We start from the raw sequence: 72089 nt of genomic DNA on the forward strand, positions 1-72089 counted from the left end.
TACTATTGGAGCAAATTGAGCGCGTCCAAAAGCGATTAAATAAATGTGCGATTCGAATTTCTCATGTTTATATTATCAAATACCGAAATTTTAAAACCCCACGTAAGAATCAGTAGCACTAGCAAAAAATCGGGGGGGGGGGACTATGAAATCGTCACATTCAAAGTAAATAATCAAATGGCAGATATGAATTTCTCAAAAAAGCATCAATGAAATGTTAAAAAGAGTCCATTATAATCTTTTCTTAAAAAATTCCACGCTAGCATAAAAACACCCAGAAAAATATAAATCAATCTTAATTTTTTTAAAACTGAACATCTAAGTTTTCCAAACGTCATAAGTTTAAGAAAAAATGCTGAAAATCGACTAATTGTTGCGACACAGTAAAAAAATCGATCAAAACATAAGTTTTTTAAAAAAGAAAAAGCTAGGTAGAAACTAAAACAAAAATCACTCTTAATTTTTAAGCGAAAAATTTGACCCTAAAAATTTTAATTTAACCTTTTCAAAATGCGGTATTTTTAGGGGAAAAAAAATGTAGACAAAAGAATAACGTTCGTTAGAAAATATTTAGTCATAATAAAAATGCTGATTAGAAAAGTTTATAAAAAAACAAAAAGCGAAAGAGAGGGAAAGAAAACAATTGTTCTGAAAATATATATAACTTTGAAAATTACCGTTATATCTTACCAAACAGGTAAAAAGTGATAATAAAGAAATAAAGTCTATTAGATACATTCGGTTAAAATGTTATTCTATAATAAAAACGAAACTAAGAAATATTTTCAGTTCCTCAAACAAACACTTAATTGTTGAAAATAACGATGAAATTAACTTTGTCTAAATGTAATAATAATATTAAAAAAAATTATAGCATTACAAAACTCGTGGTTCAGTATAAAGTAATCTAGTTTCAATTCTTCAAATTTCGCTTTTCCCTTTGTCTTTCAAAACATAAATTTGCAAATTTTAGAGCTCATTAAATATGTGTAAAAACTGTTTCTAATAATACATAGTAAAAAATAATTTTTAAAAAAATATGTTGCCGAATATTCGTTACATCCCTATTAATCATGCCTCAAAGTATTCCTATCATTACATTTAAAGCAAATTCTGTGTTTATTTATAATTTTAAACTAATCACGCAATTTATTATATCCTTCACATTTTACAAAGAATCATTATGAATAAAATTTAAATATTATAAGGCATAAAAATGTCTGAAATTGTAATTCTCATAACCATTTCTTTAATTTATACCTTTGGTAATAATCAAGTAATATTTTTTCATCAGGCAATATATCTTATGTTTAGATTTAGTTTATAAGTATGCGTGTGGAATATGCTTTAAAAACTCGCTCATCTTCTAGTGTAATTAGGATTTCTCTTAAAACTCCAGGATTTTGTGAACCCTAACTATTTGATACCTTGACACCTTAAAACTTTGAATTAGTACAATATTTAGTCTCTTTTGCCATTAATTTCTCTAAGCAAAGAACCTCCTTTTAAATGATTTCTGATGCAGTTCCATAACACCATCATCTAAACTCATGTTTGTGAAAATTGCAACTCCATGAAGGACTTATGCGAGTGAGCTGAAATTTTCAGGAAATGCAAAGTAGAGCATAATATGCAAATGATTAGAATTTCAGACACGTAGCCCATGCGTATGCAGAGTAGCACCCTCTGAACGGCAGATGGATCCGATCGGATCACAAAGTCCATGTTTCTATAACAAATAACACCTCTAATTCAGTATATATCAGGGGATACTGAATTGATAATTCTCTGGTTCAAGTCAAAATAACGGTCTGTAGATGTAGGAATGGGTCTATTCTTTAAAATGGAGTATGACGTGTGTGTGGCTGAAGTCAGATTCTTGGCCATAGATGGCGATACTAAAATACAAGAAACGCACTCTTTGCCTAAAATTTGCTTGGTTTCCCCAAGCAGATTGCTTATTTAAAGTGGCATTAGAAACAAGAAATGTATTGGCGATCGAAATGGGCTGCAGGTGGCGTAGAGCAGAACTCTTTTCCTACGGCAACACTTCACATGCTTTCCCCATTAGCGTGTGGAAAGTCATAGAGGAAGGAAGTACGTTAGTTTCTCTCTTGATTTTCATATAGATTAAAATCTTTTAACTTGAAAAACTATATGGAACTGAAAACTACATTAAACATAGTTCTAAAGAAAAGTATCGTGGAAATTTTAAAAAATATTTTTATTAAATAAAGAGGAAAAATATTAAGAAAAGGGAAAATATCGCAGTACATTCCTATACAACTGAAAAGAGGAGGAAAGGGAAGGTAGAAGGGCTAAAGGCATGAAACCGGTCTCTCCCCAGATGGCGTATTCGAGTGTTGCGATCGCGAATGAGCAAACATAATACAGTAAGTCATTATTCCAATGTCAAATGAATTATTGAATGTCTCCATCTTGCTAGACACAAATAGATATATATATATATTTTAAACTGTGCAGAAGTTTCACAGTTATTTACTTCTCAGGAGGTTTGTTTTCTTTGGCAAACATGGGTCTCACAATCACAAGGTATCTTCAGTGATCTTTTTTTTCTCTGCGAAACTTAAAGCCTAGATTAAATTAGCCAAATTTCATCAATAGAAGGCTAAAATTGACCGGTAATAAAATTTGCAGTGAATTTGTATAAGTATGAAAAAAAGTTTCCGTAAAACAATGTTAATCGATGCACACTTTTCTTTACTGATTTCCTATAACTGAGGTTAACGTTGTTTGTTGCGAGAAGTTGCCAAATTTTATAGTTCTAGATTATTGGTGCAAAAGCGTTTGCTCCGAAATGGATGATAAGTCGGCCTCTCTAATTCAGAGACTCTGGTAATGGTTACTGTGACGTCACGGAATTCCGATCAATATTTTTCAAAGGAGTTTTCTTTAAGCTAACTGTAACTGTTTGTGTTGTTCGAAATTGTATGTGTTTTGTTTATTTTTTTTTCCAAATTTTTTTTTTTGTAAAAACAATTTATTCTCAAAGCAGAGGAAGTGTTTGTATAATTAAATAAATCATTGCGAAGTTTGCAGATGGTTATTTTAAGAATTTTGCCAGATTCTTCGCTTTAGCGGTAGCAGACTTTAAAAAATGGGAACTAGGAGGTGAGATAAATCATTACTTTAAGATTATAAGGTTCTGTCGAACTATGTACCAATTAATATTTATTTCATCAATTAACTTGAAAATATTAAAAAGCATTATATTCTATCGCTGAATCAGCCAATGATCATACTGTTTTCTTTTTTTTTTTTGTATTTTAATTCTGAAATCGCCAACTAGACTTTCAATCTATACCAATACATCGTTTAAATGGGATCAGATCAGTTATTGCACTTTATCACATTTATATTAGAATTAAATTCTAATTCCTTTATCATTTTGTGAATTAACTATCTGCAAATTTTTCTTAAAGTTTAAATTTGGAACGTTACTTTGCGAGTTTTATGACCATCAGTTTTATTTTTTTTGCTTGAAATTAATGTTCCAAATTTTTGTTGGCTTGGCGAGATTGTAAATTTTTATGGCACTAATAGAAATGTACATTCAAGAAAAATATATTCCCTGCTGTAATTTTTAGACCAAGCAATATTTCAATATATAGCAAGTTTTTACAGTAATTGCTGATAGAATAGCTCTATTGATAATAGAACAAAATATGTTAACTGTAAGATAAAATGATATATTTTAGATATGTATTTTACGTATAACTGAAGATAATTGCCATTATGTCTTTCTTGCTATTTTGCCTGCTTCCATATTTTATTTTGAGGAATTATCGTATTACTTTGCTTATAGCTTATGACACATTAATACATACCGTGGTTCTCATTAGTGAGTTAACAACTATATCGTTTTTTTTAAGGTAGCAAATGTAGAATATATTAAATGCTGTTAATTTATAGGAATTAATAAATGAGTATCAAATGTCATATTCAAATCAAAAAATAAAAGATAATCTTCTTGAATTGAACATAAGATTTTATGCAAAACTTTTTCTCTAAGTCTCATTTTTTTAAAATAAGCAAATATTCAAGAATCCTTTAAACTGCATTCTTAAAAAAGTATCTTATACAAGAGCTTCTTTAAAATAATTTCCAATGTTTTGGTAAATGTTTGAAATAAATCTGATTTATGAGGTAAGGTGCTGTAAAACTTGTCACTTTTTAACTGTTTTCAACTTCTGAATTATTTAGAAAAAAACCTTATATTTTTTTAAATTGTTTCGTTACGTTATATTATTTCTTAACATTTCTATGTGATTTTGGTAAACATTCCCTTATTTATACGTAGGCTAAATTCTGCAAACATTCCCTTATTTATACGTAGGCTAAATTCTGCAAAAGAATTTGACCCATTTTACCCCATGGGTAAAATAAGTCCTATGGGGTAAAATGGGTCACAACGAAAAATGAAAAAAAATTTTTTGAAAATATGCTGAATAAATGAAGTAAATTAGTTAAAAATTGTTCTTAATTTATTTACAATGGTAAATTTTGAAAATAATACTGTTTAAAGTTGTTGCAGAACAGATTTTCAAAACTCAAACTATCTCAGACTTTTCAACTATATCAATGTCTTTTTTATCTGGATAGGTAAAAAAGTCACTCTAGATTTGGTGACATTTTATATGTCTGTCAAGTTCATCAATATATATAATTTGACCAAAAAATTTCATTATTGCTTTGCTTTTTTGCCTTAGTAACCTACAAAAATCCATTTTCCAGGCAAATTGTAGGAATCTCCTTAAACTTGCTAGTTTGCTGTGCTGTAGACTATTTTTTTTCTTCGGTTTTTTTCTTTTTTGGCAAGGTGCTGGTTTCTTTGGTAGGAAAATTGTTTTTCTCATTATTTCTCAGTCAATGCAGTTTCTCTTCTTGAAGGCGTTCCACCACATCAACGTCCATCATAACTTCCTTTGCTTTGTGTTGCTTTCTTCTTTTCTTTTTGGAATTAGCTACAGCTGCTTAGTTGCACTTGATTGTACAGGTGATAGTGTTGATAGAATAGCCCATTTCAGATCTTTAAATGGCGATGATAATAAATGAACTATGTGAATTTTTTTTTTACATTCTACAGCTTCAAAACAAATTTTCATGTGTTTCACTTTCATGGAAATTGTGTAAACATGAAAAATTGTGTAAACATGTTAAAAAATATTACAAAAACAACTGGTTTCTGAAAATCAACTTTTATTTCTTATATTATGTTTTTGGTTTAAATGGCTCATTTTACCCCTCCTTACATAGCAATCAGGCAATATTAATTAATAAATTTTCTTTAAAACAAATAATTATATTTTGGATTAAGTTTGAAATGAACCTGGTTTATAACAATCGGATTAATTTAATTGAGAATTTAACTGGAAATTTGTTTTTTAAGTACAACCAGTTTATTTTAATTTTGTATGAATGTAAAGTCAACTGCACTTATTGCTATACCATAATTTTTTTGTTGTGAAATTAGTATTCCAAATTTTTAGTGGTGTAATGGCCTTGTAAATTTGCATGGAAATATTTGATATATTTGTTTAAGATAAGAGTATCCTCAGCTGTAGTTTTTTGGCAAAGCTAAATTTCCCTAAGTATTACATCTATTGCTATTAGTTTTTTTTTTTAAAAATTGATGAGGTATTTTATTCCTACATCTTATTAACATTACTGTTCTAGTTTATAGCAATAAGCTAAGTACTTCTAAAATTGTAATTATACAGGATTCCATTCTGAACTTATTGTACTTTTCCATGAAAAATGCTGGAAGTGTTGCTCGTTTTGCTTTGCCTGATGGGCTCTTTGTGACCAAAGTCATGGAGGCAAGCAACATTACCCACACTGCCACAGACACTCGTTCATAGGATGGGCCACATTCACATAATAAAGGATAACACACAGAGAAACATCCATGCTCTGAGCAGGATTCGAACCCGCAGCCATTGACTACGCAGGCAGGTGCAGTTGGCGAAGTGGTTGTAAGAAATTTCAGACATAAATAATTAATTTTTCTTATTTCAAATACATCAGTTTCATGCATCTCACTTAATATAAAATGGTGGAATTTTCCCTTATCAACTCTCTGATCAACAAAAAAAAGAGAGAAAAAAGCTGTCTATAATATTTTAAAAGATTTTGTGTTGCTCATATCTAATTGTTTTCTTACAGTTTTGTGGGCTTTTGATTTTGCTAAGTAGTTAATTTCTTGATATTTTTCCATACTAATTTGCTTACGAATATATTTGTTATTTTTTAGTCATAGTCGATGGTTTCACCCTAACATTACTGGAGTGGAAGCTGAAAAAATGCTTACTGATCGTGGCTTGGATGGTAGTTTCCTAGCTCGTCCTAGTAAATCTAATCCTGGAGATTTTACTCTTTCAGTCAGGTTGGGTGTTTCTTTTATTTAATTGTTTCTTTTTATTTAATTGATTTTTTTATTTTTAGTTTATTTGCAGCTTTATATCTATTGTTTTTTTTACTATAAAAAATTTATTGATACAATATTACATCAATTGTGGAAAGTACATTACCATTATAACATGATAGCCCCTCCCGCCAGTCAAATTTTTAAGAATACAAAATTATTTATATTTGCCATTTCATTTGTATAATTAAAAAGTAAACTCTTGTTAAGGTGTAAAATACAGAACTGATTTGTCATCTCTTTTCACTGATAATTTTATTATAACTAATTATTTTTGGTACATTTTTACTAAAGCCATTCATTATATGCTGAAAATAGAATCAAGTATCACATCCCTATTAAATTTAAAATTCACTTGCATTTCATTAGGGTCATTTTTTAACAACAATAACTTTAAAAAAAACAAATTCAACAATTACTTTAAAAAAAATAATAATGCTCATCTGTATCAAATGTTACCTCCAAGCACAATTTTGTTACCACTTAGTTTCATATAAAACAATTTACACTTCAAACTATTATTTTACAACACTAAATATATTTTGTTACCTCAGTGCTGCAAGTTTCATAAATATATGGCAAATATATATACACACAAAAAAAAACTGTTATGTAATGATCCTAACATTGCATATCGTTAAAAAGGACACAATAATAATTACAGAATATAAACCTTTTATTGAAGATAATTACTTATAAAATATATTTTATTTATTTCTTTAGAAATAGTATAAAAATATGTAAATCTATAATATTTTAGCAGGTGCATAGTAAGTATTAATAAATGCTTTTAAAGTTAATTCTACTGCAATATTCGATCTTTTAACATAAAACAAATAGTCTTCTTTCATAGAGAATTCTGCGATATCAACATTCATAGCCACTATTTCGAAACAAATTCCACTTTGATAGTCTTACATGGGTGTATTAAGATTCGGCGCAACACTTTAAAATTAATTTGAATAATAATTTTTCCGGGCAATGTAAATTATTGATGAAACATCCGGGCAATTCTTTAACCTTAAAAAAAATAATAAAAAAAACAGGCAATTCTGGGAAATTTTATATCAGGTTATTGCACTAAGACTTGAAAGAAAAGGTATTCTGTCCTTACTTTCCTGATCTACTTCTCATAAATTCCTGAAAAACTGGTGCAGATAGATAACAAATCAGTTATAAAAAATCACTTGAATAAGTAAAATATAATGCAAATAATTTTTCGAGTCATCTCTTTACTTTTACTTCTAATTTCCTCAGAATTGTGAAATTTATAATTAGCAGGAAAATAGAAACCTTATTTAAAATAAAAAAAGAAAAACAAATTTTAGTTGGTATTTAAATATTTAGGAATCATAAGTCATTAAAGCAATCTTCATAATCTTACTGCCTGGAATGACTCTTGCATCAATAATTCTTAAATAAATAATTGCCAAATTGGTTTGTTATGCATATGTTATGCTTAAAAAGGATATATCTATACATTCATCTTCTATATGAAGGATCTGTTCAATGTAGTTCTTTTTTGATCTTTTTCATTCTACTAATAGAAATTGTCCAACTGTTAATAAATCTCTTCACATATTCTCGATGTATTCACCTATTCTTGCTGTATTTAACTCTTCTATACACTCACTGTCATTCACAATAATTGCAAATTCTTCTGCAGTTGTGATCCATTTTCAAGCCAAGATAATTTCCCACACAACATGTTTTATAATTCCATTAATGCTATCAACAGCCCCTTTTCCATGGCTTACGGCAAAAAGTTACAAAGTTACATAAAATTGTAGTAAGTTAGATGAAATTTTACATAGTTGTTATTGGACCATATTGTTCTAACATGAATGTTAAATTAGTGAATCAATATTTTTGTTTGAATAGGCTTGCAACCCCGTCACTAAAAAATGAAATGTTTTCTAATTGAGGAAATGAACTCAATAAATCATGAATTAAAACATCAAGGAAGAAAAAAACAGCTACTTTTCCAAGATTCATTTCATCACGAATAAAAGTATATCCAGTTTCTCTCTCTCTCTTTTCTTTTTTTTCCTTGTCCACATCAAACAGAACATGTAAAAATCGTCACTTGTTGATGATGTTAATGAGCAGCTTGGACCTCATTTTGCAATTTAACTGCAAAATTTTCTGCAAAATCTACTTGTACAACAACAGACTTTTCATTTGCCTTTTCTTTCCTGAGTTCAAAGATTTTAAATTGTCTTTTGATGAAAGTATGTCTTAAAAATTTGCAATTTTTTTCTTTAAGAAGATGAAGACATTCCTTAATTGAGCCTTTATATTCTTTTTAACAGCTTTCTGATTTTCTGTGATCCACTGTTCCCATTTTAAGCAAGTTAAATTTTGTTCATGAACATCTAGGCATTTTGTATCAAAATAATTTTTGCAATTTCTGAACATATAGTTTTCATTATTCTGATCACATACTATGGAAGATATAAATTCAGGAAAGTTAATAAGAAAATCTTCGATTGCAGTTGTGAGACACAGAATTAGTAATTGTACATTTTCATGATATTTGCAAGCACAAATATTATGTGGAATGTCTTTTCATAATTTTACGAACTGAAGCCTGAGCTAACAGAATTTTGATAGTGATATTAGTGATGGTCCTACCATTTTCTTGCTGAAATTATGGGCCTTTCTTAAAGTCATTATTATAAATCACGTTTGAACTTTCTCTTCTATCCTATTTTTGCAAATTATGACATAATCTTTCTTTCCTGGAGTTTGCCCAAAAATATTATCTCTGAGATAAAACTCAATTAGTTACTCTGTTCGAGATGCTTCTTATAATAGCAAGAATAGATCCAAGTAATAATAATAACAAAAAATGAATGAATAAAATGACATTTATAGTAAGTAGTAGTTGGATGCAAATTAACACATACAAAGTTTTTGTTCGTTCAAAAATGTTGTCTTTTTATTAAAATACAATTATTCATTAACTACTACAAAACTCTTAGTAATAAAAAGTTTTTTAAAAAAATTGGTTCTTAAACTTTTAAAAATAAATATTATTTTTTTGTTTAAAAAATTTTTAAATTTGTAGTTAATTAGGAATATGTTCCTGAAGAAAATTTTTTTTTGATCTACCCTAAAAAGTTTTATGACTTATACTGATTGTAAATAATTAAAATTGTTGGTAAATTAAAAAAAAAAAATCAATGAAAATGATAGTAAATGACTTAAAAATGCTGTAATCTAAAACTTAGTTAAAAATAATAGAACAAATGAAAAGTTCTGATTTTATAAAGATATGAAATAAAAATAAAGTGCATAAATACATAAGTGATCCATCACGTTCTTGAAAAGAATTGGAGAATTGTTTTCTTTAATTCTACTTGCTGTCGTAATAATTATCGATATTTATTAAGTAGTGTGATTAACATGATGCACATTTAAATATTTTAAAATCTCTATAGTTAAAAGATTATANTTCCTAATTTTTTTATATATATATCTTGTTGTCTGGCGTAACTTAGTTTTTTTCTTCCTACAGACGAAATGGTGAAGTAACCCATATTAAAATTCAGAATACTGGTGACTACTATGATCTGTACGGTGGGGAGAAATTTGCTACTCTAGCTGAGTTGGTGCAATACTATATGGAAAATCAAGGTCAACTGAAAGAAAAGAATGGTGAAGTGATTGAATTAAAATATCCTCTAGTATGTGCCGATCCTACTACAGAGAGGTAAATTTTTATACATTTTCAATTACTTTAACTTTCTAAATAAAAAGGAAGAAAGAAATACCATTATACAAAAATATATTATGTATCAAGGTTTGCAAGTTTTGTTACTAGTGTTCAGCGAAATGACACATAACTAAGCAATTACATCATAAAATAAGATTAAATCCTCAGTTAGCTGATATGCTCCAGATTCAACAAAAAATTTTAAAAAATGGTAGAGAGCTACAAATTAAAATTTGCTGATAATTGGTTTATTTAACCAAATTTCTTAAAAGGTTCAACATGGCTTAGTTGTGATAAAGTGGCTTATTACATAAGCCTTTTAATTATTTCGAAATAGTGGAGAATAAAAGTCCTATAAATCAAATTTACTAAACCAGGAAACATTTATTTAAAGACTACCACTCGAAATATTTATCCGCTGTTCAGAGCAAATTGGCATCTCTGTTAGTTAGCAGTATCAGAGATATGTGACCCTTTCTGAACAGTAGGCCTCAAGAAATTGAAAATATTTTACTTCGGTCATAATATAAAGAAAGCCTTGATATTAATCAAATAAATAAACATTTAAAAATTATTAAAACTCAGTTCAGTAGACAATATTTTATTATTTATTAATGCTGGTCTATAGAGTTCACTGCGTAGGCCACCAAGGCCAGAAAAATGCACCTGTACACTAACAATATATTAATTACAGCATTATGCTTTGGCATATCAAGCCTTTTTCAGTAGCTATGATGATATATTACAGAAAATCAACTTATGGCAAAGTTTTTCTTTTAAAGATAAGCAATGTGTTAAGGTATTTACCAAGCATCCCAAAACACAGGTAAATGACATCTTCTTGCGGCCTCTCGTAATCGTAGCCACCATTGCTTCTGTTTCACAGTCTTGTTGGCAAAGCAGTAAAATAGAAAAGGGACTTCATCCATATGCGATGATTGCTATTCAGGTCAAGTTCTACGATTTTCTTTGTAATGAAGAAAAAAATGAAACTTTTTTTCCATCAAATCATTTGGCAGTTTTTGGCCTTGTGTCATTTTTTGATTCCTTCATTTTCGTTGTCACAAATTCTTAAGTCTCATGAATTGAAGTACTAATTGAAACCACTTTGAAATACTTAATGCCCATCTAACGAGCAATCTATTTCGCTAGTATGCGAATGTATACTATCGAGAGGGATAAACCGTTAGCCTTCTGTTCTTGAATCCAAAGCTTCAAGTTGTCTTCCAACACACTTCCGTGTGCTGAGAGTGTTTTGTTTTTCATAGCTGGGATGAAATATCCTTGGCGATCTTCGATCTGCAGATACATCTTTTGTACACATCACTGTCCCTTGCTGCAACTTCATTACTTACTTTTGCTCTTTTGATTGCAGACAGCTTATATGCAGCTGTGTTACTTTCCCTCTTAATGGATGGTTTTTTAAGCACATAACAAGCAACATAAATAATATATAAACTTAAACATAAAATGGTGGAGAACGAGTATGCATTTAATGTCAGTGTATCAACTTTCGCTGTTATTCTTGATGCTTTTTTTCCCACCACGTAGGCCTGTTAAAAAATCATTTTTGCTCATTTTTTCTTCCTTCACGATTCCTTTTAGTTGTTAGGTGGACACCTCATTTCCTTTGTTCTTTGTATATAGGATTTCTAAGTACACTGCCAGGTACAAGATTTTTACCTAAAGTGGGCTGTGCCACTGACTGTTATGAATATTGATAACTAAAGAATTAGGAGAGTAGTGAAGACTGGAAAATCTGCAGTTGACAATTCAATTAAGTTTTTAATCAGGAAATTACAGTATTAAAAGTGCAATTAATGCGCAGGTGTAGAAACACAGGTCTAGTACAGTTTTTTCTATACAATGCTTAATGTTAACAAATGTATATAAAATGCTTAAATATATATTTAAACCAATTAAAACCTGATTAAACTCGCTAATCAAACTGTTGTTTCTAAATCAAGTACTCATTTTGGCTTTTCAAACATATTTAACATAATGCAACATTTGCATCTTCATTTAATTTTTCTTTCAAAAATAACATTTAGATGGTTTCATGGTCCCTTGTCTGGTAAAGAGGCTGAGAGAATATTAATGGATAAAGGAAAAAATGGAAGCTTCTTAGTTCGTGAAAGTCAAAGCAAACCAGGAGACTTCGTCCTATCAGTGAGGACTGATGATAAAGTCACTCATGTCATGATAAGATATCAGGTGTGCAATCTTCTGTATTGATTTATGTGATGACTTTTAATTAGCAATAATTATTCAAACTGTGTATTTGAATGAACAATATTAATTAATTGTGATGCTCTATTAAAGCTAATTTTTAATATGAAATTGGTTAATATAGGATGGCAAATATGATGTTGGAGGAGGAGAAAAATTTGATAGTTTGTCAGATTTAGTAGAGCATTACAAGAAAAATCCTATGGTTGAAACAACTGGAACAGTGGTTCACCTCAAAATGCCTTTTAATGCAACACGTATTACAGCTTCAACTATTGAGTGCAGAGTTCAGCAGTTGGCAAAGGAGAATAGTCAAAGTAGTGGAAAAGCAGGGTTTTGGGAAGAGTTTGAAGTTAGTAATTTTTTCTACTTATTAATATTAAATTTTAAACAAATGTTGCAGAAATATTTTAATCATTTTCTTCTACAGTACTTACAGCAGCAGGAATGCAAGCATTTATATAGCCGTAAGGAAGGTCAAAAGCCAGAAAACCGATCGAAAAACCGTTACAAGAATATACTTCCATGTAAGCATCTTTTTTCCTGATTTGATAAAAGTTGAAGATAGATTTCTTAGTGCTCACATATTTAAATAGTTGTATTATTTTAGACAAACATTATTATGTTACAATGTTACTTTTGCTTTGAAAATCATCTCTGAAAACTCAATTATCAATAAAATGATTGCAAACACAAGGATTGGTTGGTTATACACAATCATAAATACTTTTACTAAATGAACCAGCCTCTGCATGTTCCTGCTATAGAAAGTCATTAAGTGCATCAAACCCATTGTTCTAATTCAAAACTTATAATATGTTATTTTAATTCTGATTCTCCTAATTTATTTAGTTTCCTAATTTTTTCAAATTTTTTAACGACACTAAATACGTTTCAAATTTTTTAAAGACACTAAATACGTTTCAAATATTTAAGTTGTACTTTTGTATTGACCAAGTGCTTAATGTGGTATAACTTTTTTAGCTCTTCTACCAGAAATGAAAAAAGCTAATATCTCTCAAAAGTTTCTTATATTAATCAATGTTTTTAAGAAACAACTGCAGCTTTGATCTATTAATCTTGGTATTTAATTATATCAAAATTCCATGCCTCTCATATAATGCATATTTTTGTCTCATTGTAATAAATTTATTATGATCAAGTATTGGTATAAGTTAAAAAATCTTTTGTGCTAGGAATATTTTAGAGAGTCCAATTCGTGGCAAAATAAATTAGCCTGTCATAGTAATGATGCATTTCACTAAAAAATAATCAGTGTATGTGTGTTATTTCTCAATAAATTAGATGAACATTAAATTAAATTATCAAATTCAGCAAAAATTTAAGAAAGTAAAGCTTCTAAATTGTAACACAATAGGTAAATAATTATTGTTAGTTTCTATACTAACAGTAAGCAAAAATATGTATACATAAACAGTGCCTTGGGATATTTTAAAGTTAAAATACCATCTATAAATTGGTTTTTCAAGAATTAAGTCTTTTAAATAAAGTTCATTTATATTTATGAGCATTAAACTATTCATGCTATCCTTTCTGAAATTTAAACAGTTTATTTTTTTATTCATTAAACTGAAATCTTTCATAAGCAAATATTGATATAGGTTATGTCAGTACAATGACCAGGAGATTTGTTTAGCGAAGAAACCTATTTTTCATCGAAAAACACTTTTCATAAAGAGATAATTGTATTCAAGTTTCTCAGAATCTTTATCTCTCACCATTCTTCTAAAATACTTGAAACATCATCTTTTTAAATGGGATGACAATTGGAAAAAATGAAATCTGTAACATTTAGACACCCAAAATAGCCTTTTACTTTTTGTTAGTTTTCCCTATATAATAAAATGCATTAAATGTAGGTAAGTGTGCTAGTGATTTTTATCAATAGCTTTAAAACACTTTGCTATTGGCTAATTATAACAATTTTCTTTGTCTTGTTTTACCTTTGCGCTTTACTTTAATATACTGTTGTGATTTTCCATGTTTTTCGAATATTTCTAATTTAAAATTAATAAAAAAAAAGAAAACTGCGCAACTTTAGAGTTAATATCATTGATACTAGGAAATAAATTACTTAAACTGCTACATTATTGTCTGAGCTTTAAAATGTCATGTTTTTTAACACTTATCAAAATGCATTAAAAATTAATCTAACTAAACTTTTTTTTTCAGTTGACCATACTCGTGTTACATTGAAGGATGTAGATCCAAATGTTGCTGGATCTGATTATATCAATGCCAATAAAATAACAGTATGTATTTTATGATAACAATTACTAAATTTATTATTATTAGAAATTCTATTAAATTATTTTTTGTATTTCCTCGCCTCTGTGATTTCTATTAAAATAATGCACTCTTGTTTATCTTATTACTCCTCAGTTCACAAAAGAGTTAAGGCATTTAAAAAAAATGCAATTTTTAGCAATTATTATTATTAAATGTGTAAATATTAGTGTCATCAGAAGATATACTATAATTTAGCTGATATATGTCGTCTTGGTGCACCACATGCTGCCGCTATAAAAATGTTATTTTTAAAATAGCATTTTATAGTAAAAAGTGGGTATTGGTTGTGGATTTAACATTGAGTTATGAATACCTATATGTAAATAACTCTCACCAAAGCCCTCTTATTGGCTAAATCCATTACTAAAGTATTTGGTAGACAAGTACTGCCTATTTTTTCAAGAAGAGACCATCTCAAACTGACATCCATGGCAGAAAGAGGCATATTAAGGTTCTTGAAAAAGATATACAAAACCCTCCTGCATTCATAAATTGTGTCCTTTTGTTGTTGAAAAGTTCATTGTGTTGTTGAAAAGTTCTTTTCCTTCTCTGGTTGTTTCATAAATTGTAATTTTTTATCAACTAATTTTTTTCCTGTGATTGCTATTCGTTAAATCAAAGCTAAAAATTCGTTGAATGCGAGCATTTTAGCACCCTTTTTGTCAGGACTGAAAAAATATTCGATAAATCGGAGAATTCGGTAAATCAAAGTATTTTAGATCGAGGTTCGAATGTAGCGGTTTTCGCTACTTGCTTTCATGTTACTCAGAAAAAATATTTCAAATTTTTTTTTGGATTGGCGACGATATGCATTTTTAGAACTTCTTTACAATTGATCAACTAATTTAATTTGTGTCATTATAGCCTGATGATGATGCAGCTGGTGATGAACCTAAGAAATACTATATTGCCACTCAAGGATGTTTGCATAATACTGTTGCTGACTTCTGGTGGATGGTTTGGCAAGAAAATACGAGAGTGATTGTTATGACAACCAAGGAAATGGAAAGGGGAAAAGTAATTTAATTTAAACCATCTTGTCTTTAAAGTCATATACATTTTTGTACAAATTTTGACTGCATTATTAGTTTTGTCTTCTCAGATTAAAAGTTAAATTTCTTAAACTTTCTTGACTTTTTTTCTTGCCTTTTATTTTGCTAATTGTTAGGAAAACTTTAACCAAAATTTTGTCTATTGCATATGCAATTTGATTCCTATCATAAAACAGAAACATCACTTGACATTTCGGTTGCATTTCTTGATTTCTATACTTGGCTAGGAGCAATGTACCCTGCTTAAAATAGAGCTTTGACTGTGGGGACAGAAACTTAGAGCTCTAATATCTATTCGCTAAAATGTTTTCCAACTCCAGGCAGTGTGCAACTCCAGATTCACAAGATATTTTGATTTCAGCATATTAATGTCTTCTATCTACAGCAATGAACACATTTTGTTTGTTTGTACCAAACTCAGTAAAGCAGCAGAATTTTAAACCACTTCTGCTATTTTACTTATAACTGTAATGCAGTGCAAGAATTACTGTATAGTTATTGTTTAGTCTTCAAGCAGCCCTTTTTGTAGTTGTATGTTTTCCAGAGGTTTTTGAAGAAATAATTTTTTATCAGCACCATGTCTGGGAAAACAGAAAAAAATTTATCAAAGTTTTTTTTCAGTTTTAAAAATTGAGGGTAACTTTCTTTTTGCGTAACCTCTCTCTATATATAATAAACATAGCCTAATTAAATTGCTCTTAACATAGTTGGCGTGGTATGACCAAAGATATGGCTCTTTCTCTTCAAATTTACTTACTCAAACTGTTTTGTCAGTTGTGGTCAGTTTGGATTTACTTTTAATTAACCTCAAACAAGGCATTTGATTATATTATGTGTTTATTTTATAACTTAAAACTGAATAACTATTATTAATGAGTGACTATTTTTTTATATAAATTGCATTATTATATCTCTTTCATTTTTTTAGAATAAATGTGCCCGCTATTGGCCAGATGAAAATCAAACTAAAGAAGTTGGAAAGTTTGTGCTAAAAAATTTATCCGAGTCATCAACTACAGATTATATTTTGAGGGAATTTACGTTGACGAGAGAAGGATGTGTAAGTGCTATTTTTAATAAAGTTAATTAATAAATTGCATATAATGGTATTAGAATAACTTGGAATCCTTCTACTGTAGGAAACTTAATTAATTTTTCTTTCATAGGTTGAGTACTTAAACAGGACAAAAGATAACTTCCCTATATATGTTTATAAAAATTCTCTTAAATCTGCTTTTTTATTTTGAGGGGAACACAGTTGTATATAAATGTTAACTGAAGTGATTGTTCTGTAAAAAGTGTTGTTATTGTTCAGAACTGTTTTATTTAATAATGAAGACCTTCAAAGAGAAAAAAAATAAATAAATAAAGTAAAAAATTACTGTAAAGTTTTTCTAACTAAGTTTTTGAAACAAAAATGAAAAAGAGTCACATTACTCACTCAAGAGTTAGAAAGTTCTACCTTCAACTTTCAAGGTTTTTTGGCCATGGAAAATAAAATAGCCATAGTTACAGTAACTTACCAAGTAAAGCTTTGATTTTATACTATCTTTCTATAAAAAGCTGTGGTGGCTTAGGGGATAGAGCATTCTCCTCTAAATGAGGTGAATTGGGTTCGAGTCCCAGCAATGGCTCGTAGATTTGAATTCCACACCCAGCTTGCCCTGACTACAGTGCTGATGTAAAATATCCTCTGTGACAAATGGATAATGGGATAGAGTCCCGTTGCTGTCAGGCTAACTGTGGAAGATTTTCTTCTCCGTGTAACACACACTTGTTCCATCAAAAAGTCCTCCGCGAAGGCAAATTTCTCCCAATTCTTGAACCAGGAGTTCTCTTGTCTTCTGGATTGGGTTCATAACTACAAAGCTATGTAGTTGAGCATTAATAATCATAAACTCAAAATTGGGGCCGAAGTTCAGCTACAGTTGTAGTATATTACTATAAAGAATTGTCTAGGTTTGGAAATTGACCAAGATTTCATAAATTGAAAATAAAAAAAAATTGTTTATTTTTTTAAGAAATCATAAATTTTGTGACTTACATGTTGAAAGCGAGAATCTGGTATGAGTCGCTCTCTCTTTTTATTATTTTTGACTGAAATAAAAAATATAAATATAACATTTAGAAAATAAATATTAGTTATAAAAAAACTGCATTCTTATTAAGTGTCCATTAACTTCTTTGTCATTACATTGTGTTTTTCTGCAGGTTTTTAAGTTATCTAATTCTTAATATTGTGTCTGTGTATCACAAAATGCCAATTTACTCTTTTGTCTTGTTTGGTAAAGCATTTTGCCAATGCCTCAGAGATTATACTGTCAGATTTCTTTCCTAATGGCCTATTTACTGTTCAAGATAAACTGTTTCATTACCTATGGGCCTTTTATTATTTCTATGCTCTATTTCCAGGGTTGCCACAGGCGACTATGGCAACTTTTTTTGCCTGAAAAGGCTAAAAAAGCAACTATTTTCAAGAAAAGGAGACTATTGGGAGACTTTTCTGTACTCCTAGAGATGTTTTTTTTTCAAGCATAAATTGGTGAAAAATCTGCGACCCGCTAGATAGTTCCTGACCACACTGAACTTTTTTTTTTTCTTAAAAAATAAAAAATTTTACAAATTTTGAATTGCAAATTTGAGTCTTCACTTTTTGATTCGTTCAATCTGCACAAATTCCATTGTAAGTCTATTTCATTTCTCGATCACCTTTTCAATGATTATTGCTAAAAAAGTATGCATAATTTTTTTTATTTAAAAATTTTTTTTTTTAATGGTATTACAATGCATGAATTTCGAATTTTAGTAATCACTTTTCATATATATATATATATATATATAAAATATAGAAACATTTATATGAAAATTATCATATTTGCAACCCACTTGACTGAATGGATGATGGTATATGACATTTAAGTCATTAACAAAATTTTAGTCATATTTTTGATGAATTTTTGTTCTTATTAGGCAACTATTTTCCTAGTTTTTGGCTACTATTTTCATGCTAACTACTAAAAGCAACCAAAGGCTACTAAAAGCAACTATTTTGTTCATTTTTTTCTGTGGCAACCCTGTATTTCTGTTTCTCAAGCTGATATGTTTGTTTTCTTGATGATGTTATAGGTTTTCCTTAATTAAAAAAAATACGTCACTAAGAAATGACACAAACAATGCAGTGAAGGAGGATCCAATTTGTGATTTTTAAATTTTTTTTTCTTTCCATTTTTTGGATGATGTTCCAGTTTTCAGAGGTCAAGAACTGTGTTGAAATAGAAAGAGTGCATATTCTTGAGGGGTATTAGCAAAAATTTATTACTAATAATCAAATAATAATGCAGTTATTATTTTAATGAAGATTTTTATTTATTCTTTGAATTAAAGGTAAGAATTTTCAGTTCTTTAAAATGATCAGTTAAATTATAAAAAATCTTGCTTGGAGTTTTTTAGAACTGAAGACTTATAATTCGCAAGTGTACCTATTAGGTTATATGTGAATATACCATGATATTATAATAAAGTCACCAGAATTTTTTTTGTATTGAATTATAATTTGTCATGGTTTTTTTATTTTATTGGTGCATATTTTCAGCTCAACATTACCATGTAATCTTAACTAATATTCTGTGTTGATGCTTGTACTTTTTATAAAAATTTATTTCTCAGAAAAGATGGGGATTTTTTGTTTTACTGAACCCTGTTGTATGAACCCTGATAATATACTTTACAATTATGATTATATAGTCTATATTTTTCTTCCCTCTAGACTGAATCGCGCACAATCTATCACTATCATTTTACTGCTTGGCCTGATCATGGAGTACCTTCTGACCCAGGATGTGTCCTGAATTTTTTGCATGATGTGAACCATAGACAAGAAGCAATTCTAGAGGCTGGTCCAATTGTTGTTCATTGCAGGTAATAATGCATATATGTGGTCATTCTTTTCTTTTAATGATTTCAAGACCTTTAATTAGTGTTTTTTTTTAACCAAGTTTTCTAATGGTATCTACTGTATCAATTTAACTTTTTCTTGCTTAAGAGGAGAACCATCTTCTTCAGCTAAAACGTAGACCTCATGGTTTTAATGCACCGTAGTTATCCATCAATTAAATTTTCAGGGAATTGTTTTTTTTTTTAATTTTAAAGTATTTCTCATTTTAATTAAATATCAAATTGTTTTGTTTGGTAAATTATTTTCCATTTGGACTTGTTATTAAACTGAACATTTAGTTCAGTTTTTATTTCAAATAAAAAATTTTATCATATTACCTCTTGTGTGGTATTTATGATTGAATATTAAAATGATAAGCTGTGTACTAAAACAATATGTTTCTTTTCTTTTTATCTTTTAGTGCTGGCATTGGTAGAACTGGAACTTTTATAGTAATAGACATGATTGTGGATTTAATCAAAAAACAAGGTAAAATTGTTAAAAGATTATATTTCTTAAGTATTTTTCTTTGTGTAAAGACAAAAGAAACATTGTTTAAAAAAATTATTGTATATGTAATTAAGTTAATTTTATGATTAATATTTTAATGTGACATTACAAATATAATATTAGGTTTCAACTTTAAATAAACAATCTTTTTAATTAAATAAGCAAACTTTTTACTTATATTCTTCTCCTTTAGCAAATCAATCATATTTTAGTTTGTAGTTTTGGACCACAAATCCGCAAGGCTTAATATTGCTGATTATTCTAGATTTTGGAGTTTTCTGGATTTCGGACTTAAACATAAAATAATATAATATGTAATAAAGTGTAATTTAATAATAAATTAAAACAATGATGTATTTTTCAACAGTATTTTTAAACAAATCACCAAGTTTAACTTTTTAAAAATATTTCTCTGCGTTTAAGCTTTTTCGTTCAAGTTCAGAAGACTATTTTCATTAGAAACTTCACTTGTTAAGTGTCTCTAAACTTCAACAAGCTTTTTCAGAACCCAAACTATTTTGCAGTTTGGACCAAACAAGTCCACATATAGAAAACCTGCATTTAATAACTGCTAAGCTTGCTGGAGAGCCAGCTAACTGAACCATGATGTGGGCAAATTCTTTTATATTCTCCACCACACTTTCATTAAATAATGACTGTGGGTACACACTTGATCTTCTATTCTGAAACAAAAAACTAGAATTAGTTATTCGGCATATTAGCTAAAAATTTAAAAGAAGTGAGGGCTTGATTACACCTTTTTTGAATAATTTTTTCATATGGACTTAGATTCTCATTGTCTGGTTGGTTTAAGTTCTGGTTCTGTGTTACTTTTTGAATTAAAAGTTTTGTATGACTGATAAGTATTAATTAAAGGTCATCTAATTTTTGTTTGCTGGTAATGGTCAAAACTAAATTGTAAAAGAATGAAAAAAAAGAAACGCTCCTGGGTTGGAAAGAATATTGGGTGTTTTTTTTATAGGACTGTCTATTAGTTATCACCTGACTATCTTTTAAAATATCTATAGAACAGAGTTTAAATAAGATTAAATTAATTAATTGAAATTGGAAAACATTTTTGGCTATATCTCATCTAATAAAAAATGAAATGAAGTGGTATAATGATTTAATTTGTTTTTTAAGCTTTTTAGAATAAAATTTTTGTTTAAGTTATCTTCCAATATTAGCACTATATGCTATTATAGATTTAGTAATAAAATTATGTACTATGTTATAAAATTGTATACTAATAATACTGTTATATACAACAAAATTTTAACCTCAATTATACTCAATAAAACCTACCTGGGTTGGGCTTTTTTTTTTCTTTAAAAAAAAGCTGTTTTTTTCAGCTCTGAGCAGGATTTAATTGAAAAGAGGCTTTTGCTTGTTTATATATTGTTATCGGCACTTCAAGGTTACTACTTATTAAGAAGAAAAATAAGTTAATGTGTCGCTATCTTTTGACTTAAAATTTTTGTTCATTAGTGAAGAACAAAAATTATAAATATTTCTTTTTCACAAATTTACTTCATGAGTAACACTAGTTTTTAAATGCCATCACATTTTTTTTATCTCTTCATTTTTATCAAAAATTTTTGATTCATTTAATTTAAAAATGAAGAAAGTTTATTTTTTTGTGATTTAGCTTGCTTTAATAGATTTTTTCGTCCGCTGGTTTTCTAATGATTTGAATTGATTGTAATTTTGATGATGAAACATCAGTTTCTTGTTGAGATTAACTATGTCTTTTTAATTAGTTTTTGAGACACTTAAATTGAAACCTTGGTGCAAATTTAAGTGTCCATAAGCATTTTGATCTACCTCTAACATTAAAAATCTATTGACCTTTGGCTACAATCTCAGAATGAATGAAGATCTAATAAGCTAAAGCAGTTCTTACATTAAAAATGAGCATTTTAAATTTATTAAAGTTGCTGTTTTCCTTCTAAAAATGTCACTAATTTTGCCATTTTTTTAAATTTTTATTTTTATAATTGATAATTATGTTTCAGGTCTTGATTGTGAAATTGATATTCAAAGAAGCATTCAAATGGTGAGATCTCAAAGATCTGGCATGGTACAAACAGAAGCTCAGTATAAATTTGTTTATTTAGCTGTCCAACATTACATTGATACCCTCCAACAAAGGATACAGGCTGAACAAGTAAGTAACCCTTTTTTTTAAATAATTCCCATACTTATATAAAGTTGTAATTTATTTTAATAAGGATAATAATAGTTAAAAGTTTTGTGAAATGTATTTTCCCCAAATTGCTGAATGTTTGAATGCTTACTATTTATGAAATTAAAGATGTGCAATAAAAATCTCATTTATTTATTCTCTTTTTGTGAGTCTTATCTGCATGTCTTTACAACTTAAACTGAAATTAAAGGTGCTTCATGGAATGATTTATTTCTTTATTACAAACTTCCAACAAGGTACATAGCCATATTAGTTTACATGTAAGCTTCATATCCATTATAAATTAAACTCATTTTTTTGAAAAGGAAGTAAAAAAAAGGTTATTCATGTTAAAGTTGTAAATATAATAAAAATTGATGTGGAACACACCACCAAAGTTTTAAGAAAATGCAATAAATTCATTTTATGTGAAAAATAGGATCAGGTGGGGTAAAATGGGTAACTTTTTAGCTGTTTACAACTACAACTTAAGTTATTTAGAAAAAAAAAGCCATGCATTTCTTTCAAGTTTTTAAAATTGTTTTCTTACATTATTTCTTAACATTTTCATGTGATTTTTTGTAAACATACTTCATAGCTACCAACTCTATTGGATTTACAAGCAGACTACTGGATTTTGCCAGTCTCCCCGTTGTCTACCGGTATAATAAAAATTCTCCCGATATTTGTACATTTTGAAAAATTCCCTGAAATTGATTCTTCCTAAAAAATTCCTATTGAAATAGAATTTTTACGCAATTTATTGCTTGTTTGAATGTTTAAATAAGTATAACTAATAAGTAATGTAACATCTCATTTATAGTAATCAGTTTAAAACTTTCTGTTTTAAAGTTTTCAGTTTATTTTTTTTAAAATTAATAAAAAATCCTTCGACTGTCAACAATGGATTACATGTCAATCCTAAAGGGAAAATATTGTAGACTATCTTTAGCTCATAGTGTAATAAAGTTTTTATATTTTGAGGACAATAAAAATCTCTCAAACCCTATATGTAAACTATTTAGTATAGTATCCAACAGTTATCATGAAGTTTGTATTTTGTAAAATCTACTGGATTTTTTCCTATCCATGTTGGCAATTCAATCTAAAAAATGATAAATTTTTTAAAAGGATAAAATTTGTTCGAAAATATACTAAATAAAAGAAGTAAATCAGTTAAATCTAGGGGGGGAGGGTATTTCACCCACTTTCTTAATGTTTCATAAGGAACGCAATGTTTCTTCGATGTAATGCGAATAAGTGTGCTCTTCTCTCTATGTGTCAACGCTGACTTGTCATGTGTCACAGGTTTCTTTTTGACATATTTTCTAGATGTGCTGTCTAAAAGAAAAAATATATAAATAAGAGAAGCTGGTTTCTGGAAATTTTTAATGAATTAATAGAAAATTAAATTGTGAAAAAGTCAAACATTTTTGACCAAACTAAATGATCTGCTATAATATTGAATTTTTCTAAGTGTTATGAGTCATTGCAGTTTGTTCTAGCAATTTAAAACTAAATTTTTATAAAATATTCAATCAATGTTTAATTTTAATAATTTGAAATTGTTAAAATGGAAAAACAAATGATAAATAGGTTTTTAATTTATCAAAACTTAGTTTAGTGCTTTTAAGAACAGGCAAAATTTACTTAGCCTAACTCTGATCCATTTTACCCCATCTTGAAAAATTGTGAATAATAAAAAAGAAAATTAAAATTTTCTTCACCTGATTGATATTAAGCATTGCCTAGACTGTCCTTCTATTGTATTAATATTTCAAAGAGCAGAATATAATTATTATCTGTACGATAATCTGCAATCATCTGAAATTTTGTTTCCATTCTACAACTTCAAAATAAATTGTAATGTGACTTTCATGAAAAAAATTTTGTTCATTGAAAAATGTTGTAAACATGTAAAAACTACAAAAAAAAGACTTTCGAAAAATCACATTTTGTTTTACTATATTAGGTTTTTTGTTAAAGTGACTCATTTTACACCACCCTACCTACACAATGTTTTGTTTTAGTTACTGGCGTAGTGAAAAAGTTGTGGAAGTAATGTACAATGTAAATGTAATATAACAAAGTAAATCTTTAAGTAAATGCTAGTTCTATCTTCTCTTACTTTTCATTTTTATTCATTTATTTTCTTTTTAATTTTTTTTTCCATCTGTGTTTGATCATTTTACCCTGCATGTGTTTTCATTTGCCACAGTTGGATTTATTTTTCTCTCCTGTTTTTCTTTTGTCAGTTTTACTTTATGATTCTGTTTGATCTGCTTACTTTATGTTCATTGTGTTGTTTTTATTTAACACAGTATCGCTATATTATTTTATAAGAAGATTCTAAATCATTTTATTTAACCCAAACTGAAAATTCTTTACCTACCCTGTAGTTGACAGGAGAATTTTATTTTATAATTTGATCGTGTGTTTGTGCAAGTGTTTTCTAGCTAGAGCTGTTTGTTAATTAGTGCTTTATCTTTTAATTACAGAAAAGCATACAGTTAGGTAGAGAATATACAAACATAAAATATACAGCAGAAGTTGCTGGTGCCACAGAACCTCTTAAAGTTCTATCAAATGCAACACCTTGTCCAGTGACTCTAAGCCCACCAACGCCTACAATGCCTCCTATTTTGACAAGAGGTTCATGTGAAAATTTAAAACCTCCTGTGCCTCCAAGAATAAGCCCAGATGGATTAGTGCCAAGGTAATTATTGGTTATTTGTTGTAATGTTATAATGAATATGTTTATATATAGGTCAGAAAATATTGTACTCAAATTAAGAAACATTATGATTAAGCAATTGTAAAAATTTAGGTGATTTTTTAAAATTTTTTTATCTCTGATCAGAAAATTCTGGAAAAAAGATTGGAATTTAGAAGTCTTTCGCCAAAATTAGAAGATAGGTCATTATTTAAGGATAAAATGCCATATTTGAAAAATATAATTTGAAGAAAATGCCGTAAATTGAAAAATATGTATCTTTATACATTTTCTAGATCATACAATTTATTTAAAATTAACAGTTTTGACAATTTCACATTGTATCAGTGTTAAAAGATTAAAACTGTCAGTGGCTTTTGTTTGAAAACTCCCAATTAACTCGTAAAACCACTGTTTTTTTGAACTGGTCTAGAATATTTTCTTACCAAATTAATATCTTATGAATTCCAGATATTATTTGAATAAAGATAGTAATTGAGTTTCAATTATACTAGAAAATATGGTTTTTTAAGCATGATTTATCATTTAGCAATATGATTTAAGTTGTAATGGGCCATATTGTAGTGTGCCAATTACTTTTATGTCTACTGTAAATTTTTTTCTAAAAATAAATGAAATCCAAAATTTTTATTAACATTGAGTTAGTATTCTATGTCCTCATGCTTTGCTTTTTCTGTTAGCTTGCCTCAGGTTTGAATTTCATGCTCACATCTGGAGTTACCCGGATGCCAGGTGTGCTTTTCTATTTCATTCTCTTTATCTTTCTTGGTTAAAAACTTTCTATGGATTTAATTCAAAATCTTCTGAATGGATGCTTGTATTTGGTTATTTCAGTTTCTCCTTATTTTTTCATTTTTATTTATTTATGATTATATTTTCCTCGGTTATTCTTCTAGGCAGCTCTGATTTAGATGTTTTTTCTGTTATTTATTTATTTTTTATCCTAACTTCAATTAGAATGCATGCATTGACTCCCGTGGTGCAATAAAAAAAAATTTAAAAAATAATATAAAATTTTTTTTCTTCCATTTTTGCTGCTTTGATAAATCAGAATATTGTCCAATCCTATCTTTCTGCCTTCTTTATTTTATATTTTGTTTTTATGCAATACAAATATATATATTTAAGAATAATGTATATAATAACTTGAATAATATGTTCATTTCAAAAATTACCCTGCAATTAACTTACACAGGTAGATGTAAATGCGGTATAATAAAAACTGGCTTTTGTGCCAATAATGCAAAATAACCACAGTATCAACAAATGTAAGAACAAAATTTTTTCTAATTGCTGCCTCACTGGAAATTCTTTTTGAAATTTACATTATACATGTTGGTAGATAATGATCAAAACTTCAAAAATAAATGCTGTATTTATTTCCATAAATCATTTATTAAAAATTATTGGTCTCATGTTTTAGAAAGAAAATAAAAATGATTGTAAACTTCTAAAACGGAATTGCACCGCAGAAAATCTATTTACTGACAGACAACTTTATTCTACAGCTTTACTTTAACAGGGATTTCAAGTAGTACTGATTTTCTGTTCCAGCTGTGGGTACAGAAAGCTTTTAAAACCTTTGGAAAAATACAATTTTCAGAATTACTTTTCCATCCAATTATGTATACTTTTTTAAAAAATTCATTTTCTTTACATTAGTGAACAAATTTTTAATTTCAAGTTTAATTGCAAAATTTGCAGTCATTAAGTTTCATTTGTTATTTCTTTAGGATTTCATTCAAAATGTTATTTTTAGGAATTGGCAAAAATAATTTCAAAAGAATTTGTAAATGCTTGCCATTTTGGCTAATCACTTTTCCAACGATGCTACTTTTTACTACAAATGAGGAAAAAAGCTTTTTCACACTACTAGAAAATTTTAATTTTTCTCTAGGCCGCCGGATGAATCATTGCAATTATATGAAAATATACCACTTAAAGAAAAATCTTTGAATTCCGCTTTTAATATTGGACCACCACCACCTACAATTGCACCACCCCCACCACCACGGAAGACGTGACATTACATTATTAAAGGTATTATTTATGATTATTTTAAGTTTTTTCTTCATTTTATTTTGTTGAATATTTGCCATGAGTGAAATTATTTAATTTTTTCTCTTTCTTTTTTTGCGTTTTATTTATTTATTTATTTTTATTAATTTTTATGTTTACTCAATTGCTACTATGTTGATGAATAATTGCACTAATATAATATTTATAACTAACTATATATAATATAAAATGATATAACCAACTGCATATAATTCAAGCATTTAAGGAACAAACTCTTTGGCAGCTCGGTGACCCTATACATCACAATCTTATTACGTTTCTCAAAAAAATAGGACTATACTCTCTGCTTTAAAAATAAAGTTTTTTTTTTTAACCTAGTCGCGGGCGCAGTATAGTCATGTCTGGCTCTTGTGCCAATAAACTTTAATCAACCAACTACAACCCATGATAGGGTTATTGCTAAAACGAGTTTGTCGTTAGTAGCATGTAAAAATATTTAACGTTAAAATAAAAGAGACAAAATAGACATATTTCACTTCTTCCATCATTTGGATGAACTATTTTGGTTATAAATACATATCTATAGTGCTACTTTTGCTTAAACTTTGACAATTTGCCAAATCGTTATACTGAATATTGATTTAAAAAACAAGCTGATAGGAAGAAAATGAGGGATAAGGTATAAAATGTGTATTCTTTTGAAGTGTGCAGCAGTTTTTTCCAAAAAAAAAAAAAAACTGAATAATTTTTTTTTTACAAGAAAAAAGATTACTTGGTGCTCACGTTTAGTTTATGACCTTGACTAATTAAAATTGTTAGAAGTAGTTACAATACAAAATAATGAAAGAATTCATTATTTTGTATTGACCCCATTTTTATTTTGCCCTTTATCATATGATATTCAAAACCACGTGTGTATTTTCGTAAAAAAAATTTCATAATAATGGAAACTAGTGATTTTAAAATCTTTACAAATACTTAATTTTTGTTTCTTGAATAATATTTATAGAATTTTCATTGTGATTTGCGAGGACCTGGAGTATAATTATTTTTGAAGCTTCAGTTTCTCTAAGGCTGAGGCATTTACTATATATTTATAAAAATTTAATTTTGTTATTTTTTCATTCTAAAATAAGGGAATCGAATCTAATAAATCCTTCGTATTGGATCTTGAATCATTATAAATGTATTTTAGTGCCAAGAATATTATTTCTACAGCAATTTGGCTTACTCCCAATGCTATTGCATTGCAGCAGATCTCTTAAATGAAATTTATCTTAGTAAGAGACTTTTACCATAAGTTACAAAGCCTGTTCATATCAAAACCCAGATTTTATCAAGGTAGCCTTTAGCACGTTGTCGTTTTACTCACATAGACTTACTGAACGCTTGAATTTACACCTACGTCAAATTGACATTGACTAATAAAGATATTTTAACTAACTGTGAATGATTGAGACGTTTGTGGAACAGATTTTTTGAGAGCTTTTTCTGAATCTTAAACCCTTGTTCGGTGACCCTATCATACCTGCCAACTTTCATGCATTATGCATAAAATTTACGCAATTCCAGTCATCTCTACGCTTGTACGCCGTTTTTTTATGCAATATATCGAATGTGTCTTTTTTAAATGATGCTTTTAGTTTAGTGTCATAAATGCATTTCTTCTGTATGGAATTGGTTGCCTGATTGTGCAACTGCCTCTACGGAAGGGAACAGATGCTCTAAAATATGGCAGTGAGAGCGACCTTCAGCGGATAAACGTCATACAGCTATTGTTTATGCATGTGGGGCTTAATCATTTCTTGTATAGGACTTCGTGTCATGCGTGCAACTCAACTTCATTTTATAGTTGGTTTTATTTTGATGGCGAGCAATTTAGAATTTAATTTTAATTATTTATTTTGATTATTTTTTTTATTTATGATAAAAGTTATGGCTCAGAACAAAAAGACTATAGCCAAACTTTTAATGCAAAGTAAAGGAATTTTCATTTTTAAAACCATATAGACTTTATGAGAAGTGTTCTGTGAGATTTGCCATTGTGATTTTGGCATTTCTCATCATGTTAAATCTGTTAAACACATGAAATCTGTAGAATCAATCAACACTAGCTTAAAATGAGATGGATATCTAAAGAATGATGATATGGATGTAATTAACACTTAAATGTAATTTACACCATTTCTCATAGAAAATCATTAATGTTGAAGTGGCTGACTTGGCCAGAACGGAATCTGCAAGATTTTCTAGTCTTCTGTTTTTTAAATTTATTTCCATCACTAATTAAATCGGAAGATACATCAGTTGATGAGCTTCAAAATAGATTTTGTTCATTTGAAGTGGAGAATATTTTTGAAATTATTAATTCTGACTAGCATGTGCATGCATAATGGGTTGTTGAAAGAGCAAATGGGCACTTTAAATGTAAACAACTTTCCAAGATTATGTTATCAATTTTAGTTATTCCATATAGTAATGCTTAATATGAGTAAGTATTTCGCCTTGTGGGGGAAAAACACAATTTCGTTCTATTGTGACAAAAAGAATTCTACAATTCACACAATTCTAAGCAGTATTATGCAAGAAAATTGTCTCAAGATGCATTTAAAAAAAAAAGACAACTGTTGCTTTCCTTTCAAAATCTTTAATGTATTTAAGACACTAGAAATGCTTTGAATTGTGTGTTTTATGATTATAATATTAATAGCTTTTAATTATTTAAAATTTATATGTTTTTATTGGTCAATAAAATCAAATATTTCTTTTGCTCTTCTATAATAGTTACTTCTTTGTTTAAAATACACTTTATAAAATTACAATTTTATGTTAAATTTAAAGTTCATTATTTAAGTAAATACTTAAGCTAAATATTGGTTGTTCATTATTTTATACATTGAGATTTTTTTAAGTTGGCAGCTATGCCCTATATATCACAATCTTATTAAGTTTATCGAAACGATAGAACTATATTCATTACTTTAAAAAAATAAGTAATTTTTTCTACCTAGTAGCTAGCGTAGTAGAGCCATTTCTGGCTCTTGTACCAATAAACTCTAACCGGCCAACAAAACCTGCATAAGTCCTAATATGATCTATTAATTACATCAAGTTTTTAATGTTGCATATGTTTTTCTTATTTAAAGGTCTTGAAAAACTAAAGTTGCCATTCTGCTTTCTCTCTGCAATTAAGCCATTGCAATAAGAAGCAAAAATTTGCCAATACATGTTGTGGAGAAGTACATCTTTAAATGATGTAAACGTGCAGTATAAAGACTATAGGTTATTTTTTTAATGATAATGCTTTATGTGCTATGTAAATATGTATCATTCCAATTTAGGCTATGAAATTTCGCGCTTCATTTTTATGGCTCAATAGTGTGCCTTTTTTTTTTGTCGTTTATGCTTACTCTTTGTTTATTTCTCTATGAACAAAGTATGTGCTTATTGCCTTTCATTTAAAGTTGTGATGTATTTTGAATATGTTAAATGATTTGGTAATTTTTTTTGTATAAATTGTTCAGAAATTCACAATTTATTTACATATTATCTGCAGACTTTTATTGTGATTAATAGTTTTTAGATTATTACTATTAAATAATAGACAATAATAAATTTTATAGCGTTTTTCAGTTTGTGTAGCATGTTATGTATGAAACGACTTGAAAATGTTTTTATTTATTGTTAAAATTTATTTATTATATTTTATTGTTATATATCGATATTCATATAAAAAGTACTGCAATTATAAAAAATTGTCTGGAAGATGTTTTTAGCACCTTGTGATAACCTGCTCGCTTAGGAACAAGAATAAAATCTATGTTATAATGAATTTTATTGTAAAGTAATGTACTGATTTAATTTAAAACAACTTTGTTTAAAAAAGCAAAAAACAGAAAAGAAAAAAAAAACAGCAACAAAAACAATTTCTGTCTTTTTTCTTCCCCTCATTGAAAATCATATTTGGTGTCTAAATGCACACAGGGCTATCAATGGTTCTCAACTGCTTTTGTTACAATTTCTATTGCTTTGCATTATGATTAACTGAATGTTCTTTTTTTAAAAAAATTTTGTTTCATTGCACCCTTCATTTCTGTCGATCCTCATTGATACCTCTAAGAACTTGATACATAACTTTTGTGCTATATATATATATATTCACAGTAGATTCCCGCTTATCCAAGTTAATGTGGGTCACGACTAACTCGAATAACCGAAAAACTTGGTTAAAGCGAAGAGTATAAAAAAGGAAAGAATAGCTTTGCTGGCAATAATGTAATATATTTAACAAATATAACATTAATACGAGCACACTACATACAATTCATATTAAAATTAAAAGGCTTACATAAAAGCACTTAAAGAGCACATTTTATGAGAATTAGTTTTTACTTAAAAAATTTCGTAATCGCTTTTTTGTTTTACATTACTTTGGTGCTTTTCTACAGCAATGTTTGGCCATTTTGTTTAGGGATAACAGAAAGGCTGGTGGTTCCTCTCGTTGTTCTAAATATTCAATAGCACTTTCGGTAGCTTTTAGTCCATTTGTAGATTGTTATACGTTAGAGATTGTTATCCGTTAATTTTCTTCATCATCTTTGCTAGATTCATTTTTCTTATTGCGATATTAACGATCATTTCATCAGTTATCTTGTGTTGTTGGTCAGCGTTCATCCATTTGCGTAAATCTTCGTTGTTGATTGACTCAAACAATGGCAATTTCATCACTAAATCCAAAAGATCATCACTATCTTCATTGGAATTTCTGGGCTCTTCTGTGTTTTCTGTATCAATGATTTTCCTCCAGGACTTCATTAAGGTTGCTGGTTTAACTTCATCCCATGTCTCGACTACCCAATATACAGCATCCTTTAGATTAAAGCTTTTAAGTGTCTCGAGAACATTTTTTTTTCTCAATTCCTTCAATAAGAGTTTTTAGTAATTTTTTTCGATAATGTTTCTTTGTGTTCTCCAAAACACCTTGATCTTAAGGCTGAATTAATGATGTAACATCGGGAGTAAAAATAAGGGCTTTAGTATTGCTACTCAGTAATTCATCATCATCCGGCTGACAAAAAGCACTGTCAAGCAATAATATTGCTTTCCTTGGAAGCTTTTTGATTGTTAAGAATGTTTCTACATCAGGAACAAATTCATCAAAAAACCATTTTTTAAACAAACCTGCATTCATCCAAGCACTTTTCTGATTCTTATAATAGCTTAACTTCTTATAATAGCACTAACTTAGGATGTGAACATTTTTAAATGCTCTTGGTTTTTTGGACTTGCCAATCAACATTGCATTCTAATGTTCACTCCTGTCTCATCAGAATTGAAAATTTGCTTCATTTTAAAATGTTCTTTTACACTGAGTTTTTTAAATCTTTCTTTTAATTTAATAACTTCCTCACAATCGACTGATAGTTTGTCACCGTATATGCACAATTGTCGAATTCCGTATCTTTTTTTCCCCAACTATCTAACCATCCACTACTAGCAGTGAAGTTTTCTCCACCATGGAACATTTTATGAAAGTCCAATGCTTTTGCTTGTAACATAGGACCGGTCACTAGACTTCCCTTCTCTCTTAATTGTGTGAAACACAGGAGTAATGACTCCGAGGGTTTTTTTCTTTCAAATTCACACTTTTTCATTGATTTTTGTAAATTGCAATTGGCCTTTTCTGTACACCATATTTCTATTTCATTTCACTTCCTTTTCCAGTCTCCAACAGTAACGGCTTCGACACCTCAAGATCTTTCGTTACTTTCTTTATTGATTCAGCATTATCTATTCTTCAGATTGTTTCATTAGGAACAAGAACTATTGCTACTCATTTATCCTATTGCTACTAATTTCGAATCTGTAGAATTGATTGAATGAAACCGCCTAACTTTACAGATAACGCTGGACAATGTGAACAGCCAAAATCATTCTGCGATTCTACAGAGGGAGGATGACTGTCAGTTCATATGACCAGTCGAAACCATTCCCCGATTCCAGGGGGGGGGTGGCTGGTAACATAACCAAACAAACGATAATCTAATCAGAAAATGAATCTAATTTACAAATACAGAAAAAGACTAAAATGGAAATTAATAATTGGAACATTAAATCAAAATGGAAAAGTGCCTAAAGCAGCTAAAACCAAATTTGCTTATTTTAATTTAGGTATTCAAACAAACAATTAAAGCAGGAAAGAAAGCAATAAAATAAAAGATATGTGTGTTGGCAAGACAGCACTTCACAAGGCATCTTTTTATTACTTTTTCCTGCTTTAATTGTTTGTTTGAATATCTAAATCAAACTAACGATAATTAACTTTGATCTCGATCTCCTCCAATACATACTCTCTTTTCAAAAGAAGGGGAGGGGTTAGAGAGGTGCGTGATACAATGAAAAGGATAAGGGAGTGATAATGTTGGATTTCGTTTTCTTGAGTGTTTGGAAGATAAAATTCAGATTTTTTTCAATAATAATTAAAAAAAAAAACTAGAGCAAAAAAACAACCTCAAAATATTTGATAGCTCGGTTAAAGCGGAAACTCAGATAATCGGGACTCTACTGTATGTATATTGCACACATTGCTTACTCACTCATCTCATCTCATCTCTATAAACCTTGTATGACTTGGGGTTTTAGTTTAGAATTCTAATTATCAATTGTTTCTAATTTTCTAGAAAATGAACATTTTTATAATTTTTTCTCTTATTATGAATGATTTATATTTTATTGGAAGATAAAAAGAGTTATGTATTTGCCTGCATAGCATAATGGGGGATAGGACATGGGACTACTATAATTAAAAAATGAGTTATTTTTTAAATGTTTCATGACTACCAATGGAAACAAGATTACATTATCACAGGATCTTATTATGATTTGACTGATTATTGCATTGTATTGACATTATTTTGAAATTCATTAGAATGTTGACTATCTTTTATTGTTTTATTAATTGATATGCATATTAAATTTTTCTCTGTTCTTGATCTCATCTTACTCTAAATGTTTTAAAACATATTGTATACTGTGCAGTTCTTGCACTTTTCTAAGAGGAACTTTTATGTTTATGGGCTATACGTATCAACTGAAAATACCTTAAAAAATGTGCATATTGTAATAAGTTTAGCATTGATTTATCCCTTGTAAAAACTAATAGGTTAATAGAAATTTTGTTCACTACTTAGTTTTTCATATGAAAAGTGTTTTAAATAAAAAAGATCTTTTAGTAATTGATTTTTTCATCTTTTTATCTAACTTTCGGAAGTTTTCTAAGTAAGGAGATATTTCACTATATTGGAATCTGTCACTTTACTAAACATTCTGATTATCCAAATAAAGTGAAACTTGTGCAAGCGTACCATTTATGATGTACTAATTTAAATGGCTCACTTTAAAAAGGCGGTCAACTTATAAAGAAGTGGTTCAACTATTTTTATTTTTTTTTGTTGCCAATTTCATAGATGTCAACCCAAAAGTCCTGTCGTCCCACAATGTTTCGAGTGGTAACGAATTAACAATTAATGCAATCTTAATGTGTTTAAATTTTGCCAACATTTAATATTTTGCTGTCCAATTCACAGAGCTTACCAGTTCGTTAAAACTGATTTTGGTTAAAATCTGTGTAAATTAATTTATTTATTTATTCAAAAATAAGTTCACTAAAACTTTAATTAAAAAATATATATATTTATTCGAGTGGAAGATGTTGGCAAGTTGCAATTTTATGTTTAGTTATAGAAATTTACTTAAGACAGAAGATTGGCTTAATGTAATAGTTCCTGATATTAGTTCCTTCATCCTATTTTTAAATTATTGATTTGAATTATAGCAAATTAACTTTCTTGAACCCTCTGAGCTTGAAGTCCTTGCTTTTTTCAAGGTTGTATCATGGACTCCCAGTCAATTTTAAGAAGTTTAGGCCAGTCAATTTCCTGCAAAAAGTAATAATAATAATGTAAAAGTTTCCTCGTGATATTCAGCAGAAAGTCTTGAATTATTTCACAATTATGTCCAGGATCTCAATGCTTGGGCAGTTAAATATTATATCCAATTACTTAGTTGCTTAAAAAAATTGTAAAATTTAAGAAACTTGCAAGCGAGTATGGCTAGTTTAGTCAATTTCCAATGTGACAAAATTATTTCTAACATAAGATAATTGTCATAAAGTTAGGATTTTATTATGATATTTATATAACACCGTTTTAGTGGAGAAAAAAAAAACCTTAGTGATAATTAATAATTTCAATTTTTGTTTAGTTTCTATTAAAAATGAAGAAAATTTTTATTGCTAAACATTGTTAAATCTTTCATACAGATCAATTTGCAAATAATAGCTTAATTATGTGAATGGCTTTGATGTTTAATTAGCTATTGCATCATTTGGTCGTATCAAATTTTAGTTTAAACTAGTAAGACAATTGTGTTAAATTGAAGATTTGTTTGCATATATATACTTATGAATGTAATATACAGTGATAATTTAAACAGCTTAAAAAAGGTTATTGATATTGTTTTACAGTTTATGTTAGATTTATTGATGTTGAAACTGAAGAAAGTTGTAATGTTTCTTGCCCAAAATGTTATTAATGTGTTAGTGTTAAAAATTTTCAGACATACTGCAATATGGCACAAGTTAGCGAAATGTAAATTTTAATGTATATAAATTGTTTTGGCTTAATAAAATTTAATTTTTGAAAAAAGTCTTTTTTTTTAAAAAAAATTCTTTTGAAATGAATTTACTCTGCATATTTAAATTTATAGAATCTTTTTTTTTGTTTTTAACTTACGTATGAAATATTTGATATTTATTGAAAATTACTGAACTAGTATAGAAATGATCTCATTAGTTGTTGATAAAGACTCAGATGTTTTTAATTTTAACTAAAATAATATACTGTTTAAAAATAATGAATTATTTTTCAATATAATGTGATTTTTTGTTTTTAATTAAATTTTTGATAATTTTCTACCATTTGAATCTGAGTGAAAGTACTATTTATTTAATACAGCAAAAAATAATTAAAACTTTAATTTAATAGAAATTAAAACTTTCATTAATTCATTGCTTTGATAATATTGTAAAATTTTTAGATTAAAGTATGTTTAGCAACCTCAAGTGTTTCAATATATTTTTTATAGGAAATATAAATGATAGAACAATAATAAATAACAGTAAAGAATAAATTGATAATCTAAATACTAGTTACATTTAATTTTTGTGCCTCTTTTAATGCCCCAGGAGTGCATATTTGTGTGACGTGTATGGCACACCTGGGGCCTCGAGCTGGACCTTAGAATTCTTCCTTTTCTCTCTTGCAACGGTTCTATTTTGATTTATAGGTTTTACACCTCATTTAGCTAGTGAACTAATACCCTTTCATTTTGTTATAAAAATGCTGTTATTATAAATTTTTTTAGTTTTACTAATTTCGACCAATCTTCACTTTTTCATAAGTTTACAGGCTAATAATGTTTATTTTGCTGACCAGCATGTTTATCAGATGCTGCCTTTCTCAAGTTAAAACTAATAGAGTCACAAATAGAAAAACTAATAGACGGTCACCAGCTCAGTTTACTGAATGATGAACTATTATACTTCCACTTTGCAGCCAGAATATTTCACTCAATAGAATTAATAATTTGCTGTTCCTATATTTATAGTAACTACATTAGAATTTAATAAACACAATGATTTATGCCAAAGTGATATTTCCCCTCATTTTCAGGATCGAAACAAAATGTAGGAAACATACAACCTAAATGTTAATTTTTACACGATAACTAAAACTTATTGAAAAATTCTGTAGACTTAGATGACGATTTAGTAATAAAAAATAAATAAAAACTGTGGTAAAAGCTACAATAATTGTTACAAATGCCATTTTAGCCACAGCTGATAAAAGCACACCCTGCTCTTCTACCGACGCATCGAAAACCCTGGTGGAACCTGAAATCTAGTACTGCCCATAAAGCTCAAAAGAGAGTCAATAGCGCAGGGATAGCAAATGTCCCTCTGCTGCTTTTTGTTTATAAACTCACACCTACCATTTCAATGTGATGTTAGTCGTTAAGTCCACAATTTTTATCTTGTAAATTAAAAAAAAAACAGGTCGAAAGTGTGATAAAATCATTTATTTCTGAGCCATTTTTGGAATTAATTCATATAAAATAAAAACGGAAACTCGTGGGAAAAAATATTGAAATTGTTGGAAAGGGGGCAACATTTAATGTGAATTTTTTGTAGGTTGAAACAGTTCTTGTACAATGCAAGAGGTGCACAGCATTTGCGAGAGTGCCTCTTCTTTTTTAATATAGGTAATTATTTATTTTGCGCACAAATCAAATCTTCTTGTTCTCCGTCAGTTGGGAAATGTTCTGCAACATTTAAGAGGTTTGTTTTTTTGATTAAATGATCCCGATGACGTTTTGGGAAAAAGTGCCTTTTCGTATTGATTTTTTTGCTTGCACTTCCCAATCTCAGGAGACTAAGCAACAGCAACGAGGAATAGTAGTAAATGTCTTTTTCGGTTTTTACATCCGTGTTCATCCATTTGACAGGAATATGTGTTCGTTTGCAACTTGAAAAATCGAACCACCTCTCTGGATCTCTCTTTTTCTCGCAGTCGTAAACGCTGGTGCTTTCTTTCATGTAGGTGACGACACATCCATGGGACAGGACAGGGTGTACAACAGACTCTGTGAAGTGAAAAATCAGTCGAAACAGATTAAGATTTGAGGAATCTTCAGAGTAGAAACAAGCTTTTTCACAACGCGTTCTCCTAGACTTGCTTCGGTCATTGAAGATTTCTTCCTAATGTAAATGTTGTAGTCGTATACGTATCCTGTTTTGGAATCGCAGTTTTCCCAAATTGCGATGACTTTCATTACTGGTTTCAGGAGTTTGTACTATTTCAGATTGCTCCCTCAGTGGATTTACTATTTTTAGGTAAACCCTAGGAATCACGCCATCGGGGTACACTAGTGATCTGTCCTCCCTTCGTTTTCCTCTCTTTTTTACTCCTACTTCCTCTTACCCCTTGTCATGGTTGCCAAATTTACTAGTGAGGGATTTTCGTTTGTGTTTATTTACCACCCTGTAAGACACCACCTATGTGTTCGTCATGCGTGGGGACCCGTGTCCCTGGAAAAGGAGATCCTGGCAGTTGAGAGTCATCCCGGTACCCCAACACACTGGTTTGGTTCGTGCTCCAGGTAAACAAGAGGTGCATATTGGCCTGTATGCATCAATCGGCTAGTCACGAATGTCATGTCATCTTTTGGCTAGAGTCAAGTCCGGGGTCACTTACTGGGCACCTCGTTAAGGGTTGGGGCTGCTTCAGGGGTGACTCGCGGACGTATTGCTATTAGTCAACATCGATGTTCCAATACCTATCTGTTATTTGCATCCCCTAAGTTGGACTCCGTGGTGAGTGGTGCCGCTGTTATTTAAAATGGTTAATATTTTCTAGGGCTGAAAATAGTAAGGTGTTCATTTTCACACACACCAATGCAAAAACGGCGGAACAGCATCCCCACCGTTTGATTAATTACGCTTGTTTCTACTTTATTACGTTCACGAACCCAGAAGTACCAAACACTTCATTTACCGAAGTCTCCCCAATTTTGATTTACAAGGCTCTTCTCTCTCTACTGGGAGAAGTAGCCTCTGTGAAACAGTTACGTTCACGTGACCTTTTGGTTGAGGTTTCCAAAAAACAGGCGACTATTGTATCTAATTACACAAACATATGCTCCTTTAATGTTACAGTATTACGCCATAAGACTCATAAAACCTCTCGAGGTGTCCTATCAGAATCTGATTTCCTCGATAATGCATGCAGAGGAAACAATTGCTGAAAATTTAGTGCCAAAGATTTGGACACCCTAAAGCATCTTGTCGTAGCAAGCCTCTTTGTTCTCGATGCTCTGGTTCTGACCATGGTGACACTACCTGTGAAATGCCACCCCTCTGCATTAACTACAAGGGTGCTCACGCTGCCTACTCCAGGAGTTGCCAAAAATGGTCCCAAGAGAAAGATACAAAGTGTCAAAGTATAGTATGAAGCCCACCGAATAGTCACCACCCGTATTCCCCTCGCAGGTGACACGGTCCTGATAGTATCGTGCGCTCCGCCACCAAGGTTGGATGTCGCTGTCAAATGTCCTCATTCTATTCAGTAGAATATAGACGGAACAAACATACCCGTCTTGTTGGAGTGAAAGCAGTGTGATGCCCATCTTAAAACCAGGTAAAGACCCTAAAGATCTAGTTAACTATCGCCTTATAGTGTTAACCAGCTGTCTTGGGAAAACGTTTGAGTGGATGGTCAACTCTCACCTAGTATACTACCATGAAAAAAAAAGCACCCCCTACCTGACTTCTAGAGCGGTTTTCGTAAGGGAAGATCCACAATTGATAACATTGTTGCTCTAGAGTCACGAATTCGCAACGCCATTGTCCGTCCGAAGTAACGCCGAGTCACGTTGGCATACCAGGAAACGACCTGGCCGATTCTTGTGCACGGTCTGCCACTGATCTCTTTCCATTATCTGTGCCTTCTCACTCGACTGCGAATCGGTAACACCCGGTTAACACATCTTCATTTGCTGTTCGGAGAACCTCTCCCTGAATGCAGTACTTGTAACGTTCCTCTCACAACTCATCATATTTTAATAACGTGTCCATGTTTTAATCAACATCGTTTAAAGTTATTTGGGAGTTCCATTTTATGCATTCAAGATTAGTTGGATGACATTCACCATCCTAACATTTTTAACAGCATATAAAAGTTTTAACACATNCCATGTTTTAATCAACATCGTTTAAAGTTATTTGGGAGTTCCATTTTATGCATTCAAGATTAGTTGGATGACATTCACCATCCTAACATTTTTGCATTTTTAACAGCATATAAAAGTTTTAACACATCTACTGTTTTATACACTCTTGTAAATATCTTACCACCTTGTACATTTTACTCACTTCGTGCGTTTTATACTGTATTCATACCTTTTATCTGATTTTAATTAGATTATCTTGTCTTAATCACCTACTAGTACTATTTTATTAATTATAATTGTGTTACAATTAAATTTTGTATGAACTTAGGTTTTTCAATGATTTTACCGTATTGTTTGGCGCAGCATGTTGGTATTGAGAAGGTGCACAATCGGATATGGCGATATGAAATTCTTAAGACAAACTACGACATGGGACTTTGTTGAAATCTACCCATCTTCCTCAAGAAGTTTCTGTCGAAGCGGTATTTTCGAGTAAAACTAAGAACTACATTTTGGGATCACTTCATTGGGCCCATGTCCGAGAGTTCATGGGTTCGAACCCCGCCGGCCAAAGACTCCCCGTCTAGTAAAGTGACTGATGCACGTTAAATCTGTCGAGTCGCAAAAGTCCTCCATGTTCCCATAACAAATCAATACCTATGGGGGTACTGAATTGGAGATCGATCGTTCTCTGATTCAGGTCATAATTACGATCTGTGGATGAATGAATGGGTCCGCCCTATAAAACAGGTGCGACGTTTGGTGTGGCAGAAGTCGTATTCTGGGCCATAGATGGCGCCACTGGAAAACAAGAAATGCACGCTCTGCCTTAAATTTGCTCGGTTTCACCAAGCAGGCTTGCCCGTGTGGCAATAGAAGCAACCAACAAGGCAGAATGCGTTCCTCAAGGCAGTGTTTTAAGTGTAATACTTTTCATTATCCATGTTTCACTCATTTTGAACGTATTTCTTCCGTATTTGATTCACTACATGTTGACGAGACTCTGATATGCGCGTCAACTGCAGTTGGCTGTGAATAAAATTGTGGAATGGTGTGAAAAAAAAATCATTTTCACAAAATTTATTTAACATTTATTAAGATTGAAAACCATATAAATAAATAATAAGTTACTTAGAAACGAAACATGACATGCACCTGATAATGATAGTAGCTACCTTTTGGTTAACTGCTTTCGTGTGCATATTTTTGCTTCATAGAATACAATAAACGTAACTAGATTTTTGCTATTTTTCTAAGAAATTCCAGCAAGTGACCACCCATTAACTTCTTTTTCTAACTGCTCCCCTCACCATAGCTTTTTTTACAGTACATCTCTGTAAGTCTTTAATTTTAATAATTGTAAAAACAATGCATTAAATCTTAGCAACAATAAAACCCAGTGAAATTAATAAAACACATATGCAGATTATGATATGAGAAAAATAGATCACAAGAATTTTTCTCTTTTGATGGACACGAGTAAGCTGTTTATTCAACTTGTTTGGGGAGTTTTGTTATCTCCATCATTTAAAGGGGTAAGATTTGCACCTGGTAGTCACCAAAATGCAAAACAGCAGATAAAAATAATTAAATGAAAATTCAATGAAAAAATTGTGAGATTCTTATAAATGTTAATTCAATTTTAATGGTTATACTTAAATATACGAGGCTCATCCAGAAAGTAAGTTTCCCTATTTTTTTTAAAAAAAGGAACTCACACTTTCAGGAACCTGTTTATTGGCAACAAGTACAGCAATGTTTCAGCTATTTTTAAACATAGCCACCACCAGAATTGAGACACTTGTCGCATCGTGGGATCAACTTTTGTATTCCTCTGTCGTAGAACTCTGCCGTCTGTGAATGGAATCAGCGTGTGACAGGCGTCTTCAGCTCTTCGTTGTTACCAATACGCTCACTGGAGGAAAGAAATTTCTTGAGGCGTAAGAAAACGTGAAAATCGCTGTGAGCAAGATCATTCATTGTCATGGAGAAGCACAACACCTGCAGTAAGCATTTCACGACTCTTGTTTTGAATGGCACGTCACAATTTCTTCAGTGTTTCACAGTAACAGCCAGCGTTTACTGTTTGGATGGAAGTCAATGAGCAGAATGCCCTTCCTGTCCCAGAGTACCGTGTACATCACTTTTCGTACCGACAGCGTCCTAAGTGTTGAATTTTGTGTTCGGGTGTCAGGTTTTTCGGCACACGCTGGTTCTATTCGCAGGCGGCAGAGTTCTACGACAGAGGGATACAAAAGTTGATCCCATGATACAAGTGTCTCAATTCTGGTGGTGGCTATGTTGAAAAATAGCTGAAACATTGCTGTACTTGTTGCCAATAAACAGGTTCCTGAAAGTGTGAGTTCTTTTTTTTTTTAAAAAAAATAGGGAAACATACTTTCTGGATGAGCCTCGTATTCAACATTTTCAAATGGCAACACTTATTTTCCTTACTTTCTTACTTATCTTCTTTGAAGCACGATCTTCATAAGAAAAAACTCAAAATGAGTTGGAACAATATTTTTGGCACACAAAGTAGCAACACTAAAAAGAGATAAAGAAAAAGAGTATTTTCAGCCCTACTGAATGCATTCTAGACAACAGAAGGGAATAAGAATGTTGCATCTAGCTCTCAGTCTACTATTGCAACAGTTTGTGTTAAAAAATATTGTGTAAGTTCCATTCTAAGCTTTTGACAGCGAAGAGCACATTTTGATTTCAAAAAGATTGCATTCGAAAATAGTGCAATTCTGTAACTGTCAGCGAAACAATCATTTTTAACACTAATCTTGGACATATACTTAAAAATAATTCAATACCAAATGTATTCTATTCCAACAGTATGATCACCAAACATGGGGTTACCATAATAATTTTAAAATTACAATATAGAATAGTAATTGATACAATTATATCACATATAATATTTTCTTTTAAGGAAAACCAAAAATTTCACCTAAATAAAATTCAATGTTTACACAAACTACAGAGTAAAATTATGAGAAAAATTTATAAGCAATATTTTAAAAACTTTAATTCTCATTATATACAAATGATACAAAAATAAGTATGATACTAAGATAAATGTTCTTCATTTCTAAGATATTCCCCTATATCTGCTTGATGATACACAATTACACCTAAAGGATCTGTTTTTCTAGTGTCTTCTGCAGACTTTGCAGCAACTCCAAAACCCTAACAAGCAAAAAAATAAAATATAGTCAATATTTATAATAATCATAATAAAAGAACCTAACTAATTTTCACAACTTTCGTCCCAAATATGATACACAATAAAAAAAGAAAAGAAAGGAAAGTGAATTGAAATGAAATGTTCACTGCCCACTGCTTAGGAAACTAGAGAATTAATTCTCATCAAAATTAAAAATTAGTACTTAAGTTTGATGACAGATGGAACTGTTAAGAACTTTTTAATTAATTTAAAATTGATTGGAATAAATTATTGTCTCTAAAGCAGAAGGCAGTAAAGTATACATTTCTATATCCTTCCTCTTTTTTATTTGATTTTCTTTTTTGTGATAATCTAAAGTAGCAATTTAAAAGGAAATAAAATGCAGCTAACAGTATATTTAAATATTTTCACAAGCTTTTGATACATTCTAAGCAAAGAAAATATTTTCATAATTAGTGCACATGACGAAATAAGCACTCCTGCCGTGAGTGAAATTGTATATTATACATGAATAAAAAACAAGTAATAATAATAATAGTAATGAAAAAAAAAAAAAACAAAAAAAACAATTCCTACTTAGGTCAACAGAGAAATTTTTTATTTTAGTTTACTTTTATTGATTTAGTTACTTTTTATTAAACAATTAAAATTTTTTCCCCTATAAGAAACTAAAATTGATTTATTAACAGGGTGCGTAGCCAAATCTTTGAAACAAAAATAAGCACTTTTTTAAAAACTTTTCAAGCACTTTACAAAAATTTTCAAGCACTCAAAAAATTCATATTCAATCAATGATATTATTGAAAAAAACCCAAAAAGAAACGGGCGTAAATCGAAACAATCAGTACTTTCCCACATCACCGAGTGAATTCAACTTGACCCTGAACTCAGAACAAAAGTACCCTTACCCCCTACGTCAAAAAGAGTGTTAGAAGTAAAATAAATTAAAAAGTAAAACATTTCATAAGGATCTGATATTCTCTATCCGAATTGGAGCACTAGGGTTTCGGTTTCAAGGGTGCGCACATGCGCAAGTCATAATGTGGGTATGACATGAAGTTCGTGTGAATGATTACGTACGATTGTGAAATGCATGGGATCCACCAGATATCACTGAAGGGAAGAAAAAAATTTTCGGAAAAAAAGCACTTTTTAAAAACGCCAGCTGAAAAAAGCACCTTTAAAAGCTTTTAAAAACAAAATCCACAAAAAAGCACCTTTAGGTACTTTTTACAAATGCTATGCAACCTGATTGAATTTATCTGACATTGCGAATTTAAAATAATTAAATATTTAAATGTGCACAATAAACTATTTTTTTTCCAAATAGAGCAATAAGTTAGAAATTATCACTGATATTATTTTTAAAATATGTGAAAAACTCAATCGCTTATAGTAAAATGTAAAGCAATGACTAACGTTTAACCAATCAGAAAATTCTGTTTCGTTTTTTGCTCATCCCTATTTAATTAATGAATTAATATTTGAGAAAACTGTATTAACATCAAGTGTCATCCACTAAAAGTTTAAAAAAATGTATTTGAGCAAGAGTGAATGAATAAAAGTATTTTATAAACGATTGAAAATCTGAACAAGATATATGGAGAGTGCGAACTTATAGTAGGAATTGAAAAAAGTTCATTTGACAACCATAATCATGCAAAATAGTCAAGGGTCAGGCAGGGGATTCTTTCTTAGTCATAACCGACTAACTTCTACCAACAAAATCTATTTTCTAAGTAACTTTGGAGAAGTTTTAAAATACTTACAACTTTAAGATTTAGTACATCTGTTCAACAGAACACATTTTAATAAAAAAAATTATTCAAAAAATATAAATTAGTTATTTAATAGATAAAGATACTGCATTCATATTCTTGCAGAAAACATAATCTCTTTTCTGTCACTGAATCATTTGTATCAGCATAATAATTACTGTAAATAATTATTATAAAATGTAAAAAATTACAAAAAATAAATTACTTTAGAGAACTTAAATAGGGATTTCGCCAACATCATCAACAATTTTCTAAAATATATACAATCTTGGAGAAGTCTTCACAATCTTAATAGGGAGTTTTGTTTTGTATGCCTAACCCCACAAAAAAATATTTTGAGAGGTCATTTTACTTTTCAATTAATCTAAATATTTTCTTAAAAGATATTTAAGACTAGTTTCTAAGAAATCAAAAATGAAAAGAAAAAAAAATTAGGGGAGAGCGGAATTGTTTAAAAATTGAGATTTATTCACAATGTTATAGTTTGGCCCTTTTCCCGAAATGAATTTAAGCAGCTATCTTGAATGAGAGAATGATCCTAGGGAAGAGCAATTTTTGATTAATGCTTGATAATTGGCACTGCCACAAGTACTTTTTTATGCATTATTTTACACTGATTTGAATAAAGAAAAAACCAAGAAACTAGATATAGTAACTTGAACTTAGTTAAATCAAGATGACAGCTAAATCATATTTAAGGAGAAACCAATTTTTGATATCAAAATTGGGTCTAAGCTACATCTTGCAAAAGCTTTCACCTTATTATTTTCATAATTACCTCCTTAGAAACCTGTTTAAATGTAAAATCTTGTCGATAAATCAAAAATTGTGTATGAATGTAAGGATAATAAGGTCTCAGAACATAACTTTTCAAGCACTGAGACTTTTAAATAATCTGGTATTCAGCAAAAGAACCAAACTTCAAAACGAAAGTTAAAAATTGTTTCCTATTTTCCTAAATGGTGTGTTCTAAATAACATAAGATTATATTTAAGAGTTAGTATGTCAATATAAAATCAAAGAATTAAAGGAAAATTTAATCTAGATTTAAAAATTTTAATTTATAAAAAATCAAAATCAAACACTTACCAATGGCAAATCATTCATTGAGTACACAACCACTCCTTGATACCTTAAAGTGCTTTCAGATATTCTAGCGAGGCCAGTTTTTAAAACATTGTGACCATATAGAAATTGTTGTTCAGCATTAGGTTTGAGCCATATTTTATTCTAAAATAAAGAAAATAAAAATATTTAATTTGTGATAACTGCTTACAGCTAAATTTAATGCAAATTGTTCTACACATGTTCTAAAATGAAAAATAATTTAAAAAATAAATAAAAAGGAAAGCAGGAGAACGAAACATACAGTCTACTGCATGTGCTAGCCAGGAATTTTTTGATATTTAGAATATTGAATTTAATTTTAAAGTTCATTAACAGAAGATGCTGCTGAGTGATCTAAATTATTAAACAATTATGGTCTGACACACTGCAGAAAATATTGATTTATAGTTTTTGAAGTCAGCAGCACCATCTGTTGACTAACTTTGTAACTAATTTTAAATCTTTGCAAGAAAAAAATAACTGGTTATCTAGTACAGGAAGATTATAATACAACAATGGACAACTACAGTCAATTATTTTAACAGTCTTAACACATTCAGAATAATAAATATTTTCTGTATAGAAATAATTTTTAACCTTATTTAAAAATAACCAAAATTAGCTGTATTATTGGTATGGGGTAAAGGGAAAAATATTTTAATAGAAATGTTTAAGGAAAAAAAAAAAAAAATTGGATATTAAGATACTTAGTAAATTTTTTTTAGCTCAAGTACTTCTAACAGATATTAACAAAACTTAATTTTTAATAACTTATTTTTATAACTTAATTTTTAAAACAAAACTTAAATGCTAAAAAATAATATTTTCCAGAAAAAAATTATCCATAAAACATTTAAAGAGATAGTGTTTATGACAAACATTTTAAAAAATGTAGTGCTATCATAAACACGTCTACAAAAAACAAAGATTATATACAATAAAAATTTATCCTAATTTTATGAAACTTTTTTTTTAAAGCTAATCATAGAAGTTTTTCAATTAATGTATATTAATAATAAAATAAAAAGTTAAAAAAAAAAACAAATGAGAAAAAAAATTTGTTCTTGGTTTTGGAATATAACTTTAACGTTGAGAATCACAGTATTCTATGTTGCTAGTTAAAATGTTTTGACGATAAATGTTAGTCGATAATAGCAGTACTGAAAAATAAGACTTCCATTGCTCTCTCTTGANATTTTTAAAATATAATGTGTTGAAAGAACGATGAAATTGACTTGCCTGATTTTTTTTTTTTTTTTTAAAAAAAGCATTAAAAAACTTATGGCTCAGCATAAAGTCATCTAATTTCAATTTTGCTTTTTCCTGTGTCTTTCAGAACATAAATTAATAAGTTTTAGAACTTAAAAAATATGTGTGAAAAGTATTTCTCATAAAGTGCAGAAAAAAATGTGATTTTAGATTATTATTTATTAAATCTATTAATATTTCCCATAAAAAAACATAGTGAAAAATAATTTTCTAAATACTACTTGGCCAAAAATTCGGCAAAACGGTCGAATACTGAATAGTGGCCGAATATTCGTTACATCTCTATCTCAAACCCATAAATTTACTAATAATGTTCATAGGATATCAAAACCAAAAAACAGCCTTTAGACACTTAGAGGATGAAGGTGGCACATTTTCATTCAGCACATGTGACGTCATAATTAATCAGGGATCGTTTTTTGTTGAATCACTTACGGAGGCTTTTTTGAGTAATTTAAATATGTAATAATTAAATAAATAAACATCTGGTTAAAAAAAAACAATCAGATTTTTTGATTCAGGAGAGAATTTCCAATAAGTTATGATTGAAAATAAAATAATCAAAGAGATGCTGTAATTGTCCATTAAAAACATGTAATTAATGTAATTATTATTAAAATAGTTTAGATTCTGTAAACATAGTTGTGTTATATTTTTAGCATATCAAATAATAATAAAGTTATAGCGCCAGCTTCAAATGGATGATTACCAGCTTGTACACAATGTTGACCACAATCATGTCATTGGTGATAAAATTGTGGAGTATAATTAACCACCATTAATTTAAACGGCGCGGAAAAAGATAAAATGAAGAAATTACAATGAAAATTACCTTTGCATAAGGAGCAATAAAATCTAAAGCAGTGATTTGAATCTTGAACTGCATGGCTTTGTTAAATTTCCCAAAACAGGTTCCAAAGCTAACAAGATCATCTCTTGGTACATTACAGGCCAATTTCATGTTCTTTTCACTGTAAAAAATAAACTAAAGCTATTAATAAATAGTAAGAAAATCATCACGTAAAAAAACGTCCAATTGATAAGTTAAGACATAATTTGACAAATTTCATATACTTGGACTTGGTGCATGTATGGAACTAAAATTTTGGACTTTAGAATGACATAGCAAATTGTAAATACAAGTAATACTGTCATGTATGACTATGTCAAATAAAGGTAGTTAATAAGGTAGAAAATTTACCGAGTATTAATTTAAATTGCTTTTTGTTCAGTACTGGTTGCGTACTTGAACTGTACAATTTATAATTAATATTGTACAGTGAAACCTGAGTAAGTCTTTAGTGGTAAACTTAGGTCATCAATTAAAAGAGTAAGATAAGTAATTGTTTTTTCTGTCTTGATAATTGTTTAAATTTTACTTGTACAGTGTGCAAAAAAAGGATCACCCACAATAACTTTTGATCCAATGATCAGATCGCCACATTCTAGGACTCAGTCTTAATGTTTCAAGAGGGTAACCTCAAAGATGCTAATTAATTAGTGCAGACGATATTTTAAGCCACGAAATCAGACAAAAAAATTTATTTTCTCTGAATAAACATACCTCTTTTTCCCATGATGATTTCGGATTTTTGACACTCAATGGGGGTAGTCGCAATTTGGGAAATATAGGTCCCAATAGTTCGGTCAGCAGAGCTCTCAAAAGTTTGAACCCCTTAATGTTAATTTAATTTTTTGCGTATTTCACCATATCTCGAGAACTTTTAAGCGAATTGAAATTTTTTTGAACACAACTATAAAATTCATTTATCCAAAGATAACTCCATGGAAAAAATAACTTTTAGTATATATTTATTATTACTTAATAATAGTCAATTTTTTTTAGGTATACTATGTTTTACATCATTCTAAAGAATGTAATGCATGATAAATTACAAAATTTTAATGAAATTGATCAAATAGTTCATGAGATATTGAATTTAAAAAAAGTTGTATACTAAAATTTGAATTCTCAAGAACTATTTGCTATTCAACTGATTTTGCACAAACTTTGAATTAGTCATGTAAAATTACATTCTTTTAAATGATGTAAAATATTGTACAAATTACAATTCAAAATTTTTGACACACATTAACTAAAGTAATAAATATTTAATAAAGTTATTTTTTGCATGAAATTATATTTTGATAAACAGATGTTATAACTGTGTGCAAAATTTTTTTCAATTTGCTTAAAATTTTTTCTAGAGATGGTGAAAAATGCAAAATTAACATTAAGAGGTCCAAACTTTGGAATGCTCTACTGACGAAACTACTGTAACCATATTTCTAAGTTTGCAGCTAGGCCCATATTTTAGGATCAGAAATCTTTTATGTTTATGCAGAGAAAGTACGTTTTTTTGTGTCTGATTTCATTACTCAAAATATCCTCTGCATTAATTTATTAGCAAATTTGAGGTCACCCTCTCGAACCACTAAGATTAAGTTCTAGAACGGACGACTGATTTGATCATCAGATGAAAAGTTATTTAGAGAGATTAGTTTATTTTTTTTTGTACACTGTAGATGATATCAATGCATTTGTTATACAATTTTAATCAAAATAAATACAAGCATAATTCGATTTTTGAATCAGATTTATGTTTTGATTTGTGTGTTGCAATGTTATATGCAGTCACACATGCATATTTATATTAAATAGATCTCTACATAGCACATATTTTTCATTCAAAAATTCTAATCGTAACAATGTAATTCAAATATGGAAAAAGAACTTTATACTTAAAAATTATTAATTACTGTTACAAATCAATTTAAATCCTTTTTGAATGAACTTCTTGTTACCTCAATACATTAAAACATATATTAAATAACTTTTGAACAAGAAATGGGTGAAAATTAGCGAACTAAACTAAGTGGTGCAACGGCCTATTATGGGCTAAGGCCTAGTTTTATATCCATCCCAGTTTCCTTAAGCTAGGGCTCTGAGACACATGCTTACATGTTCCAGTTGGGTGGTCAGCTGACTGCAGAACCTCCAGTGTTTAGTCCCCAACCATGAGTGGTACTAATTTTATCAACTCAATGAAATGTTGAGAGAAATCAAATTTGCTTGGTCCGAGGACAGAACCCTGGACCAGTGGCATGACAGTGCGATCACTTAACCACTGAGCCTGAAAACTAGCAATTGACAGTACATAAAAAAAACTTATATAGCCTATGATGCAATTCTAAGTTTAGTTGGAAAGTAAAAGGTTCTAAATAAAATGAAAAAAATAAATAAATAAATAAACTGTGTAAAATATATGTTCCCTTTGGCTTTAATTTGAAAAAAAAAGAAAGGAAAAAAGCAATATAAAACATAATTTTCAGTCATATTTTCAAAAAAAAAAGCTTGCTATACCTTTTAATATTCCATAGATCCAAAAATAATGTTAATAATATTTAGGTAGTACATAAAAAAACTTATATAGAGCCTATGATGCAATTCTAAGATTAGTTGAAAGTAAAAGGTTCCAAATAAAATGAAAAAAATAAATAAACAAACTGTGTAAAATATATGTTCCCTTTGGCTTTAATTTGAAAAAAAAGAAAAAGAAAAGAAAAATGCAATATAAAACATAATTTTCAGTCATATTTTCACAAAAAAAGCTTGCTATACTTTTTAATATTCCATAGATCCAAAAATAATGTTAACAATATTTAGGTAATGTAAATAATTAAAACAATATAACCAATATGATATATTATACCTGATATAAAACACTCTATTTCCATGAAGTCTGAAACAATAAATTCCATCTGGTCGATCTATTAGCATTTTCACATTTTCTCCAATGCTAAATACAAGAAATAAATTTATTACAGCATACAAAAAAAAGAAAGAAAAAAATTTAAGCAAATTTATTAGCTAAAATTGCATTTAGAGTTGTTAATTCAAGTAAAAAAATAATAATTGCCATAACACAGTACTACTTATTACACTTGAAAATTTAAATTTTCAGTTAATAGCCAGTAACCACTATTTTTTTCTAATCTCAAACCTGTTGAGTCGCTGACATTTAATAGTCACTTCATGCTTTTTTATTCTGTTTGGATTAAATTATATTATTTAAAAAAAAATTCTTTTAAGAAATAATTTAACTATAAAAAGTTATTTAAACAATACAAATGTAAATAGATATGTGACAAAATTTAGTTAAATAAATTGACTTTATTTCACCGTGCAAGTTTGTAGTGCAATATTTTTATTTTTTTTAAAAAAAAAGATAGAAAAAATTGACAAGTTGGTTACTGAATTTAAGTCACCACTTTTTTTCATTCACTCGCTACGTAGTGTGTCAAGTTGTTTTCAGATCTAGTACCTATTTATGTCAAAGTATAGTTTTTTTTACTTGTAAAAGAATAAAAATAAATAAATTTGCAGCTATGATTTATATTTTTTGATTTTGTCCCTATCTATTATCCAGAATTGAAAAATGTTAATTTTGCACCTCTTTACATTTACATAAACAATGCATAAATCATTAAATTTAGAGCATAAAAACTTCAAAAACATGAATTTAAAAGAAAAAAAGAACAAATTGAAGTTTAACGTTAGACACAAACTGGGCTGTTAGTTACAACTACTAGTTATTAACAGTTAAAATTTATATTTAACATCGAAATCTGGAAAAAAAATATTTACCACAGTGGTAAAAAATATTAGTAGTACCAAAGTTTACTTCTCCTGAAAAAAGAAGAGTACCAATTTTTTATTTCATATCTTTCCAGGAAAAGTAGAACCTCTGCTCTTTACTAGCAAAGTTTAAACTTGACTAAACGTGTTATTGATTTCAAAGACTATAGAATAAGAGGAGCATGAGCATTAGCAGTTATCCCAATTCAACATACGTTGAGTTGATTTATGAATCAGAAGTAAGAGGTCCAACTTGGTTCCAAATAAGACAAGTCATTGATTGAAGGTCACACAGATGCATTTAAGATTTGATATCACATGAGGCATGTTTTTATTGATCAACTATATTAACCAATGAATTTTTGTGCTTGTAAGAAATAAAAAAAAGCTATATCTTGTCCAGAGTGACTACGAATTACATATTTTCCCTAATTTTTAATGATAGGTATTATGCTTTGAACATAGTGAGTTTAGAATTGTGAGTTAGAACACTACTTAGATAGCAAATAAATATAAGTAGTAAAATTTTCCCAGCTTTTCTTTTTTATCAATTCCTTTCCTAAACCTTTTTTTTATTTTTTTTTTATCAACTTTTTAAACAACGAAGCATTATCATAAATTTAACGGAACTTTAAAAAGTATTTATTAGCTAGCACGAAAATATAATATAGTGATCATTTAGAAGCTGCATTTTTACAAATAAATAATCAACAGATCTATTTAAAGAATTTTAGGAGGTAAAATCAACAAGTAACAGAGTCAATACATAAAATTTATGTTGAGAGGAAAAAACTTCAGCAAAAACAAACATTAACATTGCAACCAATGCTTACTATTTTGCTAATTTTTCAAACAAGGTTCTAGTTTCGTCATCAGTAAGTGGTCGCATTTTTGTAATAATAAATTAAGTAATTAAAAAAAATAAATTAGAATTTATATATTAATAGCNTGTGTGTTTATTTATTGTATAGTATTGAGTATATAGTAAAGTGCGGCGTGCTCTCTGCTTTCGCTTATAGCACTGCGTTTCAATAGGTAAAGCTTAATTTAGCCTATCAAGATTTATTGGAGCTCTGAGGCTCTTCTTCAAATACAACACACGTGTTTACAAACAAATGGATAGTTTTGCAGGAATGTTGCCATTGAAATAAAATAAGCCATAAAAATATTTTTTATGTAGGTAGGTTTTTATTTCAGTATTTATTAGTTTTTGTTGGAATTTTTCACCTTTAAATTTTAATTTTAACCACTTTTTAAAACCTTATTTTTTTAAGACAATTATTTAATTTCAAAATTTTTGTTTAATTGTAACTTTTAAGTGGAAGCATAGAGAGCGAATGAATTTAAACTTTTTAAACCGATCATCAGATAGGCATATGATTTCTTCAATTTTTTCAGTTTGCAACTTTTCTGTAATTAATTTTTCTAGGATATTACGAACTACAACCTGTAGCGCCCCTTTTCTTATCTAGACTTTAAACTCAGATTTCTTAACAAGTTTTTGTTTCGTGTCTTCTATTTCAAAATTTGGTAAAATCATAGAAAAATTTCCTTAATCAAAATGTAGAATGGAACTTAGTAGAATGAAACTTAAAATAGATAGCGGCTATATTCCACCTGTTTGTGTTTTGTCAAATTTGTATTTATCTTAAGGTTTTTGAAACAATAATAAGTACTCGCATGGCGTTTATTCAATATGCCTAATATTCTTATTTTATGTTTAATTTAATTAATCTTAGTTAAAATATAGAGAGATTAAAAATATTTCGTAATTCTTTTAATGACTTTTTGAACGTTAATTTCGTTTAAATCTAATGATAGAAAGATTTCCGTATCGGTACCTGCTGCAAGACAATCGCCAAGCTTTGGTGACTTCTTGACTCAAATGGGAAAAATCAACATCTGGAAAGATAAAGTTCTATCATCATTTTAAGATAAATGAAGCTAATTATCTTTTAATTGGAAAAATGGAAAAGTCCGCATTGAAGATGGTAGTCATTCCATATTTGCAACACTTCTTTCACCCACCAGATAAATTTCCAAACAACTGTCTGATATTACACTTGAGACCTTGTTTTTGTCTGTCTGACTGACTCAAGCTGTAGCAATAATCGCTATATTAACTAATTGTATTAAGCAACTGTTTTGTACTGTTGTATTAAGCAACTGTAACTTAGGAAATGAGTTTAAAATATTTGCAAATAGGCCAGTGAGTAGAATATGTCCGATCACTTGGGAAGGGTTCAGGAGAAATTTTTGGTTGAATTAAAAAAAAATGGAATGGAAAGTTATTCCTGCAGACGAAAATCTGATAAGAAAAATTGCCTTGATGGACAAACATTTTGTGCTCCTTCGTCTGCACCGCACACGCCTACCAGGAAATAATTTTTCGTAGGGGAAAAGAATGCAGTGATTGTTCATTATGTTAAATATTACACAAATAACTTTATGACTCAATTTGTTAATTTATTAATAAGAATTCCTTAAGTTAATGAGTGGGACTTCAAATTTAGTTTTATAAATTATTACTTTATCAATGTATTTTGTTTTATATTATTTTTAACACACATACTAATTTATTCAAGAATTGGGAAAAATCTTGTGATTTTTTTCTTTGTTGAAGAAAAAGTTATCAAATATGCACACTTTTTTTTATCTAAAAATATTTCAATAAAGTTATAGTAACTATAAATAAATAAAAACTTGTAGAAATTTCATACCAAAAGAATAACTGCTTTCTGTGGAAATTTTAGGCTTTTGCAAATTCTCTGCAATTGTTTATGTAGCCTAACAGGGGTGTGAAAAAATTCTCATAGCTTAATATTTTCTCAGAAAAAGCAGTGTTATTAAATGTACTACAAAATTATAGTATTTTTTTCTTAAAAAATTGCAAAAGCTTTATCAAATTCTTACAGATAGTAAAGTTAGCATGTAGTTAAAACTTTCTGATAGTTTTTAATTTTTCAAAAACTTATCCACTTGATTTTGCAGAATTCTAGAAGAAACTAGCATATGTGTTAAAAATAATAGAAATGAAAATACATTAAAATTTTAATAATTTATCACCCTCACATAAACTTAAGGAATTCAAACTAATAAATAAGCAAAATGACACATGAAGTTATTTCTGCTATATTTAGCATAACTTTTTTTAGTTAGACCAAAAAATTCTCTAAGGCTGTCTTAATTTCACCTGAAATTCTTCTGCGCAATCAGACAATTGGATTGTCGAAAAAGTTGCCCCACCATCACTTGCAACTAGAATAGCCACTACAAATTTTAAAAAAATTTTACATTTAAGTTCTGTGTCTTCTGAAACTTGCTTGAATATTGTCTAAATATATTGTTTATTATTTATCCAGATCAATAATTAATTACAAATTAGCTGCTGTATCTTTAAACTGTGTAAAATGTTATACTCGTCATGTCAAGAAAAAAATATCTGCTTGTAAAAAGTTTATTATGATAATTACAGAGATGCCAACTTGCTCCGGACAGCAAATTAGTATTTTCAAGTGGTAGTTTATAAATTGTGATTCTTGGTTTAATAAATTCAATTTAGTAGATTTTTATCTACAACTATTTCTAAAAAATTCGTAGACTTATATGATTCACCACTTTAGAGTTTGAATTGATGCTAAACCTTTTAAAAAGCAATAAAAAATTGTCAAATAATTGCAAAATTTAGTTTGTAGTTATTTACCGTGTTTTCTATTATTTTGGCGTGTCCGGAGCAGTTGGCATCTCTGTAATTATTATGTTTTATATAAATGTGTCATAACAAAAAAAAAATATGGTCCATCAATAACACTTTGCAACATTCAGTGAGTGAAAACTCTTGTTCCAAATAACTGAAACTCGCAAACAAGATTTAAATTTCTTTAAAAAAAATTTGAAGATCTAGCAGTTTTATTTTTGCTTAATTATTGAAGCCCAGGTTTAGATAAACATAATCAATAAGCTTTTCAACCATTTCTTAACTGATATATTGCTTTGAATTATAGATAAAATTGTCTCCGTCTGTCTAAACCATGTCCATGAAATGGCCCTTGAGCATTAGCATAATTTTATTGTAATGATAAAATAGTCCATTTTTTATTTTCCACATATTTTCATCTCCAAATTTTTAAACAGTAACTTGAAATGTTTTGCTTTAAATTTGTTAAAATTTTTGTTGGCACTTATAACGCAGCATTATTGAAATTCCTGATCATCTTTTAGTATTGTATCATAAAAGGTTACTCATAGCTGAGCATTTTTTGAGGATTAAAATAAAATTATTTACACTTGCCATATGAAGTAAAATTAGGTCTGTGTGATGAAGCTACTATCCCTGTTTATTTAATTTGTATGCCAAAATAAAGGATGTAGGTTTAATGTAATGATGTTTGTTGGCTGGTGTGACAAGAAATTAAGAAATTTTTTTTGATATTTTTTTTATTTAAATTTTTGTTTAACAAAATTATAATGAATGTTATGGTATAATCAAAGCACATTTTCAATTGTCTAATTATTAATGTGTTGGAAGTAGACTGCATTCATTTGTGTTCCTATATTACGACTTAATATATAAAAATTTTTATGAAAAAATCAACCACTACATATTTGTAACATTGCCTGTGGCTTTCTTGTTAATTTTTATTTTCTTTAAAATTTTCTAGGATTAAAAAAATAAGATGGATTTTGAAGGTAAAGTGTCCTTGTTGTATCAAAACTTTTGGAACTGGCGAATGGAAACTAGTCCAGAATTTGCTACATTTTGTGGTTTTCACCAATATGATGATAAGTTGGAATCTTATGATTTGGAAACTATAAAACAAAAACAGGTATGTTTTACTCTCTTTAAAATTACCCATATTTATTTAATTTTTATAAATTTTTTTTTTACTTATTGGAGATGTGATGAGCTCTGCCAACCATAAATTTGGTTTAGAGTTGTTTCTACCGGAGTGCCACAAACTTATATCTTTGGGAGGGAGAAATTCCCTTCTTTGCCAAATAAAGTTCTTAATTTGACTGAATTATAAATGACATCCTGCAATTATCCTTAAGTATATAAGAAAGTAGCATTAGGAGCAGCTCTAAAGAAGTATTAGTTATAAATACTACAGCTGCCAAAATTTCCTATTTTACCTGGAAGATTTTATTTTTATATTTAAAGTGGTTGTAAAATTTATGCTTTGATATTTTGTTTTTTATTTAATAAATTTGATTTAAAATGTTCATGACCATATTTAAAGCTCTACCTTGGAATAAGAAAGGGCAGGGTAGTGGTATATACTATTTTATGTGTATATTTCAAAAAGTAATTTTCACTTCCTTTGGCAGAATTTTTTCGAGCTGTCTGCTACAAAACTCTCTAGCGCTAATATTTTTCTGCAAGATATTTTTAATTATAGCAAACATATATGTTACTAATTTAAAATAACAAAAGTGCTGTGTTTACAAGAAAAAAATGAATATATTTTTTTAATTGAACATGTAATAATTTTTTATTTTAATATTATAGGTGATATTCTCATATTTTGTTGGGGGGGGAGAGGCACAAATTATTTCCTTCTTTGCGTTTAATCATCACAATAAAAACAATTAAAAATCATGAAATCTGCAATGGTAATTGCCTATAAAAGATCGACTATGAAATCATGCGACTTCTCGATGCGTGTATTGTTTTTAGATTAGGTTGCTGTAATAAATAATATGGTATAAAAATACTAAATTTAAAAATGATGGAGAAATCAATAGCAACAGCTGCCGTAAATTCGATAGAATTATTGCCTTAAAAAGAAACATTGTAAAAATTTCGAATGACCAGCCAGAATTTGCGGAATAGTGAAAATCTTCGGAAGGTTACAACAACCTCCCATGACCTCCAATCCTGGCATCATTTCTTTCTAGGTTCTATCTTATTATGAAAGTTTTATAACAAATTGCATATTAACACAAACTGAATAATACTTAAAAAATAGTATTTGAAATTGACTCTAATTATCAGTCTTATATCTTTTATGAGGTAATAGAAAACATCAAAGATAATTTAATATACTATCGTATAAGGTTTTTCTCAAGCTGGTTCTTTATATGGAAGTGAATCTTGGACATAAGATTGATTATTAATCTGATAGGGAAAGGTTAAAAAAAAAATGTTTAGATCTTTCACTGAAAAGAGTGTATGGAAAATTAGAAATAATTAAGAAATAAAGGGGACATTGGTATTGTCACTGATATAAAGATGAAAAGATTGAAGTGATTGAGGCATATTCTGTGGATGAATGAAAATAGAATTGTGGGAAAAATTTTTGTTTCAAAACCTGAGGGCTCTCAGTCACTTGGTTTGAAATGGTTTGAAAACAAAGAACTGAAGGCGAAGCCCAAAACTGAGAAAAATAGAGGTTTACTCTGAGGCAGGTTTATGTCATCAAAGTTATGTTATGTTATGATTGTTAGGCCAAAGATTAGTAGAGTGGAGATTATAAAGAAATTTGATCAATAATACACTTATGTTAATTTTATATGACACTTAGATTTGATGTGTGTTTTGATAGAATCAAAGCATGCATGACAAGTGTAGAAGATTTAAAGCATTTTAAAATGGTTATTTGTATTTTACTTCTAAAAATTTTAGTTATAAAACTGTCGTTACACCCATATAAATTTTTTATTTGCAGGTTAGTGTTCAAAAATTTTTGGATGAGGCTGAAAAATTAGTCCAATATCCCGATTTAAATATCAAAACGAAAGAAAATTTGGAGTTGTTAATAGCTGAGCTCAAGGTGTTCTTAAAAGGATTTAATGCTAAAGGGTAATTAATTAATATTAAGAAGTATTCATTCTAAAATTTGTTTATTTATTCATCATATACCCTAAAATATTATTTTTTTAATACTAATTTAATTCTTAAAGAATGTATCTAATTTTATTTGCACAATTTTATTATTGCTAACTAGGGAATTATGAGTTATTTTAAAACTAAAATAAATAAAATTCATTATAAAAACTCACAATTTTTATTTTTAGGAATATATTTGGTATAATTCAATTTATCAAGTGTAATAAGAACTGTTTCGAAATTTTTCTCCTAGTGGTTTGATCCCAGATAGGAAATGAAAATATTTAAGATTTAGAATTTTAAGTTTTTTACTAAAGATGCAAATTATTTGTAAATTTTCCTTTCGTAATTTAAATGTTATTAAAATTGAAAGTTTTGTTTTGAAATTGCCCATTAAATGACAATGGATAAATTATAGAAATTGTTTTTTAAAATTTCTAAAATTATAGAAACATATTTGAAACATTATTTTTTGAAATATTTTGATCGAAGTTTTTTTTTCCGTTTTAATTCACATCCCCTCCTCCTGAAAAATTTTTTGTAGGGGCTCCTCGACAAAATAAAATAAATTGATAAATTGAATAAGAAAAAAAAACAAACTTGAAACTACTTTCCTAATTTGCACTTTTTTTAATAGCTTTTGAAGTAAATGATTTTTTTTAACTTATGTTGGTTTATTTTTATAATAATGGACACTTAAGTATGAATTGTTTTAAAAATTCCATGCTGGTTTGGTCGCAGACAGAGCAAATTGATATGTATAAGAATTTAAATTAAAATTTTTTAGGGCAATAGTTTTTAATAATTTCTTCAAAAAAAGTCTTATTTATTATTCACTTCTTAAATATTTTATTTAATTATTATTAGAAGAGATGTAAAGAATGTTAAGCCCCTTTCATTTTTTATTTCAATTCTTATTATTTTTTTTCTCTTCCCAACTACGCACACACAAAAAAGAAAGAATTATTTTTAATTCTTCAAATTTTGTTTTCAATAAAATAAAAAACAAAATTACATGTTTTTAGATGGAGAAGTTAAAAAAAGCAAAGAAAGCAGAAAAAAGCAAAATAGGTCGTTCAGTGAAAAAAAAATTTTTTTTTCATAAAAAGGAAGAACTTGTATGCGATTACACACTCAGAATAAGATCCCAGAATAAAATCCGTTCATTTCAAAGAATAAAAAAAGAATTCACAAGAATTTTAATTTAGCATAATGAATTCCTTGAGAGAAGCTGATTCAAAAGCAGAACAATCTTATTAAATTAAAAATTTCAAAGCAAGAAATAATGAAGTTCACAATATTGTTTTTTTTTGTCATCATGTTTGATGGTTTTTCATCAATCCTGTGATATTTTTGCCTTTTGTTGCACTAAAAATATTTTCTTTGGTGTGTTAAATATTAAGCTATAGCAGAGTGGTATAAAACAGTACTTGTAAGTGCTTGGAGCTGTTTTTGAGAAGTTTTATCAATGTTCTATTAGGTGTGACACAAATTTTTATTGTATCGGAAGGTGTTAGGAGTCGTATTGGCCCTATATTCTGACGTCATCAGCTGAGGTGGGAAAACTAACTGCTTTTTAGGGCGCGTGGCTAATCAAGCAATTTTAAATATTAATTACAAAATATCTAATAAACCACTGAACTGAAATTGGTGTCTATTGTCATAAAATAGCATGAAGTTTCGTTTTAAAAATAAAAAAATACCATGCTGGTTCCTTATTAGCAAGGCAGTTATTCAGATAAAATGATATCAAATAATCAACTTTAAATTGAAGAAAAGAAATCAATATTTTTTAATAAAACGAAAAAAATAAAACAGGGATCAGAATTTTAATGAGAATATTTATAATTCAAGACAAAAAGAAGACTCTGCATGTGTTTCTTTAAAATATTATTTGTATTCAGCTACTATAATGTTCATAGTTATTCCTATTATTAAAATTTGTTCTATTTCAACTGCTCTTTTTTCTTCTTCTTTCAATATGCTTGAAATATGTTCATTATAGCAGTATAAATGTTTAGTTACCCAAAATGAAATGGAATTTGTTCTTTTTTTTTTACATCAGATTTTAGAACAGGTTGTAGACATTAAAAAAAGTGCTATTTTTAACAAATTTTTTTTATTGAGAAGTTTCTGAAGAAATAAGAAATGTCATTGCATTTGCAATTTATTATACTATGATAAACCTGAATGCTATTTTTTTTTTAAAGTTATGAATATCAAGTTCATTTATGTTTCATAATAAAGATTTAAAATGCATTTAAATCTTGAATCATTAAATGCTCAAAATGCAACAGAATTTCTTCTTTTTTTTTTTTACATAAGATTTTAGAACATATCACAGACATAAAAAAGTGCTTTTTTTAACAAATTTTTTTATTAAGAAGGTTCTGAAAAAATAAGAAATGTCATTGCATTTGCAGTTTATTATACTATGATAAACCTGAATGCTATTTTTTTTAAGTTATGAATATCAAGTTCATTTATGTTTCATAATCAAGATTTAAAAAGCATTTATTCGAAAATTTTTAATTGAAAAACTTTAATTACGTTTACAATGATATAATGTATTCAATAGGTATTACCTCCCTCTCAACTTTTTAGAAGGACCTCAAACTGAGTTTGTACGACTTATTTTGGCTATGAAATATGAAAGCATTGAGGATTATCAGAAATTATTATCAAGATTTGCTGCTTTACCTGTCCAGGTATAAAGAAAAAATGTTATATATATATATTTATAAAGTGTAATGATATACTTATTCATTGTAATATCTGACAGATTGATTTCTATTGAAATTGTAAATTTGGAATCAATATTCTTTAATTCTTTAGAATACTTTATAGAGTTCTTTAATTAGCAATTATGTATCTAATTTGACGCAATATACAGCCAGTTCACTATTTTTAGAATTTTAAAACTGGATGAGTTGAAAGAAATATTTTAAAATGTGATTGCAAAAATTATAAGTTTTATTTAAGTGGTATATGAAAAATTTGTGCATTTTTAAAAGGTAAAGGTATGTTTCTTTTTTTTCTTCTTCATATGTTTATGTTCATTCTATTAGTAAAACTTTAATTTAATTTTGTTCAATGGAAATGTTACCCAGATTTTTTTTTTTCAAATCAGTTATTGATTAAGAAAAATTTATGACTAAATATGGAAATTTAATAAGAAAGGCGAACAAAGTTATATATTTTATCATATAAAAAGGATTTGAGTAACTTAATATTTAAGAAAAAAATCTTTTGTTTCAATTAATTTATAGATAAATAGGACTCTGGTAACCAAGATCGGTTATGAGTTTCAAATTTAGTAATTAAAACTATTAAAAAAAGAAATTCCTTTGTTGCAAGATTCCAATTAGATGAACTTGTTTTCATTTTGTTCCAATACTTTTGTTCAAGCAAACAACATAAACACATTCATTATCTTTAAACAGAGAATGTTAAAATTTCCTCTGAAAAATTCCATCTAATTTTTTTATAGATATCTCAAATTATTGACTTAATGAAGAAAGGTATAAAAGAAGAATTAACTTTTAATGCTGTTTCTGTGGTAAGTTCAATAAATTATTTTTTAAAGTCACTATAGTTTTTGAAATTTTTTTCATGGCTGGTTTTTATTTCTGGTTTAGGTTACAGTCCCTGACCAGTTGGCTGTCTTAGATCAATCAGATCTCCTCACAAAAAGGCCTGAAGATTGTGTTTTTTATAAACCATTCTTATCAGTACCTGATTCTATCTCGAGTAAAAAGTGTGTGTTGCACAATGTTTTTAAATTAAAATGCAGCTAAAATTTTCAATCGTTTTGACATGCTAGATATTAAGTAACTATCTTCACAATATCATATTTTTAAACTGCAATCAATGGTATCTATCACCTTTTGACCCAGTAGGAAAATTTAAGGTGTAAATCTGCTGCATTATCTTCATGAGTCCCAAATTTGTCTGTAACCTTAACACTATCAGACAATGATAATAAATGTATATAATTCAGCTTTATCTATTTTACAGCTAGCAAAATTTTCAAATGTGCGGTTTTTATGTACAGTGTGCAAAATAAAAAATGGACCCCCCTAAATAACTTTTGATCTAATGATTCAACTCTTTTGTTCTAGGACTCAATCTTAATGGTTTGAGGAAGTGATCTCAGAAATGCTAGTTAATTACAGCAGGCAATGGTTTAAATTACGAAATTGGTCACAAAAATGCATTTTTTCTGAATAATTATATGTATTTTTTGACCAACTCAGATTTCTGACCTCCAAAATATAGGGGGTAGCTGTAATCAGGGAAGTAGGGTCCCTATAGTTTGGTCAGGAAAGCGGCCTAAAGCTTAGTTCTCTTAATATTTATTTTACTTTTTGCATATTTCGCCATATCTGAATCAAAACATTTTTGCATGCAATTATAAAATTTGTTTACCTAAATATAATTTCGTACAAAAAACAAATTTTAGTAAATATTTATTGTTTTGTATTATTTTATTTAGTAATAGTTGAAAAAATTTTGAATTTTACGGTATACAGCTTTTTACATTATTTTAAAGAACATAAACTTTGAATGAAATCAGGCTGAATAGTTCTTGAGAAATAGAATTAAAAAAAAAAAAAATGAGGGTCAGATATCTGAATCCCTAGAAAAAAAAGGTATGTTTACTCAAGAGAAAGTGCATTTTTGTATCTACTTTTGTAACTTAAAATATCATTTGCACTTATTAATTTGTATATTTGAAATCACCCTCTTGAATCATTATAATAGAATCGAAGAATGTGAAGTTCCAATCATTAGGCCAAAAGTTATTCTGGGTGGTCAGTTTTTTATTTTGTGCACTGTATATAATACATAAGAACTTTGTTGTTTAAATTTAAATTGAGTTTCATTCTATCATACTAAAAAAAAAAAAGGAATAAATCCCAATACATGTAGGCCTGTAATATAGTAAAGGAAAAAAAAATCTTATTTTTTGTTCTATACAGTGTTCTCTCAATTTTACTTTTTAAATTTTTATTTGAAACTTGTTAAAAGGATATTTTAAAAAGTGGTTTCAGCAGTTTTCTCCTCTCTGTTTGTTTGCTTTTTTTAAGAATAAAAAGAAACCTTAGATAAAGTAATAATCTGCAGATGCTGTAATAATTTGCAGATACATGGGATCAAAACATTTGTAAAGTCACAAAATCTATATTTTTTACGAATTTCCATGTGTTAATATTTTTTCCTTTTTTAACTATGCACTATGTAAGTTATTCTATCTTAGATGTGTATTTTATTATTTTATGAACTTAATAATAAATCTTTATTATGTGACTAAAATTAAATAATCATAAAAAATATTTTTCGTGAACATTTGTTGCTAAAAGATAAAGCTCTATGGCAGAATTTTTTCGAGCTAGCTGTGTCAAAACTCTCTATCACTAATTACTTTCTGCAAGATACTTTTAATAATAACAAACATATATGTTACTCATTTAGAATAATAAATGCGCTGAGTTTACAAAAAAGAGGAAAAAAACTACATTTATTTTTTCAATTGATCATGTAATAATTTTTTTATTCTAATATTATGGGTGATATTCTCGCATTTTGCTGGGGTGAAGAACGTACTAATTATTTTCTTCTTCACACTTTGTAAATAATCATCACAATCAAAAGAATAATTGAAAATCATGAAATCCGTAATAATAATTGCCAAAAAAAAAAAAGATCGATGACAAAATCACGCGAATATAACTTCTCAAATACGTTTTTCGTTTCGAGATTAGGTTGTAATAAATAATATTGTATAAAAAATATCGGACTTAAAAACTATAGAGAAATCAATAGCAATAACTGCCAAACATTTGTTTGAATTATTGCCTTAAAAGCAAATAATCAAATGAACGTTTTGAATTTTCCATATGGTTAGAAATATATCGGGATATTTAAAATCCACGTCAAAACCAATATCAATAACTGCCGAAAATACAATCAAAAGATACTATCCATACTATCGGCGTAAATTGAGCGCGTCAAAAAGAGATTATCTAAATGCATTTTTCAAATATTACGAGTAAATTTCTGCAGGAAAGAAAAGTAATTTTTTTTCAAAAGAAAAATCTTTCTGTAAGAACTATGTAACATTCTGCTACAATGTCGCCGTGTCGCTGCCATTTTGCCACGGGGGGATAAAGAATGTATTCTGGTCTTTAGAGACCTCTGCAAATACATTTTTATTTAAGGATTGCTTGTAATGTGTTGGTACACATAGAAAGAATGGATGATATCAGGTTACGAAAAAGATTTTTAATGGCCATGATCAACAAAAATTGTGAAGACTGAAGTGAGATAGATTGATGAAGTTGAAAGAGACTTCAAGACTTTTAAAAATAAAAAATTATAAATCAAAAATATAAAACAGACAACTTTGGTAAATTGTTAGGGAGGACAATAGGGACTGTAGTACCATGGAGTAAATAATAAGAGTAGGATAATTGCTATAACTTTTTAATCCTATTTTTTGTATCATGAAATATTAATTATGTGTTTGATATTCAGCAAAATAATTTGCTCATTGAGTTAAATTAATGAATTTATAAACAATTTTGCCTCAAAACGTGTTTGGATTGTTTTAGGTTTATACTTTCCAGAAGTTGCATGCATTTTTACTTTAGGAAACATTTCTTGTTGTAGTAGTTTGGCTATAGCATATATGTGTGAACTGCAATTATATTTTCCAGTATTATGGTGAAAGCTACCAGAAATGAATGCATTTATAACAATGTGAAATTTGTTGAAAATATATTTTTAAAATGATCTTAATATATTGATTCTTTTAAATAGGATAGGTATTTTGAATTTTACAATATTAATTTTGGTGTTAACAGTTACATTTTGCAGTAAATAAATATGCACCATTATTGAAACCTTTCTTTTTTGAATTGCTTTTATTTGAAAAGGAACTATTCTTCAAATTTCTTCTTTTAGCTAAATTTTTGCTATAGCACAATCAAATCAATAGCTTAATTTATAATGATCTATGTAGAAGGAATTGAAACCTAAATCCCTACATTTTTTTATTAGTTCAAAATATTTTAAAAGTAGCTGTTTACAATAAAAATGTGTGTTAGCATTAATTATTTATTTTGGTAATTATTTATTACCAGTGTTTGAATTCAGCTAAATGTATTTTCCAGTGTCCTGAATGTATTTTCAGCTAAATGTATTTTCTTTGTTTAAAGCAACTTATTTTGTTCTAATATTTTTAGAAAAAGTTTACAAAGAGAGGCTGTTGAATCTATATCTTCAAATGTTATGCCAGCATTTAAAACATTAAAAGAATTCCTAGAAAAGGTATGTTACTGAATTATTTTTTATTTAAAAAAACCCAACTTATTATCAAAGTTTCAGCATATTCTTTTGTTTTAAATTTTTTCTTAGGAATATATTAAAAAAGCTCGCAGTTTACCTAGTATATCGACTTTGCCTGGAGGAAGTACTTTTTACCAGTTGTGCCTAGATTTTCACTTGGGATTTCGTTTGCTGCCTAAAGATGTCCACGAAATGGGCCTCAATGAAGTGAAGCGAATTTCTGGTGAAATCGAAAAAGTACTTATCTCATTCTACTTATTTTTTATAATATTTTCAATGCAATATTACTTTTACAATGGATAACCTAATATGTTTATTGCGTTACTAAGATTGTATAATTTCCGCATTGTCGGGCTTTTACATATGCGTATGTATATAACAAGAGATGTGAGCTGAAAATATTCTCACAGAGTAAGAATATTCTTGATGAGTAAATTTAATGGATTATAAGGAATTCTCTTTTTTTCTTTCGAATTAAAGAAAAAAGTTGTATTATAAATTGTAACTGATTGTGAACCCTTTCTGGGTGAACAGGAAAAAGTTAGGGAATTTTATCAATCAGGAAAAATCAAGGAAATGTCAGGAAATTCTATTAAAACACCTAAAAAGTAAAGGGAAAGGAATTAGAATTTAAGTCCAATATTTCTTTTCTAAAATAATTGGTCTTGCAATAATTAAAAAAAAAGAATTAGAGGTTTAATTTCAACTCTAAAAACTAGTAAGTACAAGTGTTTTGTAATATATAAGAATGAAGCATGACAGAAAATTTATGCCGCTGGTTGCAGGAAAATTCGATAAAAATATCAATCTGGAATAGTCGGGGATTTTTTCCCTTTGTAGTACTTTCTTGTCTCAGTATAGGCCACCCTGCCGTTATTGAGACAGTTTACGGCAAAAATGTCACAAGTCTATCCTTGATTACCTTTTTGACCAGGAGTCATAAGTTTGAGTAATATGAACAAGGCAAACAAGCATCTTTAGGTCTCTTATCGATGTCTGATTTTTCCTAAAAGTTTTTGCTTATCATTAACCATTTTTTGTAACAAATGCTCACATTGCATTCATCTTTAACAAAAANAAAAAAAAAAAAAAAAAAAAAAAAAAAAAAAAAAAAAAAAAAACAGATACAAAATCACAACCGCACATTGTTTTGTTTTAGATGCATCCCTTTTTGGTATTACTCTACATATAATACTAAACAAATGGTTCCATGTTAACTGGTTTATCAGTTTTATGCAATTCAATCCTTTTATTTTCCTAAGTAAGCTTGAATTGTAGTGCTACTGTCACTACTGTATTTCTGACACTGTTAAAGGTGACTTTTTTAATTTTTATTTGAACACCTTTTTCATGTGTTAACATGCATATTTTTATAACTTTTGCTATAAATCAATATTTCAAGATTTTTTTGATAGTTCTACGATGTAAAACTATTTAAAAGTAAAATTTTCAAGCTTTGTCCTTTAGCCCTGGATTAAGGAATTATTGCAGAATGAAAATTTCAGCTAGAACAATTCAACATAATATCAAATTTAGATACTAAGTCAATAACTGTGTGAAAATTTACTGAATTTAGGTCTGGAATAAAATAGGAAACTTTCAGAACAAAGTCAAAGTTTGCAAAGAAATTAATGAGAAAATCACAAGAAAGATTACTACTTTATGCATTACTAAATCATTATTTGATCAATAAAAAATTTCATTCTTAATTCTTGAAGCAAAGAAATGCTATATAACTTTTAAAACACCTACAAAGTTTTTAGTTTTGACTGATTATTGCTGTTCTCGGTAACACAAGTCTTTGACATCTCGAATCTTATTTTAAATTTATTGCATTTTATGTTTAATTTTTAATCAATGTTTCATATTTTGTAAATTTTTGAAGCTGTATGATTCAGCTGCCATTTATTCAGAAATGTTTCATTTAATTTAGGTGATGTTGTTTTTAGGATATACAAATGTTTCAATTAAAGATTTCACAGAACTTTTGAGAAGTGATTCAAGATTTTTCTTTGAAAAGCCAGTAAGTTATAACTTGGAAACTCAATTTAATGACCTTTTCATTTAGTTTTTTCTTTTTAGGTGTAAAGATTCAGATTTAATTTTACATTGGTGTTAATCAGGTCGACATGACCTATCATCAGCCGACTAAAATAGATCTCCAAAGTTTATAACTTCGATTTATTAAAAGCATCTAAAACCTTTTTCATAAAAAATATAAAAATTGAAAGACTTCAGTCTTAGAAAAAAAAAACACTACTTTATCTTTCTACCGGTCATCCTACTAATTTAGTTACTTATTGTTTTTATGCAAGTCTTAATTATTTTATTTTACAAGTTTTATTTATCAGCAAATGAGTTCAGTACATGCCGTGAAATGTTATTTCTTACAAATCTTGCATGTTATTTTACATATGATGGTGTTACTTTAAATTAGGATCTAAATATACCTTTTTTACTATTACAGTTATACCTTATTTATATTGGCCTCCAACATGGCATTTCTTTTTATTTTTGTGCCTTTTCTTTAAAAAAAAAAAAAACACACCATATATAAATAAATTTATAATAATAGTGTGAAAATTTGAGTAAAAATATAATGTGAATAATTTGACTTTAAATTAAAGTGTCCAATCCATGTAAAGCTTTTGTACGTTTCTAAATTATTTTTATGTAGTAATTTATTATTTTTATTTTTTTAATATTCTTTAGGCAGAACTTTTAGAAGCTTATAAAGATCTCATATTCAACAAAATCTGTCCCAAGTTAAAAAAGCTGTTTAAAAGCATTCCTGAGGATGAACTTTCGTGAGTTATATGTTTTAATGTAAAAATTTGTTGTTTACAATATTTTGTAAAAAATGAGTTATTTTAAGCTATATTCAAATAAAAATTAAGGAAAAATTCTTTATTTTTTTATTGAAATTATTATTTTTTAAAAATTAGCAGCAGACATGATTTAAGTTATACATTTAGTTAAGTTTCTGATTTCTTAAAATTCAGTCTTTTGTTTATCAAAGAAAAGGTTTCATTACATTTAATTTTGCAAATTGAAATCTTTTTGAGGGCAGTAATGTAAATAAAAATAGCGACAATTTATTTCATTATTTTTATTTACATTTCTAGATAGGTTTAAAGCTTTTAAACGTTAGATAACCTAAAAATATAAAAGTGAAAGTCAATATCTTAACGAAATTTGGCATGTTTTGCATTGCTGGAATATGGATATAATAAACTTTAATTAGTGGTTTCTCCAAGCATCACTTCTCATTCTTTAGAGCTCAATTACTTCTATTTTTCTTACTCGGATAAAAATTTGGCTGGTACAAGATGTCTAGTAAAAAAGTACTGAAAAATGAAAATTTAATTCTGAAAAAATTAGTTATAATAGTAATTTGTTGTGGTGAATTGTGGCGGCAGCACAATTCGTCACAGTGAAATTAAAGAAACATGAAAGCCATAAAGATTTCACATATAATTTTGATTACATTGATATATTTTTAGAAAAGTTGCTAATTATTTAGAAAAGTTCTTGCAGGGACAATTTAAATGAGGGTTTAATCTTGTTTAAAAACTATGCCTAATTACCATAAGAGTGAAATATTCAAGAACAAAAACCTCTCATTTTCCAAAGGAATACATGACTTCCTTCTGGTTGTAACCTCATTTCACTCTGGGTTTTGAAACACTCTTTATAGGAATAATGGAAATGCAACAACTTTTGAAACTAATTTTGAAAATTATATAGGTTCTGTTATCAATGTATCATTTATTTTACCTTTTTATCACTAATTATTTATTTCACAGCTGATTGGAATTTTTGAATTAAGTCATTTTTTACTAAACACTCTGTATATTACTAACATAGTTTCCATTATTCATAGGATTGATATTTCTGTAAATTACATAACACTATCTACTTGTGTTATAAATTAGCATTAAGCTTCTTTTGTAAATTTTTAATTAAAAGTAATCATATGTAGGATTGATATTTCTCTAAATTAGATAACACTATCTATTTCTGTTATAAACCAGCATTAAGCTTCTTTCATAAATTTTCAATTGAAACTAATCATATGTAGGATTGATATTTCTGTAAATTAGATAACACTATCTACTTCTGTTATAAATCAGCATTAAGCTTCTCTTTTATAAATTTTTTAATTGAAACTAATCATATGTTATAGAATTGAACCATCACCTTCAGTAGAAGATGATGCTCCCATTGGATTTTATTATGCTGGCACTCCTGATGGTGTACGACCTGCAGTATTTTATTTCAATAAGGATGTTAAATCAGTGTAAGTATTAGCATCTATATAATGAATATAATTTTTCAATTTGGTTTAGCAATTTCGACTTCTAAACAAATCTTTAATTTACTTTTTATTTTGTGTTACATTGTTTAACCCCTTCCTTCTCGCTCCCGTGAAAATGACGAGGTTTCGCCCTTAATTTCTCTCTCCCGTCATATTTCCGGGCTGTAGTGTTCAGTAGTAACGCGCCAATAAGAATAAGTCTTAATTCATTTCTTTTGCCTGGAAAACATTTTATTTCTCATTTTACACACCTGATGGTAATACCAGGATATTTTTAAGGTAATTGTAAATAATTAGAGAAGAGATGAAAACAATAAGAGATGTAGGAAGGAAAATCGGTACTACTGTCCAGATTGTGACGTTGGCCTCTTTATCTCATGCTTTGAAATTTATCACGCAAGAAAAAATTACTAATTTTTATTTATATTATACGTAAGTTTATTAAAATGATTTTTTAATGTTTAAAACACATATTTTTTAAATTTTCCTTGCTTACTGGAAAACCAACTTTAAGTCCTAGTAACCCACCCTGAATGTTAGCTTTTCCTAAAAAGTTAATTTTTTAAAATTTCAAGCAAAAAACAAATCAAAAATTGAAAATGAATATACAGTGGAGCATCGTTTATACGACGATCACTTATACAACGTTTACATTTATACGACGTTTTAGTGTGGTCCCAAATCATTCCTATTCATTTTAATGCAAAAATATATCGTTTATACGACGCACAGAATCGGTTATACGTCGGTTTTTAGATTTTGTTCACGTTTATTTAATTTTTTATTTTTTCTTGTGTATTTTAAAAAAGGGCGGAATTTGCCAACATGAATGATACAGAAAAGGGTGCCAACAAGAATGCTTGGATGACGACCGTAATTTTTACTAGATGACTGAAAAAACTAGACAATGTTATGAAGAGGCAAAAACGAAAAATTTTGCTATTCATCGACCAATGTCCAGCGCACCCATCGATACTAATTATTTTGGAAAATGTAAAAGCTCTCTTTTTTCCTGCAAATTGCACAAGTGCGCTTCAGCCATTAGATTTGGCCGTGATTAGAAATCTAAAATTGCATCATAGAAAGCAGTAAGTTCAACTCGCTATTCAAAGCATTGTAGAGACTAATAGCAAGAAAATATAATTAAAGGTAACATACATTCAAATTGCTCACTGCAATTTTTCTTCTTTGGTTATTTGTTTGTTTTGCTTTGTCTAATTTAGAAATTTATGTAAATCAACACGTTAAACATTAAAATTAACTGAAAACAGAGTTAGTTTCAGTTTTAGAAGTAAAAATCGATTCTACGACGTTTTTCGGTGGTCCCTTCAGCGTCGTATAAACGATGCTCCACTGTATATATATTGTTCATACACATATTTTTATATAATTTTCAGGGATTAAAAAAAAGCACTTTTATGACTCTTTTTTGAAAATTAACCGTTTGTTAAAGGTTATTTCTTAAAATTATTGTAACATTTACATATTGGGCTGTAGGGAAATATAGTTAACTTGATATACATACATTCTGTATGGATAAAAGTCTTAACCCATCAAAAATCGAAGTGTTTTGATATTTTTATAAATATTGAATATTACATTATAGTTTTTATTTTTATCATTTTGATCGACTTGCCTGATTTAACAAGCCAATTGTCCTAGTTCTTATATATTCTTATGTTTT

General features: G+C 28.6%; 3 protein-coding genes across 12 annotated transcripts in view; 2 read left to right on the forward strand and 1 right to left on the reverse strand.

Annotated features, from left to right (window-relative positions):
* The first annotated feature begins 2906 nt into the window (after positions 1-2906).
* On the forward strand, positions 2907-31047 carry LOC107456622 (protein tyrosine phosphatase non-receptor type corkscrew). 2 transcript variants are annotated; one of them, XM_016074528.4, is made up of 15 exons: positions 2907-3132; positions 6275-6406; positions 9966-10160; positions 12215-12377; positions 12517-12744; positions 12823-12919; positions 14586-14665; positions 15567-15719; positions 16683-16814; positions 19521-19672; positions 20110-20177; positions 22214-22365; positions 24882-25099; positions 27015-27157; positions 30283-31047. In XM_016074528.4, exons 1-14 carry the CDS (start codon positions 3119-3121, stop codon positions 27139-27141), a joined length of 1911 nt encoding a protein of 636 aa, XP_015930014.1. In that variant the 5' UTR covers positions 2907-3118; the 3' UTR covers positions 27142-27157; positions 30283-31047. The 2 variants fall into 2 exon arrangements, with proteins under 2 accessions (XP_015930014.1, XP_015930015.1); XM_016074529.4 differs by lacking the exon at positions 30283-31047 and adding an exon at positions 25798-25849 and having other exon boundaries at positions 27015-27066.
* Positions 31048-42930: 11883 nt separating this feature from the next.
* LOC107456625 (60S ribosome subunit biogenesis protein NIP7 homolog) lies at positions 42931-53890 on the reverse strand. 2 transcript variants are annotated; one of them, XM_071186713.1, is made up of 5 exons: positions 53750-53890; positions 50983-51069; positions 48102-48240; positions 45983-46123; positions 42931-43117 (listed from the first exon to the last, which is right to left on the reverse strand). In XM_071186713.1, exons 2-5 carry the CDS (start codon positions 51048-51050, stop codon positions 42998-43000), a joined length of 468 nt encoding a protein of 155 aa, XP_071042814.1. In that variant the 5' UTR covers positions 51051-51069; positions 53750-53890; the 3' UTR covers positions 42931-42997. The 2 variants fall into 2 exon arrangements, with proteins under 2 accessions (XP_071042814.1, XP_015930017.1); XM_016074531.3 differs by lacking the exon at positions 53750-53890 and adding an exon at positions 52742-52859.
* LOC107456618 (uncharacterized) overlaps positions 53228-72089 on the forward strand; it is a 34923-nt gene continuing 16061 nt past the window's right edge. For 2 of the 8 annotated variants that reach the window (XR_011637982.1, XM_043050913.2), the window contains exons 1-11: positions 53768-53899; positions 56570-56734; positions 58577-58710; positions 61316-61445; positions 62228-62296; positions 62376-62494; positions 65985-66069; positions 66157-66324; positions 68021-68110; positions 68800-68894; positions 70274-70387. Coding sequence is in view for 6 of the 8 variants with exons in the window: in XM_043050913.2 (XP_042906847.1) it covers positions 56585-56734; positions 58577-58710; positions 61316-61445; positions 62228-62296; positions 62376-62494; positions 65985-66069; positions 66157-66324; positions 68021-68110; positions 68800-68894; positions 70274-70387 (1154 nt within the window). In the remaining 2 variants the exon portion in view is untranslated. Of the gene's footprint in view, positions 53581-53767; positions 53900-53932; positions 54118-56569; positions 56735-58576; positions 58711-61315; positions 61446-62227; positions 62297-62375; positions 62495-65984; positions 66070-66156; positions 66325-68020; positions 68111-68799; positions 68895-70273; positions 70388-72089 lie in introns of those variants that run through there. The other 6 variants (XM_043050910.2, XR_011637983.1, XM_043050909.2 and 3 more) reach the window with 6 other exon arrangements.

The sequence above is a fragment of the Parasteatoda tepidariorum genome, chromosome 10 (assembly GCF_043381705.1).
Source record: "Parasteatoda tepidariorum isolate YZ-2023 chromosome 10, CAS_Ptep_4.0, whole genome shotgun sequence".
In the NCBI taxonomy this organism is placed as follows: Eukaryota; Metazoa; Arthropoda; class Arachnida; order Araneae; family Theridiidae; genus Parasteatoda; species Parasteatoda tepidariorum.

What these genes read in the sequence shown, in the direction of transcription:
- LOC107456622 (XM_016074528.4), top strand. An exon ending in AGGAAATGGAAAGGGGAAAA is followed by an intron (nt 15,720 to 16,682) that starts GTAATTTAATTT and finishes TCATTTTTTTAG; the next exon opens with AATAAATGTGCCCGCTATTG. An exon ending in CCAATTGTTGTTCATTGCAG is followed by an intron (nt 19,673 to 20,109) that starts GTAATAATGCAT and finishes TTTATCTTTTAG; the next exon opens with TGCTGGCATTGGTAGAACTG.
- LOC107456625 (XM_016074531.3), bottom strand. Translation starts at nt 52,797, where the DNA reads ATGCGACCACTTACTGATGACGAAACTAGAACCTTGTTTGAAAAATTA. An exon ending in TTTGAAAAATTAGCAAAATA is followed by an intron (nt 51,070 to 52,741) that starts GTAAGCATTGGT and finishes TCTTGTATTTAG; the next exon opens with CATTGGAGAAAATGTGAAAA. An exon ending in CAATGAATGATTTGCCATTG is followed by an intron (nt 43,118 to 45,982) that starts GTAAGTGTTTGA and finishes TTTGCTTGTTAG; the next exon opens with GGTTTTGGAGTTGCTGCAAA.